At 41.6% G+C, this 72,089-nt stretch overlaps 1 protein-coding gene across 2 annotated transcripts; it reads left to right on the top strand.

Annotated features, from left to right (window-relative positions):
- Positions 1-33,566: 33,566 nt before the first annotated feature.
- On the top strand, positions 33,567-71,838 carry LOC128371875 (mitochondrial fission factor). Of its 2 annotated transcripts, none has more exons than XM_053332258.1 (8): positions 33,567-33,582; positions 35,008-35,189; positions 36,359-36,483; positions 39,944-40,050; positions 46,679-46,876; positions 55,110-55,193; positions 70,864-70,933; positions 71,048-71,838. In XM_053332258.1, exons 2-8 carry the CDS (start codon positions 35,012-35,014, stop codon positions 71,177-71,179), a joined length of 894 nt encoding a protein of 297 aa, XP_053188233.1. In that variant the 5' UTR covers positions 33,567-33,582; positions 35,008-35,011; the 3' UTR covers positions 71,180-71,838. The 2 variants fall into 2 exon arrangements, with proteins under 2 accessions (XP_053188233.1, XP_053188232.1); XM_053332257.1 differs by lacking the exon at positions 33,567-33,582 and adding an exon at positions 34,128-34,209.
- The last annotated feature ends 251 nt before the right edge of the window (positions 71,839-72,089 follow it).

The raw sequence follows: 72,089 nt of genomic DNA, 5'->3' as shown, positions 1-72,089 counted from the left end.
ATTCTGTTATTGGACTTCTGTGCTCGTCACAGATTGTCCATAACAAACACCATGTTCAAGCATAAGCGTGTCCATATGTGCACTTGGCACCAGGACACCCTAGGCCGCAGTTCGATGATTGACTTTGTAGTCGTGTCGTCGGACTTGCGGCCGCATGTCTTGGACACTCGGGTGAAGAGAGGGGCGGAGCTGTCAACTGATCACCACCTGTGGTGAGTTGGCTCCGATGGTGGGGGAGGATGCCGGTCAGACCTGGCAGGCCCAAACGCATTGTGAGGGTCTGCTGGGAATGTCTGGCAGAGTCTCCTGTCAGAGAGAGTTTCAACTCCCACCTCCGGGAGAGCTTCGACCACGTGTGCCGTGCCTCCATTGTTAAGGTGGCTGACCGGAGCTGTGGCCGCAAGGTGGTCGGTGCCTGTCGGGGCGGCAATCAGGATTCAGGATTCAGGAGGAGCAGTGTGGTCTTCGTCCAGGCCGTGGAACAGTGGACCAGCTCTATACCCTCTGCAGGATCCTTGAGGGTGCATGGGAGTTTGCCCAACCAGTCCACATGTGTTTTGTGGACTTGGAGAAGGCATTCAACCGTGTCCCTCGGGGAGTCCTGTGGGGGGTTCTCCGGGAATACGGGGTATCGGACCCCCTGATAAGGGCCGTCCGTTCCCTGTATGACCGGTGTCAGAGCTTGGTCCGCGTTGCCGGCAATAAGTCGGACTTGTTTCCAGTGAGGGTTGGACTCCACCAGGGCTGCCCTTTGTCACCGATTCTGTTCATAATTTTTATGGACAGGATTTCTAGGCGCAGCCAGGGCGTTGAGGGGGTCCGGTTTGGTGACCTCAGGATTGGGTCACTGCTTTTTGCAGATGATGTGGTCCTGTTGGCTTCATCAGACCGTGACCTCCAGCTCTCACTGGATCGGTTCGCAGCCGAGTGTGAAGCGGCCGGGATGAGAATCAGCACCTCCAAATCCGAGGCCATGGTCCTCAACCGGAAAAGGGTGGTGTGCACTCTTCGGGTCAGGGATGAGATTCTGCGTCAAGTGGAGGAGTTCAAGTACCTCGGGGTCTTGTTCACGAGTGAGGGAAGGATGGAGCGGGAGATCGTCAGGCGGATTGGTGCGGCGTCTGCAGTAATGCGGACTCTGCACAGATCTGACGTGGTCGATTTACCAGTCGATCTTCGTTCCTACCCTCACCTATGGTCATGAGCTTTGAGTAGTGACCGAAAGAACAAGATCGCGGGTACAAGCGGCCGAAATGAGCTTCCTCCATAGGGTGGCTGGGCTCTCCCTTAGAGATAGGGTGAGAAGCTCAGTTATCCGGAGGGAGCTCGAAGTAGACCCGCTGCTCCTCCGCGGCGAGAGGAGCCAGATGAGGTGGCTCGGGCATCTAATCAGGATGCCTCCCGGACGCCTCCCTGGTGAGGTGTTCAGGGCAAGTCCCACCGGTAGGAGACCCCGGGGAAGACCCAGGACACGCTGGAGAGACTATGTCTCTCGGCTGGCCTGGGAACACCTCGGGACCCCCCGGGAAGAGCTGGACGAAGTGGCTGGGGAGAGGGAAGTCTGGGCTTCCCTGCTTAGGCTGTTGGACAGCGTTCATAATTTCTATGAGAATACAATATATTTTATCACAAGCCATGGCACACGATCAGATATCAGATGAACTGGTTGAGGTGGTGGTGGAAGGACTCCACCCCTGGCGCAGCAATAAACGGGCAGGATGTACAGCTGCACGTCCGTGGGTCCTGGATGGAGCTGAGATGACGCCTCTGCGTACTAAAAATGTCTGGTATGCAGAGATTGTCGAGCAACGGGATGCCCAGGCTGTCATGTTCTGCCGGGCCGCCGAAGGTGTCCAGCAGGTGTCGACTCCTCTGCCTCACATATCCTGCGACAACAGTGGAGCCACCCCTCCTCCTTGGAGATCCTCTGGATCACCTTGGTGTCAGTCAGACTGACCATCCCGTGCTTCCCCTCCAGCTGGAACCACTTAGCCTCAGTGAGATGGCTGTCATCTCCAGGGTCCACCCTGAGCCCTCGGAGCATGTGGGGACACTCATGAGCACCTGCCCGTGCTCGTTACCGACATTGTTAACCCAGGAGGTCGTCTTGGAGACAGCACCAGCGAGCTTCTTCGTCACCTGGCAAGGGGGAAAAGAAAAAGAGAGAGGGGAAGAGATAGATTTCAAATGTTACTGTCAGTGCACACAAACACAGACACACACATCTGTGGTGTAAAATATGAAATTGTGAGACACAATTTGCCGTCATGGTCGAATCCATCTTTAAGATGGATCCAAAGGTGGACGTGATCCTGGCCTTAAACTCATCCAGCCGCGTCAGGACATCGTACCCGAATACGGTCAGCAGCCAGATGGGTGATGGCGGGGGGGGGGGGCATTTGTGGAAACTCCCCCTCACTTTGGACAAGGCCAGGAACTGCTCGCAAATGCCAAGGTAGTGGATGGCTCTCTGCATCCAAGCATCTGAGTGCTGCTCCTGCAGGGTGCTGCACAGGTGATTCGCACTGTTGCCCAGAATGCGGGACTTCAGCTGTCCAACCACCCTCAGGTCACAGGACAGCCTGCAGAAACACAACACAAGAATTATATACACATTTATCACAACAAACACTGATACATATACAACAATAAGAAATCTGTCTTACTTGTACGTGAGTACAGCTGGAAACTGGCAGCGGTGGCAGGCTTGGGGAAAGCTGCTGCAACTGTATTTCTGATAAAAATATCTGGGGATGCAGGGGGTGCCATTGGGGCCGTGTCATACACCTGTACCGTCAGCAGAGCAACCATTTTGCTGCCAGAGACGTTTTCTTGTGCAGTAGCAAACGTTTGGAGGGTGTTCTGGCAGTATTTTGTATCAAGAAGCACAAAGTCGTTTGTTGTCTTTCTGATAGTTTATCGAGTCGTCTGCAGACGGACTCCTTGCTGTCTCAAGCGTGAGATGGCACGAATGAGCCCAGAGCAGAGGAAATTGTCAGATTATATACAATAAATTATCTTGTGAAAGGATGACCTTGTTCTGCCATCAGAACAATGTAAGCACAATAGTCACATTAGTGTGTGTACAATCAGGACAATGGTTAGTCAGTAGAGTATAACATACATGATGTTCAGTCAATGTTCAATGATGTTCACTCAATCAGCATTTCATGTAACATAAGTGGTGTCATGGTCAGCAGATTATGACACACACATACACCTAATCATATGACATTGTTGTTCATTTGTGCCAGAGAAGATGAATAATAAGAATTCCCATTACAAGGGCAACTAGGTCAGGGGGAGGGCTGTGTGTGTATAAGAGAAGGATGAGTGAGTTTGAGGTTCTCCCTACACCATGACTAGCTTTTAAAACAACATACATCCCCAAGACTCTCGTGAACTTCGAGAGATGAACATAGTACAATAAGAACAATAACACAAAACTTAACCAAACGTATTCCTTAGAGTTTTTTGCTTCCAATGTTGAGGCTCTTTCTGTATGAGCCTCTGAGGGGCTCAAGATGTCAGAGCGCCCATGAAGGGTGTTGAGGAGTTTGTCAGTTTGTCCTCGCGTATTCTTTTAATGAAATAGGAGGAGAAGCATTTTAGTTCAAAACAATCAGTTTTATTTTAACACCAGTATAATGTGCAATATTACAGACCTCTGAGTCTGACTTATAGTATCCCTAACAAGCAACAGTGTTCATCAGTTCACAAAGTCTGACTGACTATCTCTTCCCTGACCCAGTGTTTTACAGCGTACAGAACAATAGGTGTAACGCAAGGCGTCGTCCTCTTCTGATTGGCTCAAGACGTGTCATTCATTCTCCTCGTAATATCTGACTCCATCCGTTGTTGTGACGCCTTAGAGCCCAACCTGAAACATAACTGTTAAGAGACAAACATCCTACTTTCTCATACTTGCTGAAAACACATTAAAGGTCATCTTTTCACTCTCCGTACTTTTCCACTTCAAGTTACATTGTGTTTTTCTTTTGGTACAGTGGTGTGACTCTGGCTAAGACAATGCAAGCATTCACTTCTTATCACTTATGAAAACCCTTATTAATTAGTGCAACATAGTTCCCTTTAATCATCACAGTCATTTCCCGTATACTCAGCAGACTAAACAATGCAACAGTTCAAGGCTATATGAAAATAATATAACAACTTCAATATATTGACACAGTTACTATAATGCTCAAATGCAGGCAGAGGTGTGTGTGTGTGTGTGTGTGTGTGTGTGTTAGCACAGTGTAGGTGTGTAAAGGGCTGTAGTGTAGTGCATGTTGCTACGGCCTTGTGCTCTGTGTGTGTCTGTCTGCTTACATCTCCTGTCACACTTGATACTGACCATTAAGATGAACTTAATACTGCAAAAGTAAAAGTACTTTAGTTAGTGTTAGTGCAATTATCAAAACCAGAATATGATCAGGGTGACTTTTGAACACTGGAAATAAATCATGTACTCATCCAGGCAGCAGTCCAGTGGCACCCAAAGTTTACATATAAAATTAGTAATAAAAACAATAAAACATAATAAAAACAATAAAACAACAACTTCAAGTCCCCCTTTTGATCTCATTTTACTGAGATCAACCAATATAGCTGTTTTCACACTGTTTCATCTTCCCAGTCTGCACAGGCCAGTGCAGAATCATCAGTGGCTGCAAGCAGAGGCATCTGATAAGAAGGGGGGTTGGGATAGTCCTTCTTTTCAATGGCTGCAATTATAATGCGGTTACAAAGAGATCTTAAGCACGGGATACAACAGCATCCAATCAACATCATCACACACATCATACCAGCAAGGGACACAAACACAGACACCAAAACACCTTTCCATTTACCGAACCATTTGTCCAGAATATCAGCTATGGGGTTGGACACTCCTGAGTTCTCTGCCATCTCTGTAGAGAGGGCTCTCAGGTGGGACAAAGCTCTGGTCACGGAGCCATCAGGGGCTGTGTTGTTAGTAATGAAAGCACAACATTGTTCTCCAAACATGTGACATACACCACCTTTCTCTGCTAACAACATGTCAAGAGCCATCCTGTTCTGCAATGTCATAAGGGATGTTGCAGCTAACTGCTCTGATAACCCTGCTACAGCATCTCTAGTGGCATTGGACAAACGCTGCACATTATAGTGGATGTAATTGATACGATCAACGTTCTTTATGGGAGTGACAGGGAAAATAGCAGAAATTAGGGGAAGACTCTGAAATCCGGAAGCTATATTATTTGCTAATTTATACTTATCTGGCACACCCCTAGGGATTGCGTCAATGTAGGTCTCAGATGTAAAATCAAAGGCGTCTGTATTAGCAGCATGTTTAACTCTGTGGTTAGTAGTTGTATTAGATTGGGTTCCTAATAGGGTGAGTGGCATGGCTAATCTCACTAGTGCACAGGTGCCAGTCCAATTAGTGGGCAATTGTAGTCTTAGGGTATTTCTACCACAATACCAGAACAGATCAGCCCTGGCCCAGACCATTCGTTCTTCTGCATGGTGAGAGACATCATGCAGTGGAAACCTGCTGGGTCTTCCTGGGGATAGAGTGGAGCTGGAGTGGTGAATAAGGTTGGTCTGGCTGATGAGCATGCCACACAGTTAGTCATATTCATTGACGATGCAGTAACAGTCATCCAGTCCAGCCACATATTTTTATCAGTGTAGCCGGTTGCTAATGTAACAATATCTCTAGTACTTAATTGCCACTCCTGCTGCATGTCTTGTGCATGGTGGTTGTCTGTTCTCTGTTGCATCTAGCGTGACGCTTGCATATGTCAGTATCTTCCTATCACCCCCCTTTTTCTGAAAAAGCACTTTTCTGAAAACAGAGCGTGTTTTTTCAGAAACATCCAAATAGAACGGGAGTGTATAGTCTGGCACAGCCAGTGCGATGGCATTTGACATGAGCTGTTTGAGAGTGATAAAACTCCGCTCAACAACTTCATCCCATTCTAATGTGGCTGTGAGGTTACGCATGCCTTTGGAATTAACCATAGCGCGTAGTGGTGCAGTGAGTTCAACATAGGCTGGTACAAAATGTCTGCTATATCCTGTCAGGCCTAGAAAAGAAAGCATGTCTTTGACCTTTCGTGGTTTTGTGTGGTGTAGGATTGAGTCTTTGTGTGCTGGGGACACCCCTGTACCTTTCCCTGAGATAACACGACCCATGAAGGAAACCACCTGTCTGCAGCACTGAAGCTTTTTCTTTGAGACTTTGAACCCTACTTCAAACAATCTGCGCAACACCACGTCTGTGGCTGCTAGACACACTGATGGTGAGGGGGAAGCTATCAATAGATCATCAACATACTGTACTAACACAGAGCCCTGTGGTAGCTCAACTCCTGCAAGGAGATCCTTCAACACATGGTTGAAGATCCCTGGTGACAAAATGAAACCCTGTGGGAGTCTGCTGTATGTGAACTGTCGACCCTGATATGTGAATGAGAAAATGTGTCTTAAGGCTGGGGCAAGGGGAAGGGAGAAAAATGCGTTTGCTAAATCAATGCACGTGAACCACTGATGAGAGGGAGTAACTCTGGATAGAGCAATGTATGGATTGGGTACTGGCAAAGTAGCTGTGGTGATGATGGTATTAATGCTGCGTAAATCGTGAGCCATACGAAATTTGCCAGTGTTTTGCTTCTCCTAGGTCCTGCATCTGGCTTAACATCAAAAGTGATAGGATCAATAGAGGAGCAAAATCCAACATCTGTCGGTCCTGATGACCACAGAGAAGGTGGCAGAGCCTCTAGCATACTAGAGGAGTCAGGATGATCAGTTTTCTCTCTGCCATGAAATCGTTCGATCTGCCTTTGCTCCAGTAGAACAGAATCTACTGCTGTTTTGGTGATTTTGTAAGCTTTTTTAGACTCAGAGTATGAAAGCTGTGGGATCTGTGTTGTAACCCAATCAGAGACTTTTAACAGTCTTTTTGTCATGGGACCTAATTCTTTGGCTTGATGGTCAGCATGTACGGCCAGAGTGATGTGCGGGGCTGCTTCAGCAGCCATTTCATAAATTTGTATTAATTCATAGGGTAAGGTTACTGCAGCAGCCACTCCCTCAGGACCCGGAAACAAACAGGTGGATGTCACCTCCGACCCCTTACCCTCCACATCCATAAAGGCCTCATGATACACCCAATTCTCATCGCGATCATAGAACAGAGTTACATGGAGAGGATCAGGTGGGGGAGCGTACGGATGCAACATGTGCAGCCAGGTTTTCCATTCGGTGTACAGAGAATGCACCCCACCCCCTTTTGACTCTTCAGGCTGTACCAACCCCCAATAAATGTCTGCCCATTGCCCCTCAGACTGATTGTTCATCAGCCAACGCTTTTTGCTTCGCTTCCTCTTGTCGCACATGATGAACTAGATGCTTTTCTCACTGTACTGTGGTGCATCCTTGTAAGTCAGGATTTGCTGCCATCTGTGTTTGTACTGATTTAGGCATACAGTCTAAGATAGCTTTTCGGAACAAAGGCGTTTGCAGCGCGTCGTGGCTGGGGAGAGACCCTGCCACGTTTAGCCAAATTTCAGTGCATCTCATTAGAAACTCTGGCATGCTCTCATTATCTTTTCTGCTAAAGGTTAGGGAGTGTAAGGCTCCCTCTGGCACTGGATACATGTCACGCATTGCACCACCTACTGAGGTGGAGTGCAGGAGAAAATTAGCTTAATTCCCCAACCCGTATGTACCAGCATTCATCTCAATTTGTTGTCTGGAATGGGCGGGGATCTGGCGGCCAATTAAAGCCCTCCAATCTCCCATGGCTAAAGTTTTTCCCTGTGTCAATTGATCTAATTTGCTCATCCACTTATTCCCTCCCTCAGCAGGTGCAGGCATTTTCTCTAAAATGCAGTTCATATCTGTGAATGAGAACGGCTGATAAACTGTGCTCCTGTTCCCCTTAGTTAGCAGAGGGAAATTCCCTGCTGCAGGTGGAGTTTTAGGTGTAGCTTGCAACAGGTTGTGGTGATGTGTTTTTAACTTTGTCTGTGTCTGGGTTCGTGTGCGACTAGATATGGGGGACTCAACTCTCTCTGCAGCTTCCATTCTAGCCTTCATCTCAGCTCTCTCGTGCTTCTGCTCACTCTCGAATCTATCCCTGTGAAGGTCGGTATAGCTCATCACCCCCCTAAAGGTACACGCTACTTCTCCCCCTCCACAATCTCCATCCTCTAGTTCTTCCTCCTCATATCTGCGCAGATCTTCCCTCTCGTCCTCCTCTCTGCTCCACTGTGACTGCCTGTCTTCCTCATCTGACCTTTCCTCTTCTTTTCTACCGCTGGCTGCACCCTGTGTGGCAAACTGCACCTTGTATCTTTGTTGCCTGTCAGCAAATGGTTCAGTACTAGGCCACACTTCCCCCTGCTTCTCTGTCCCTGTCGGAGTTTTAGTTTTTGGTTTTACAATTTTTGGAGTGGAGGTTTGCATGCGCAAGAGTGGGTTATCAAATGGATCACTATGGGGGTTGCTAGGAGCCTGCAGTTCAGTCCTGTTTAAGTCAATCAATGAGCGTTCTAGATCTAATATCCTTCTAGCTGTAACTTCTGCCTCCTTATCAAACTGTTCTCTCTGCTTGCCCATTGACTTCCTCATATCATCTAACTGTCTCCCTGCAGCGTCAGTCTGCTCAATATCAAGCACTCCTCCTATAACCTCGTTTAATGGGGCCTGTATGACGCTCTGAGGTTTTTCTGTATATTTAGGCGGAGAAGAAGGGGTCGACATTGTCACAACTGTGGTAAGTGGGGTCAAGTCTGGGTACAGTGGTTTTGCTACTGCGTCTTCTGGTGGGCCACTTTTAGTCACAGTCTGAGTCGGAGTGTTTATTTTTTCTCTGTTCAAATAATTATTCACTGCCATGCAGGCAAGAGTCATACTATGAACTACTGCTTGCTTATCTTCTTTCTCCTGTAACTCTCTCTCCCACTTCTTTTTAACCCCAAACTTGCCTGGCTGCTTCGTCCTGTGCTCATTCACTTCCGCTAGTAGAGTCCTCTCTGTCCTAGCCAGATATGACAACAATGACGTCTTCTCTAACTCCCTAGGCACGTGACCTTGCTCCTTGAGCCAAGACCAAATACAATCCACTTCTTTCAGTCTCTTATCTCTCTTTTTGCAAGAAAATCCACTAGCTAGCTGCTGTCTTATCAACTTCCACTGTCCTTCAAGTGAGTCTGGATCACAGCCTGCATACTCTTCACATTTTGTCACAAACTCTCCATCCATGTTAACACACTTTTTCTGTTTTCGTACTACTGCACAAAGTTAGAGATAATAATTACAACACATACAGGTTCAGTGTGAATGACTCCTCTTGGTCAGTTATTTCGTGCAAAACATTGCCCAGTGAGACAAGCTTCTAGGCTGAGCTAACCTCAGTCCGGTCTCACTCTCGGGGTCCTATCCCAGGCTTTACACGAAAACTTTTTAGACACACTTTCCCCGTATCAAACCACCCTTTTCCCCACAGAGCAGCCTCCGAGCGAGATGTCAGAGAATCTCACGAAAAGCTCGGTGACTGAAAAACCTCCCACACAATTTCCCTCCTTTGTTATTCACACAATATACATAGACATTTTATACATGTAGCGCTACTTTTATTTACACTAGGTTGCTGCTTTTATGCCGACTTAACGGACAAGGGGCTGGAAACTAGGGATGGGCGTATCGATCCTGTGGTATCGATATAACGATACTCACACGCTACTCATTTGGCATAGATTTCCTTAAACAAATATAAATATTTACTAACAAATAAGAATTGTGGGTGCATGCATCACTTTCAACTGTTTTAGATAGCTTACTTCAATTACTATGTGTCGAGACACCCCCGTACCTGGCAGCATATTGCGCTGGCCCCAGTGGCCTGTGTCACATGACAAGGAAATTTGAGACGTGAGCCACTCAGCCGACAGTGCACACCGCACAGCCAACACGAATGCAAGTTATTTTTCACCAGTTGATAAAGTTACAGGAAGGTGCCAGGTGTGTGACAAAAAAGTTGCACACAGCAGCAACACAACCAATTTAACCAAACACCTGAAGACCACACATCCCGAGAGCCACAGTGAGTTTGAAAAAAGACAAGCTGCTGAAAAAGTTCAGTCTCCTGCACCACCCACTGTCCACCAAAAGACCTTTAATCTGTAACATGATTTTCATATTTGATTAATTATAATACTGTTTATCACAAACTCGAAACCTTAACCTATTGGGCTGCTGCTTTTCTGCCGACTTAACGGACAAAGGGCTCTAAACCTTAGCCTATCAGGCTGCTGCTTTTCTGCCGACTTAACGGACAAAGGGCTCTAAACCTTAGCCTGTTTTTACTGCTTTCGTGGGGACTCTAACCACCACGGGGAAATCACCCCTCGGGCTTGCTTGCTGCCGCGAGTTCCCTTACACGCACTCCTTATGGGAGCGGCAAACCTATGCTTGCACACTTTACTGGTTTTACACTATTCTAGGACGGACTACTCACAAGTGACTTCAAAACAAATTTAGTTGTTGCCAATTGCAGAACTTTGTTATAACAGGTGTCTGCTTACCTTAGTTTTTTTCGTTGGCCAACGAAGTTTTGCTGTCACTCGCGCTGCTCGTCCGTTGTTCTGGAACACACCTTCACACCTTCTAATTCTCCTTTTTCATCACGTCGGGGTCACCATTTTGTTGAGGAGTTTGTCAGTTTGTCCTCGCGTATTCTTTTAATGAAATAGGAGGAGAAGCATTTTAGTTCAAAACAATCAGTTTTATTTTGACACCAGTAGAATGTGCAATATTACAGAGCTCTGGGTCTGACTTATAGTATCCCTGACAAGCAACAGTGTTCATCAGTTCACAAAGTCTGACTGACTATCTCTTCCCTGACCCAGTGTTTTACAGCGTACAGAGCAATAGGTGTAACGCAAGGCGGCGTCCTCTTCTGATTGGCTCAAGACGTGTCATTCATTCTCCTCGTAATATCTGACTCCATCCGTTGTTGTAACACCTTAGAGCCCAACCTGAAACACAACTGTTAAGAGACAAACATCCTACTTTCTCATACTTGCTGAAAACACATTCAAGGTCATCTTTTCACTCTCTGTACTTTTCCACTTCAAGTTACATTGTGTTTTTCTTTTGGTACAGTGGTGTGACTCTGGCTAAGACAATGCAAGCATTCACTTCTTATCACTTATGAAAACCCTTATTAATTAGTGCAACATAGTTCCCTTTAATCATCACAGTCATTTCCCGTATACTCAGCAGACTAAACAATGCAACAGTTCAAGGCTATATGAAAATAATATAACAACTTCAATATATTGACACTCTTACTATAATGCTCAAATGCAGGCAGAGGTGTGTGTGTGTGTGTGTGTGTGTGTGTGTGTGTGTGTGTGTTAGCACAGTGTAGGTGTGTAAAGGGCTGTAGTGTAGTGCATGTTGCTACGGCCTTGTGCTCTGTGTGTGTCTGTCTGCTTACATCTCCTGTCACACTTGATACTGACCATTAAGATGAACTTAATACTGCAAAAGTAAAAGTTATTTAGTTAGTGTTAGTGCAATTATCAAAACCAGAATATGATCAGGGTGACTTTTGAACACTGGAAATAAATCATGTACTCATCCAGGCAGCAGTCCAGTGGCACCCAAAGTTTACATATAAAATTAGTAATAAAAACAATAAAACAAGGGATATCCAGCTCTTTGTAAAGAGTTGGGCCCTTTGAGATGACTGCATAGCTCTTACAGTCATAGCTGAAGAATTTCTGTGTCCCGACCATTTTACACCGTTTTTTAATAAAAAAAAAAAAAAAAGAAGTAGGAGTGTTAAAACTTCAAATTAAATGAGAGAACCATATGGCTTCAAATGTCAATGCAGTCAAAATCAGCTTAACCACTTAACACACGCTTATGTTGTTAGCCTAAACGACATGCCCAAGTTGTGAGCAGCACAGATCCCACATAGTTTGAGACTCAGAGATGTGGTATCATTGGAAAGGAAACACTCTCAGGATTCTTGTAAAAGTGTCTGCGTGATTCTGTGACTTACTGACAAAGAGTGGCAGAGGTTACAATGATGGGGTTGTTTACTCACCCATAGGTTTGCCTTTACAATGACATGAGTACAGACATTCAGGCACCTCTCAGCGAGATATAGACACGATGAGGCCACAACCACATGTCTTGGCTTCTTGCAGTCCAAATTTGGAGACAGAAGACCAAAAGATGAATTTTTCAGAATTACTTTTCAACAGATATGTCCATGCGTTTTCCTTAGGTCCTTTTTGGAGACTCCAAATGGACACTTGATTACCAAAGCTGTATAACCACAATCAAACACCTATAACTACACATCCCCTTTGCCTACAATCAAAATCTTGGTCTCTAATGAAAGCTGACGCCATATTATTATTATTAATATTATTATTATTATTATTATTACATATAACCATATTTTTTTGTTTGGCCATATCTATCTATCTATCTATCTGTTTATTTTGGTATAAGTCATATGTTAAGTCGAAGAAGAACCAACCGTGTACCAAAATGCCAAGTGCGTAATGATATATGGTTCAACTCTTTTACGCACAAGGCGCACGCCGGTTACGCTTGGAGTTTGTTTATGGACAGCCAAACTTGATAGCTTAGTGTCATACACCGTTGGAAACCTCTGACTATTGGCTAAAAGGTTATCAACTTCATTTCACCGAATATTTCCAGAGGCTAGAACAGCAGTCAATCAAAGCCATGTCGTCATTGTTGTCGGTCACATGTCCTCATTGGCTTTGGAGACATGTACTGCCTAATCCTAAACACCGATTGGCTTGTGTGTCGTGTCGTCAGAAGCAGAAAAGGCTCACGGTCGTAAACATCTAGTCACGTGTACTCTGAGATGGACGTGCAGGTCAGGAAATGACGTAAACGGACCGTATATGGTTTGTTATTTGTGTTATTACGTTACGTGTTGGACTAAATACATGTACATATTGAGGAAAGTATTCCGGTTTTATGGAAACGGATTTCATATTTCACAAGAATGGATATTTGGCGAGCTGTACAGAAAGTGCTGAGTCATAAGATGATCGTTGTGGATAAAGGGAAGACTTTGAAGGTATGTAGGCATTATAGCTTTTCTTACTTAACTCAGGGGCTAGCCGAGCTAATCGCTAATACTATTACGGCTGTGAGCAACCATATAAGTCGTGAGTGGTCTTGAATGAATCAGGACAATCTAAGCTTTCCAACGATGTACGGCATGAACATATATGTTTAAGGGTTGGTGTTTAAAACATCCAGAAGAACTTGTGGCTACCTCCTAACATCCGTCCCGTTCCGTAGACGGAACAGCGTGCATTAAGTGGTTAACCCTTAGAGATTTTAAATCTCAAATGGTATGAAATTAGATCAACTGGTCCATAAACATAATAAAATGAAGTGTAAACCGGTCAGGGTGTATACAGGTATAAACAAGTTAAATTTAAGACTTTTTAAGACCTTTTAATACCACTTCTAAATGAAATTTAAGACCAAACGTACGATGGAAATACAGTAATATTTCCAAGTAAACACACTGACAGTATGGTAAAATGACAAATGACGGTTGAGTTTAAGAACATCGGCTATGTGTGTCATGCAAAAAGATCACAAAAATGTCATCACTGTCCTAAATTAAATTACTGCGGCTGTACTAAGTGGTGGTGGTGTGACTCCTCATGTATGTTAATGGAGTGGACAAAATATTAGGAACACCTTTCAATATAATGCACCCTAATCTCTCAATAATGAACATAAAGCTGAATTTTCACCTTCTTGTCAAAAAATGTATAAACTTCATAAATGTAGAATTTATAGCAGAGCTGCTGTATTGGATTAAATTAGATTGGAAGCCAGTGAGTCTATTTTATGTAGTTAACTTATTCTCTGAACTATATTTTATAGTAATTACAAGTTATCTAGTATTATACAGTTAAGTAGTTATATTCAGCTTCAGTAGCGTCATGTTTTTTGTTGAATGCCTCACTCTCTCTCTTAAGGTCTGTTGAATGAGAAACCTCTGAGTGACTTAAAATTGATGTTGTGTAACATCAGCTGATAAAACGCGCAGCACCACAGCATAGTGCAGGCATCTTCAACTCATTCCACAAAGGGCCATGTGGCTGCAGGTTTTCATTCCAACCAAGCAGGAGCACACATGCACACCAATCAGCTGACTGAAGAGTGAGTTCAGCTGATTAAATGAATTGAGCCAGGTGTGCTCCTGCTTGGTTGGAATGAAAACCTGCAGCCACATGGCCCTTTGTGGAATGAGTTGAAGATGGCTGGCATAGTGTATAGTAACCTCACAGTTACCTGTCTGAGGATTAACGTTGTTAATGGTGACATCACATGGAGCTGTTTTCATTAGTTTTGCAGGCTCCGCTGTTTTTTTCTGAGCAGGTTCTTCCTCAGATGATGTAGATTTATGTTTTAACCAGCGGTCGGTGTTTGTTCCTTAAACTTAATATCACAGTTAGCTTGTCTGTGTTATGCTAGCGGGAGGTGCAGAGAGCTACAGGTGTGTTCAGGGTCGCAGTCAGACAGTCGGACACAGCGGTTCCGGCCCGCTGCAGACGTTGGTTGAACATTAATACATCGCTGTAAATGTGTGCGGGAATTTCCCGCATTATAAGTGTTGGATTTGCGGGAATCAATTAAATTGTGCGCAATACCCGCAATCCCGCGCTGAAATTCAGGCCCTGAATACACACTGCCAGGCACCAATCGTAACCAAGAGTATTCATTCCTGTCTAGCCATTTGTGATTGCACTTGCATTTCCCCATGTTTAAGTCGAGTGGCTATCAGTGCTGAATTAGGCCCACCTGTAGATGCTTTACCCTACGCCATCAAGAGCTGCGCAATACGAGCTGCGCAGTAGACTACGCTCTGACCTAACCATAGACAACGTAGCACAACGCAGCACCGGAGAAAAAATATTCGACCTAACAAAACAGATTGCCCGCATTTTCGCGGCGACAAGACTCAAATATTTAAGACCCAAGCAATCTGAATTTAAGACAATTTAATACTTTTTAAAGCCTTATTTTCATGAAAATTGATTTACGACTTTTTAAGGACCCGCGGCCACCCTGGGGATAGACTTATCTGCATCCTTCACTCTGTCAGGTGAATGATTGTCCCTCACTCTGGAGGAGGATTCCATCTGTACTCCTGGAGTTTCTCTTTAAACTGCATCTGGGAGACTTTTTTCTTTTGTGGTGCTCTATCAGGGGTGTTCATGGCTCCAACCCTACGGCGCCCTGCCACTTGCCATGCAGATAAGAGTTCAGTCTCTTGTTGATCCGGGCTGTCCGGAGCAGGTATGATGGTGATGGGGAATCCACGCGAAGCCATGTCCTCCATCGCCTCAGTTGCGCTCTGATACAGGCGGGTGCCGTCGTTGTAAAAGACTCGCAGTCTCGCTGGATAGGGAGTCTGAAACTTGATTTTCCTTTCTTTTAGTATTTTCTTTGCTTCCGTGTATACCACACGTCTCTTAAGGACCGCTGATGGGTAATCGTGATCCACGTAGAAGCGGGTGTTGTTGTGGAAAACCTCTCTTTTTTGCCAGGCTTTCCGGATCACCTCTTCTTTTACTCTGTAACTCGCGAACTTGGCAATGATAGACCGGGGCTTTGCTTGGGGGTCAGTGGGTTTAGGAACCGGAGCCCTATGTGCTCTCTCAATTTTAAGCTCTGTGCCTGGGGGAAAACCCAGCGACTCTTTCAGTAAATTTTCCAGGAAAAGAGAGACGTTGTCCCCCTCCGTGTCTTCGGGTATGCCGTATATTCGGATATTGTCTCTGCGAGCCAGTCCTTCTTGGTCTATCAGTTTAGCCTCCATGTTAGCCTGGCGCTGTGACAGCCGTTTCACAAGCGTTGACATCGCTTGTAATGCTGTTTCTGTTTCGTCAATCTGGGTCTCAGCTTCCACCAGTCTGTCGTTCGTCTTGTGCAGTTCTTGTTTTATCTCTGTGAGGTGGTGTTTATTATCTTGCCTGAAGTCTCGCAGTTCGTTCAGTATGCCCCGTAGGCTAGCATCCTCTTCCCCGTTCTCGCTCATCGCACATGTCGGGGAGCTACTTCGGCTATCAACATTTTGTGGGATACATTCACCGATATTTCCTATCGTGGTCATATTTTTCCAACTTCTTGTGCTAACCCTGTTCATCATCTTGTTTATAAAACACTCACATTTGGGTTATCCCAGGGGTTATCAGGGTTAATTCGTGAAACCGTCGGGGAGCACAGAGATTAAGCTGCCATCTTAGTTGCGACCCGGAAGCCAACCCCATATATAACATTTTCAACCATCATTCAACTTTTAAAAAACCTTCCAATCACAAGGTAGGAGCTAGAATCAATTTTTGGCAAGTCTGCTATTTATGTCATGCACTGGCCCTTTACGACATTTCCATAGGGTACAGAGTACTGGTTAAGGTACAGTGAGGTAAATATAACTCTGATGAGTAACATGAAGTCATTTTGAGTCAGAAAAAACTCTATCACTATCAAATTAAGGGCAGCAATCAATTTTTGGCAGGTGAAAAAGCCCATTTTGTGTTGTAGTGGTCCTTAAAAGAGTTAAGAGCTGTCCTGTGGGCTCTCATGTTTATATTATGAAGCTCATGAATCAAGTCATATGTAGGCAGAAATATCCTAACAGTTCTGTATTTGGCCTTCAATCAATTGTTGGCAGGTGAAAACTGTTCGTTATTTTATAGGTGTATGTTACCCTCCCATAACTCATGCCTTTTATAGTCTTGACTCCAAATATTAGGCATAAACAATAATATTAGATATACAAAACACATCCAAACATGGGAAGCAAATACTACGTTGGGCCCAGATCAGATAAAGAATAATACAGAGTCACGAGGATCATTGCAAAAGTGATCATTTACAGGGGGGCAAAAAAGTATTTAGTCAGCCACCAATTGTGCAAGTTCTCCCACTTAAAAAGATGAGAGAGGCCTGCAATTTTCATCATAGGTACACTTCAACTATGAATGGGGGAAAAGAATCCAGGAAATCACATTGTAGGATTTTTAATTAATTAATTGGTAAATTCCTTGGTAAAATAAGTATTTGGTCACCTACAAACAAGCAAGATTTCTGGCTCTCACAGACCTGTAACCTCTTCTTTAAGAGGCTCCTCTGTCCTCCACTCGTTACCTGTATTAATGTCACCTGTTTGAACTCGTTATCAGTATAAAAGACACCTGTCCACAACCTCAAACAGTCACACTCCAAAGTCCACTATGGCCAAGACCAAAGAGCTGTCAAAGGACACCAGAAACAAAATTGTAGACCTGCACCAGGCTAGAAAGCCTGAATCTGCAATAGGTAAGCAGCTTGGTGTGAAGAAATCAACTGTGGGAGCAATTATTAGAAAATGGAAGACATACAAGACCAATGATAATCTCCCTCGATCTGGGGCTCCACGCAAGATCTCACCCCGTGGGGTCAAAATGATCACAAGAACGGTGAGCAAAAATCCCAGAACCACACGGGGGGACCTAGTGAATGACCTGCAGAGAGCTGGGACCAAAGTAACAAAGGCTACCATCAGTAACACACGCCGCCAGGGACTCAAATCCTGCAGTGCCAGATGTGTCCCCCTGCTTAAGCCAGTACATGTCCAGGCCTGTCTGAAGTTTGCTAGAGAGCATTTGAATAATCCAGAAGAGGATTGGGAGAATGTTATATGGTCAGATGAAACCAAAATATAACTTTTTGGTAAAAAGTCAACTTGTCGTGTTTGGAGGAGAAAAATGCTGAGTTGCATCCAAAGAACACCATACCTACTGTGAAGCATAGAGGTGGAAACATCATGCTTTGGGGCTGTTTTTCTGCAAAGGGACCAGGATGACTGATCCGTGTAAAGGAAAGAATGAATGGGGCCATGTATCATGAGATTTTGAGTGAAAACCTCCTGCCATCAGCAAGGGCATTGAAGATGAAACCTGGCTGGGTCTAACAGCATGACAATGATCCCAAACACACCACCTGGGCAACGAAGGAGTGGCTTCGTAAGAAGCATTTCAAGGTCCTGAAGTGGCCTAGCCAGTCTCCAGATCTCAACCCCATAGAAAATCTTTGGAGGCGGTTGGAGGAGAGGCGATAACTCTACGGGTCAGCCGGCCGAGATCCCGCCCACCGAACTCGAATTAACTGCGCCGAACTAAGCTAGCTAGCTGAGCTAATCAGCTAGGCTAGGCTAACAAGCAGCTACTGGCAGCAGCTACACGGCAGTCCAGCCTCCAGCACAGCGACCTGACAGCGACCGACTCGACCGTAGGTAACGTTAAGTTCCTTTCATTAAAAAGACCAAAAAAAACAATGTATAACTCAACAGCACTTGAAATATAATTGTTTGAGTCCGCTGGGGACCAAAACTCATCTTAACCCTCAGATCCTGTTAGAAATGACTAACGTCAACGTTATAATTTAACCCTTTCATGGCCTGAAAAACTGCAATAAAATAATTTGGTTTCCTCAAACTATTATGAGAACAGTCATATCTGCCTTTGAACGGGGCCAACATTGATTTGTTTGCTTATAGTTCGCTGGAGCATTTTTTTAATTTTATATGGCCATGTACCATACAGTTTTTGTGACATGTCAGCTAAAAGGCATGATCACGTGATTTCCTGTGTATATTAAAAAAAAAGGACATCATAATACACATATGGCTAGAGAAAAGTTAAAAGACATCATACTTTTTTACTAGACTTCAATTATTAGGTGCAGACAGGAGATCTTTTAGGAGCATGATGTACCTTGCAAAAGCCACCTCTCTGCAACCTTATGAACATTATAGCATGATCACAGCCAAATGAAAAATCTGATGGTCCATAAAATGTGGCAACAGGATCTGAGGGTTAAATGTTACTACTCTGTGAAATTACTATGTAGAATAATGTAAAGAAAGTTTGTTAAGCATTTCATACACTTAAATATTTAAAAGAAGTGAGATACAGGGTTCTCACATGACAGGGATAGATATAGATAAATCGACTCAATAGTATATTTAATTGTTAAATTGTGCTAAACTTAAACAGCCTCAGCAATAAAATGCATTGATTCATCAGTGATATCAATCCACAAACATTCTATAACAGTAAAACAGAGGGACCGTTTACTGCACAAAGACTGTTTACTTATTTTTTACTTTTATACTTAATTGCATTTTGCAGATAAAACTTAATGTTAACACTTTCACAAAAGTGAGGTTTTGAATGCAGGTCTTTATAGTGGAGTATTTTCACAGTGTGGTATTAGTAGGCTACTTTTACTGAAGTAAGGCATTTCAGTACTTTGTACACCACTGGTTACAAGATGTTTGTTGTTCTTTATATTTAGAAAATGGAAAAGAAAGCTGCCCAGGCCCCGGCCGACCGCCACACCCAGGCCTCTGCCAGTCGCCCAGACCAGGCCCAGGCCCCGGCCCCGGCCCCGGCCAGCCTCTGCCGGTTGCCCAGACCAGGCCCAGGCCCGGGCCGCCCGCAGCAAGGACTACAGCCTCACATGGGGCGGGCGCTCCACCAACCGATCCAAACACTGCCCCTATTTTTTATTTTAAAAGTATGTATGTCTGTATGTCTGTATGATTCATTTAATCAGCTGATCTCAGTCTTCAGACAGCTGATTGGTCAAATGGTGTGCTCTTGGTTGGAACTAAAACCTGCAGCCACATGGCCCTTTGTGGAATAGTTTGGAGACCCCTGATTTAAAGAGTACCTCATGTTCAAATTATTTTCATAATTGAACTCCTTTTGTCTTCTACACTTATTGAAAATGTTAAAAATGTCGTAGTCAGCAGCAGTCCAGTGGCACTCAAAGTTTACATATAATATTAGTAATAAAAACAATAAAACAACAACTTAGTAATAATAATAAGTAGTAATAAAAAGGGATTTGCTTGATAAAAAGTTCCTAAATAACAAAGTTACACAGTTCACCTTTAATAATACTACCAACAATGAATATAATAAATATATGTTGTATTTGTTTATGGGTGGCCTGATCTTGATTTTGAACATGATTAACAATTTCTGAAATCAGTATCACCAATACAATACAGATCACACATTCTCTGAATTAGAAGCTTGCTTTTTGCAGTGTGGCATTAATTAGGCTATGAATTTATTCATTTAAGTTACTCTTGACACTGTATATAAGTATTATTAAATGAAAGATAATAATAAATGAAAGATAATACAGAACAGTATGTATATTCTATATTATTCTATATTATATCCCGCATTAAACGGACTCTGAGAGCACAAAACTGACTGCAACAGCAGCTAACATTAGCTGCTCTGGTCATCTGTATCAGCAGAGACCATGAGTCGGCAATAAAGTCATTATACAGTGCCAAAATCCAGGTAAAATATATTTTATACAGTCTATAGGTAAAATAGTACTACGGTTTACTCACCGAAAAAACTGCAACACAGAATCCTTTGTCGGTCGGTTAGTACAATCAACAGCACAACACGCCATATTGCCACACTCCTCAGCCTCCCTGGTAAGGTCTAATCGGGGGTACTGGAGAGGAGGGTCCGTCGGATAGAACCTAGGATTCAGGAGGAGCAGTGTAATTTTCGTCCAGGCCGTGGAACTGTGGACCAGCTTTATACTCTCTGCAGGATCCTTGAGGGTGCTTGGGAGTTTGCCCAACCAGTCCACATGTGTTTTGTGGACTTGGAGAAGGCATTCAACCGTTGTGTCCCTCGGGGAGTCCTGTGGGGGGTTCTCCGGGTGTATGGGGTATCGGACCCTCTGACACGGGCAGTCCGTTCCCTGTATGACCGGTGTCAGAGCTTGGTCCACATTGCTGGTAATAAGTCGGACTTGTTTCCAGTGAGGATTAGACTCCGCCAGGGCTGCCCTTTGTCACCGATCCTGTTCATAATCTTTATGGACAGGATTTCTAGGCGCAGCCAGGGCGTTGAGGGGGTCCGGTTTGGTGACCTCAGGATTGGGTCACTGCTTTTTGCAGATGATGTGGTCCTGTTGGCTTCATCAGACCATGACCTCCAACTCTCACTGGATCGGTTCACCACCGAGTGTTAAACGGCCGGGATGAGAATCAGCACCTCCAAATCCAAGTCCATGGACCTCAACCGGAAAAGGGTGGAGTGCACTCTCCATGTCGGGGATGAGATCCTGCCCCAAGTGGGGCCCGAGGTGGCTCGGGCATCTAGTTAGGATGCCTCCCTGGTGAGGTGTTCAGGGCACGTCCCACCGGTAGAAGACCCCGGAGAAGACCCAGGACACGCTGGAGAGACTATGTCTTTCGGCTGGCCTGGCAATGCCTCGAGATTCCCCGGGAAGAGCTAGACGAAGTGGCTGGGGAGAGGGAAGTCTGGGCTTCCCTGCTTAGGCTGCTGCCCCCGCGACCCGACCCCGGATAAGCGGAAGAAGACGGTACGGTACGGTATACAGCAATTATTTCACAACTTACAACATAGGTTTATATAGTTTTGCACACAATCTTTAAATATTTCTCTAGAGGACTGATATTTGACAGATGGAAGAATTATAATGCACTCAATAAATATTAATTGATTTTGTACTTGGGTTTTCTGAGCCTGTTGTGTCGTCAATGTGTCAACGCGGTCGCCATTAGCCTGAATAAACCTGTTACAAACGCACAGGCACGCAAAAATGTAAAATTATTTATAGGAGTATAGGCCAAACGATGGATTCTTGAAATCGAGACAAATACAGCAACTTGATTGGCTGAGCTCGACATGATCACGGACAGCAGCCGCAGATGGCTATTGGTCAAAAGTGTGAGGAATTGGGACAGAGAATAAGTACATGAGGGATGTGCAAGGATGACACACAAATTCGTGAAGTGTTCCTCATTTTCTGACTTTTTTCTCACTTAGTTATAAAAGTTATGAAAGGTTACAAATTACAAACCGAGGAAACAGTGGCAGCAGCATTGCATCACAGAGCATGTAGAGTCTCACTTAACACAAGCAAATATCTTTAATAAACGAATAAAAACAGCAAATAATAAAGCTTCCTAAAAACACGTTTCCTGTCTTTATTGTTTCTGTGGATGAAAACTCTTTCTGTTTGTGTCTGTGTGTGTCAGTAGCAGTACAGCAGCCAGTTGGAGACATTTTAAGCATTACACACTAGTCACTTTTAAAATCCGAAATCTCCAAGAGGTCCTGGCTGCAGGCCTCCACTGTGAGGTCGCTTCCGGTGCAGGCTCCACTGTCAGGACGCCTCCACTGTCAGGCCGCTACCACCGCAGGCTACTCTCAAGCCACCATCACTATCAGGACAGGAAATGCACGGGATAAGTTTCAAAATAAAATCGCGAGTGCACTTCCGGTTGAATCGCTTACCTCACAAAAGCATGAATTAGTAAAAATATGACGTAAAATCGATCAATTGCTATAGTATATATAAAATAAAGCTTTTGATTTGGACAATTAAAGCATTAGCCTTTGTCTTTTTCAAAACACTTCTCATTAATGATTGCCATATATGTAGACTAATATACACTGCACTGCTTAGTCATTATGAAAAACAAACGGGGTGATATGACTCGGGGCTCAATTGTCTTTGTGGCCTACTATAAAGCTTAGGATCTTGAAAAGAGGTCAAATAGTTGATCAATGAAAACAATGTTGGGCAGGAATAACATTGGTCAATGCACAAATTTTAAGTTATTACTCATATTCATAAGCCAACATCTCATAGGCCTATACATTTTATTGTGTACTATACAGTATATACAGTACTTCACTGGCTTTTCATTATCATTTAACTTTGACTTTATTGCACTGCTGTTTTACTTACTCTTACTCTTACTCTACCTAACTCTTGATATCTACAGTATCATCCAAGTGAATTATGTGATCAAAGAGAAAAACATAAAAAATACCAAGTCACAACATGATCAAATGTTCTGTAGCCCTTTATTTCCAAAACACAAGTCACTCATCTGTGTGACATTCACAGTAAGCCAAACTGTTTCTTTTGTCCATAATTTCTTCACAAAATGTCCACATGTCCTTAGTGGAGTAAAATGTGAATTTGAAGGGCTCCAGGATTGAGTCCTTCTCATCGTCGTCCAGTTGTTCTGTCCAAACCCTCCGGTACTGCAGAGCAGCCTCAGCCTGGTTCTCCTCCCCCATGCACAGAATATCAGGCAGGTCCACTCTGGCAGAGAACAATTGTTCATTGGCCTCAACCCACTCTGCTGCATCTCTGCAATCATGCAGAATACGATCTTCAACCGAGTCCTATGGAAAAGACAGAAAGATGTGTGTACCATAGCTGCTGCACCAACAGTATCTGACCAATAGATACTGTGAAAAAGCTTACCCCTTCCACTGGTGTGTCCTTGTCGGCAGGTCTGACTGAGACCTCAGCCTGCTGCTCTTCATCCTGAAAAGATATAGATAAGCAAAGATCAGTTGTAATATTCAAAACACAAGCTCCAAAAAGGAAAAAAAAAGAAAAGATCCCAGCAGTGCCCTCCTAGACATATTAGAGATCATGCAATCATCCAATCATGCATGATCTAGACACTTTATTTTTAAACTGCAGACAGAAAGTTTGACCTCAACTTGTGAATGGCATATTCTTTAAAGCGACCCCACAATTGCAGTACAATTGGAAAAAAGATTGGTAAAAAAAATAGGGAAATAGAAATGCTGGTTTCTGACCTGAAACAAAAGACAAACTCAGATGGAACTCAAACAAAATTTAAATCTGACCTCAGTTATGTCATCCACCTTCCTTTTCATCAGCCTAAACACTGGTGGCACCTCACCTCGCAGGAGGGCTTTTGATGCATCTGTCCAGTGGGCGAACAGCTTTCCATGGCTCAAAAATGATTAAACAATAGAAATAAATAAAACATTTCTTGTAACAATTTCAAGTCAATATCAAAATCTTTGCAGTCTCACCTTCCAAGGTCAAAATTTTCCATAAGGATGATACACCACCACTGTCGCAAAAGTGGCATGTCCATCTGAAAAGTGAAGATAAAAAAACAAAAGCCTCACACCATGTCATAATAAATGTTTTGTTGTTGTTGTAATTTTGAGCTTACTTTGATTGCATGAATCAACTTACAATAGAAAAGTCATAGGGATCATCCAGTGAGGTGTAAAAGGCATTCTAGGAATAAAACATAGTAATTTTAATTTAATGCTGATATTTGTAACGCACACAGAATTGCACAAATAATGAATATATAATAAATAATGTCTACTACCATCAACATGAAGATGCCACAGTCAATCCCGTATGGTTGTCGTGGAAAACCCTAGATATCAGAAAGAAGTCAATTATGTAATTATTGTTTTACAGTAATAAAGTATTCAACTATTAATATATACATACTTTATACTCTTACCTGAATTTGTAATCCAGTTTTCTCTGTCCAGTTGCCAGGATTTAGTGACTGGGAAAGGTTTCTAAAAGACAGTTGCATTAAAAAGATAAATAATAGTAAATAATATAATTATCAATATGGGCTCTTTTCACATGCATCACTGGTTCCGATTCAGGACAGACCATCCATGCATCCCCCTTTCCATGCAGTCACACTCCACACATTATTTCAAAAGGCTTTTTTATGGTGCCAGTTTCTTGACTCAATTGTATGAAATATGTTAATGTTGGTAGGTCATCATGATAAATCTGTAAGACTAATATAAGATTTATAAGTATGATTTGATACACAAAACTACAATTGTACTTATGTTGCACCATAAAAAGGCTGTCACACAGATCTGAACATGACCTGGTTAAAAAACTAAATATGGAACTCTTTAGAACAGCTTTGGAACATGAACTCCAAAAAGCACACACAAGAAAAGTTTTTGTTAGTGACCTCAGCAGTTCCCTCATCTCCTTATCACCAAATCCTAATGGTGCTTCAGCACATTTGGAGTCAAGAAAGACTATTTCTCTCTGTACTGGTTTCAAAACCTGTAATTGTAGTTAGTGACATTTGAACTCAACATTGTGTGAAAGGGCAGCACAACACAATACAACAACAGTACTGTAATAGAAAATGAAGTTACTTTTGTTAACATTTGATATACATTTTCTGTGACATGCAAACCACCTGTTATAGTAAGCATCACTACTTCAGTGTTGGGAAAGTTCAAGTTCTACATGAACTAGTTCAGTTCATAGTTCACACATTTTAAAATGAACTAGTTCAGTTCATAGTTCATAATTCCAAATTATGAACTAAGTTCACAGCTCCAAAAAATGAACTAGTTCAGTTCTTTTTTTCAATACGTTGCGAACTATACTCTTTTAAAATTGTTGCCACAGCCAGCAATTATTTCATTAGTTTAACACTGAAACTATGTGTCAGATTTCATCCAGTTCTATGTGCCGTTTTAGATTAGCAAACGATGTAACTGAAGTTCGGATTTTATTTTTCAAAGCCGGTGGGCAGAGTTTGCACATAAACGTTAGATTGTTCCCTTCCTTGTCGATTTTCTCATAAAAATCGCTAAGATAATTATATGATACCTCCTTATGTCCACATGCTGCTGTCGCCTCCATGCTGTTTTTTGTTTTGTTTTGATGACGGCAGTGCGACACTGGCTGCCGTTGCCTTTGGTTGCCAGATCCACTCAAGTTGAGCTCTACTCAACTGTGGCGCTCTCGCACTTGTTAGAATATGGCACAGACAAAGAAGCACACGCAACGGTTGGGCAACACTTTAGTGCGGTGTGTTTTTTGCCTGAACCTTATTGAACGAAATTAAAAAAGAGTGAACGTGACGTTCACAGACACCAGAATGAACGCGTTCATAGTATCGCTCATCAGGCAGAAATACCGTTCGTTCAAGTTCACCAAAATTATGAAGGAGTTCATGAACTTTCGTTCAATGAACGCGTTCATGCACAACACTGCACTACTTACAGAGAGAAGGAAATGCCCAGGTTTCCACACAGGAATGACAATGGCATCTCTGATTGAAGCATCATTCTAATACAAAGGAAAAGTTCAAAAGCAAACAGGTAAAATACACAAGAAATATAATCTGAATAAAATTCAGTAGGATAAATTGCACTTACAGGTAAGCTTGCAAGTGGATCACACAATGTTGGTTTTCGCCAGGTTGGTACAACATAGAGGTCAGCAACAAAAATGGTTTTCCCCTGTGTAATACATTTCAAATGTGAGCAAATACCCATATAATATAAAAAGGAAAAGTATATTATGAAAACAATATTTATGTTTTATACCTGTGATTGAACAATTTTCTCAATAACTTCAAAGCACGCATTTCCTATCTGCAAACCAAACAAAAAACAAAAACTTGGCAATGACATACAAACATGATTAGCTCACAATTAAAATGGGTTCAAATGTTAACTCACGGTTGATTCCATTTCCTTGTTCAATCCAAGCCCCCAGAAGTCAGCTCGGGTCAGGCAACTTTTTCCTGTTTTTACAATGAGCTCGCCCGCTAGGTTGTCAGTGTCCAATACGTATTTAAGCTGATTGTTGAAGAAAAAATTAAATAAAATCATAGCAAGCATAATATTTAAATTTATAAACATAGGAACATGGGTGGTAGGGCGTCAAGATGAGAAGCACGTATCTGTCTAATATATCACACAGCTGTTTCTTTCAAGAATACATACCAGCTGCTCTTGGGCAGGATGAAGCTTGAAGGTCCATGATGATCGGCATGGTCTCACATTCTCACTTTTTGTGATCATTTCACAATGTGGTCCACAGGCATTATTGTCTATTAAAAAAAAAGGAATTAAAACATAAAATCTTGCCGATACTATTATGTGTTGATTTAAAAAAAAATAAAAAAAAAAAAATAAATAAATAAATAAATAAATAAATAAATAAATATATATATATATATATATACATACATACATACATACATACATACATACATACACACATATACTACCTACCTGTGTTTGGGTCAGTGGGGAGCACAGGGAGCTGCTGAGGTGTTCCAGCTACTGCAGGATGATGCTGTGTAGGCATATCAGGTGCTGGGGGTCCTGAGGTTTAAGAAATTATTATCAGGCAACATAAGCATTATGTTTCCAATTACCACAAAGAAACAAAACATATGTTTTTAAAATACTTTTTACCAAATACTGCTTGTCCAAATTTGTCCAGTGTGATGTCTTGCAAACGATGTGACTCACGTCCTCTCTGTAGTTGCTTTTCTAAAAGCTGTGCATTCGTTTTGTTGTTTCTGTGATGTATTAGGTTTCTCATCAAAAAAACGTGTGTTGAGGATGCCATGTTGTTGAGGAAGTAGTTGTTTTTGCGCATACATGAAAAAAGTTGCTCGGCCACCTGGCTATTCAATGAACCCTGAAGTTCTGGAACCAGGTTGATCCTCCTCAACACTTCCTGTGGGTCTTTGGTATTGGCCTCATGGAATTTGTCATACAAGACATAGTGGTCTGGGGAGCCAGTGCATGGATGCCCATCTTTATCAGGATTCTGCAACATTTCAGTCAGCCATGGTAGTGAGATCTTGAGTTTGTTCTGCTGAGCTGCTGTGATGTTCTGTGGTGTCGATGCAGCCAATCTCCCTTCATGTGGTTTGAAAGGTATCACAGTTGGCCAACGTAGGTTGACATGAGTTGCCAGACCCCGAGCAAAGTCATAAACTGTGACATTTGGCAGATGTTTCCAGGATAGAAGGAGGTCAGCAAAATCTCGTGGAGACTCTGCACGCAAGTTAAACTTCAAACTGTACACCACACCATGTGGGCAGAGAATCACTGACCACCCACCTTCAATGGAAAATTGAAAAAAATAAATAATAAATGAGCAAGTAGCTAATCGTAGGTAGTTATCGTGCAGTTAAATGTGACCCTTACCAGATGCTCCCCAGATTTTCTGGAATATCTTGTCGTATGAGTGTCGTGTCTTCATCTCTTGCCTAAGTCTAAGAATCAGATCCATCCGCGATCCCTTTGCATCCAAATTACAGGCCTTGCACAGTTTACTCACAGTTGAAACCTTTTGAAATACAGACAAGAAATAAAGTAAGATGTTACTGCACAATGCAAATCAAAACATACATGCATACACAACAACTCTACCTTCTGCTTCATGAGCTCATCCACCAGCCGGTCTTCTGACACCATGCTGACTTCAGCTTCAGTGGAGGACTTTGCAGAGGCTGCTTTTTCAAATTCTGTGTTTAATGCCATCTCTGATATACGTGTGTTCCTTCCTATCCATGGGCCCCAGTACTCATAACTAGGTCTTACACTGAAGCTGTTCTTTGCACGACCTGTGAAAAGTACACGTGACATTCTTAATATGCTACAGTGCATTGCATCATTAAGTCAGGGTAATTACTAATTTAAGGAAACATTAATATGTACATACTTTGGACAAAGCCACGAGAAATCATCTCCAGCTGTACAGAGTCCCAGAACTCTTCAATGTTGACTTCACCAGTGAAGTTCTCTGGGGCATCTTTAATGTCACTCACTGAAAAACAGTAATTCATTTAACTAGTTTTGAAAATACTATGATATAACTCCCTCCCAACACACAAGACACTGTGACTTACCAGGAAAGTTGAACACTCCTTTTTTGTGTAAGTCCATAACAACTACTGGAGGATAGTAGCCACAGCAAACACAAGAAAAGGAGTAGTCATGGCTTGTCAATGCCTCAAAGTGGCAGTACGCATGCAGAACTGCATCTCTGCCAGGAATTGTCACCTTTCTTAGGCCTTCGATTGCATTTACTACCTTGGATACTGAGACGTTGTTCTACAGAAGAGGCAAAAACAAAACAAAAAGAAACATGTTACGTAAGATTCATAAAGACAAATATACCCACACACATATTTAAGTATTTGTCATAAAGAAATACACTGTACATACCTGTAGGTTAAGTCTCAGGTATACACAAAGTTCCAGGGTCAATATTGTATGGTCATCAAAGTTATGGAGACCGTCTTGCCATTCCTGCTACCTATAAGTCATGTCACACACTGGACATCGCCGGAAATAGGTCGATACACCTGGTGTAAATAAATCATGAATATATCATTAACACTGTGTTACTCTGCAAACTACCATAAATGCAGACAAAACACAAATTACTTACTTTCAATTACACCATTCATGGTGATTATCCTGGCCTTTCTAGAGATCCTTGATGACTCTTCAAGATTTACAGGTCCTGGACAGAGTGCACAAACTGTCTCTGCTGGCTGCAACTCTGTGACATAGTCTGTGAGTGCTTTTGGTTTTATAACGTCATCTGGCAGGTTAGCTGGAAGTTTTTTATGTCCATATATATACACTCTACAAGTCGTTTGAAGACTTCTGCTGATGGTGGATAGACAGTATCTGGGTGCTTTTTTGGTGTACTGGTGCTGGTTTCCTCTGTTCTGAACACATCCGGGTTGGTTTGAAATAAATGCCATTTGCTTATGTTTTTGTGGACACATGACATCCTTGGTTTGGCACAAGGGCAATGCCATGTGTTTGCTGATGAATTGTAAGTTACAAATATCCTCCCAAGGCGACTGTAATAGTGTAAAGTTGGCTCATGGACTGAAAAACAAAAGTGCTTTGAGCTTTCCTCAAATGACACCTCAACACAGAGAGGGACATGTGCTGCCTGTGCATTTTCTTGCCTTTTAATACAGGTTGACTTTTTTGGGTCACCAAAAAATTTTAAGTGCACCATTTCTGATAAAATATCTTTTCTAAGGCATTCTTCAGTGGCTATGTCTGTACAGTATTGCAAAGAGCGGATGTGTTCACAGTGTGTAAAAATTAATCCACTTCGTGATGCCATTTTGGAATACTGCCTGCATTCTTCCAACTCACACTGAACCTTGTGTACTCGACCCCAGGTTTTGTTCTGTACATGTATGGGGATTGAAAAGCCATGCCCTCCTTTTTGGACTGCAGAGATCCCATTTTTGGCATCCACACAGACACTATTTAAATTATCACTTTCTGTTACATCCTTCGGTTTCTTGGGGTGCTTCCTCTGGATGTGTTTGGCCAAGTTTCTCTTCAAACAAGTAACTGAACAGAGGGGATATTGGACCTGTTTCAGTTTGGATTTTGGACCTTGAGTCTCTTGGGTAGTATGTACAACAGAAGAGGAAACCAAAGGAGAAGACGATGTCATATGTGTGTCTGCTGAGGAGTGGATGGTAGATGTTTGAATTGATTGGGCAGAGGGAATAGTACATGCAATTGTATCCTGTTGCACAAGAAGGTCTGGAGATGGGGATATTATGGTTGGTGGAAGCAGAGGAATGGATGCAGCAGACGAACTTGGTTGCAGGGAGGGCAGGGATGAATCCTGACTCTGTTTGGACTGGGCAGCTGCTGAGGTGGAAGATGGTTGTATGGGACAAGACTTTAAGTGTGCTTGCATGTCTGTCCTAACAACAGTTTTGTCACAAAAAGGACAATGATAATGTCCCCCATTCCTGCAGTTCAAATTGCAGTGGCAGATCTTATCTAAGAGTAAGTAGAAAATGTTTATATTAGACAATGACAAAAAAGTCACATGAACGCACGCACACGTCCACATGTACGTGTGTGTGTGTGTGTACACACACATGTGTATCTTTAATCTAAAATACAATGGCATTACCTTGAAATGCAATAGCATTTTAATATGGACTTCCAAATGTCGCTGAAGTTTGGCTGGTTGGCTTGGCTTGAACATGCCTTTGGGGCAAAGGGGGCAGTGGAACTGTCTGCAACATGTTGTGCAGCGTTCCACTGCAGGCTTTCCATCACACGTGATGATTGAATGATGCATCTAAAAAGGATATAAAATGCATCATGTGTTTGAATGATAGTACATGAACTTCAATTCAAATTAAACAGCCTGCAAACTTAGATTGTCTTTGCTTACAGGTAAAATGGCCACTTGCACCAGGTAGTGTAAATGAGGCCTTACCTCTGTAGAAGAATTAATAATGACCAAGAAAATGCTGCACTGCGGGTTAATGTTCAGCATTCAAAAACGTACTTAAGTGACAGTTGCTATAACAAGACAGTTAAGTAATTTAGTATGTTATGTTAGAAGCAAAATATACTCAAGTATCAAAAACAAAAGTACTGATGGTACAGCAGCATGCTATTTCTCAGTAATTTCAGTTACTAGTCGTTGTGTTTATATACTGTAGTACAGTGGTTCCCAAACTGTGTGCCGCGGCACACTGGTGTGCCTTGAGGCAAGTCCAAGTGTGCCGTGGGATTTTGTGACAACTATAGCCTACTGCAATTTAGTATACAACTAGACAAAAATAATTATTTTAATTTACTATACTACTTTGAATGCACTCATTCCATAATACAGAGGCAAACTCTTTATCTAAAAACTATATAAAAAATCCTCAATGAGGATCCCACATTTCGCTGTTCGCGCAGTTGCGCAGGTGGGAATTTTAGACTGTGACACATCAAAGGCAGTAGGTCAACACAACATTAAAACATAAAGTCCTATCCCGTTTTTACGAGCTTCGGGAAGAGCTTTTGGAATTTTCACGTGAACACGCTGTCCCACATAAGGACACGCTCGCGGATGAGAGGTGGTGCGCCAGGCTGGCTTACCTTGCAGATATATTTGGGCATCTCAACGAGTTAAACGCCAAGCTTCAGGGCAGGAATGAAAACATTTTATCATCCACAGACAAGATTCGGGGGTTTATGGGCAAACTGACCCTGTGGCGCGAGGCTTTGGAACAGGGCTCCATGAACATGTTCCAGCTGGCATCAGCTGCGCCACAGGCAGCCAGTGAGCGCGCTATATATGCCGAACACCTTCAGACCTTAAAAGAGAGGTTTGAGCGCTATTTTCCACGTGTGGCCGACATCGAGGACAATGACTGGATCCGAGACCCATTCAACCAGGAGTCCGAGTCCTCAACCGAGAAGCTCACTATGAAGGAGAGAGAGGAGAGCGCAGAGCTCCGTGCGGACCGCACGCTGAAACCAAAATTTAGTGAGCTCACACTCGATCAGTTTTGGTTGGTTTGTGCATCAGAATATCCAACCATCTCCACCCGCGCGATCAACCAACTTCTTCAATTCCCCACCACCTACCTGTGTGAGTTGGCGTTCTCCACTCTTGTTTACATGAAGAACAAGACCAGGTCACGGCTCTCTGTTGAGCAGGACTTGCGAGTGGCCCTCTCCTCAGTGCCACCAAGGATTAAAAAAATCTGTGCGCCCCGACAGGCACATGTGTCCCACTGATTTGTTAGTAGGCAGAATATATACAAAAAAAGCCTGATTCTAAATGTTACAGTTATAATTTGTGGGTCAGATTCAGGACCATGGACAGTGTAGCTTTCTCATGGACAGTTCTCTGCTGATTTTCTGTTTCCTTTGCCTCACCTGTCTGGTTGAAATGGGTGTGTTTGATGAAGCCCAATTTGATAAAGTTTAAATATTTTTGTGAAGTATTTTGTTAATAAATATTTCATGAGTAGAATAGTTGTCTTTGTCATATCTTATTTGGCATTAGTAAATAATTATAAACTTAACAGATAAACAGATGATATTAGTGATAACACGTGTTATAAGGCTATTTTGCACAATAGGTGTGCCTTGAAATTTTTATTTGTCCTTTGGTGTGCCTTGGGCACAAAAAGTTTGGGAACCACTGCTGTAGTATACAACAGAGGTGGGAAAAATAAAAATGTGCCAAGTAGTCCTGACACATTTAAAAAAAGTTAACAATCCCTGAGAACTTAAGGTGTTGATGCTAACCGCCATTGGAGAAAGTTAACTTTGGCGTTATCTAACGACAACACAAACCGACAAGTAACATGCGGTAATTTGCATCATTAATGACTTCTATAACGTTACTATTTTACGGCACCTATATTGATGAAGAACACAAGAAACCATGCATTTACTTTCTGTGTATAAGCAAAATCAGCAACTCACCGCTACTCTGGACATAGTTTGACTCGCTGGTGTCCCTCGATTTAAATGGCAGATGAAACCGACATTTAAACGTCCTCACTCCCCCCTGCCCCGCCCCCAAAAAAGTCCGTACTTCCCGTACTTCCCGTCCTGACCGTCCTGACAGTGGAGGCCTGCACCGGAAGCGACCTCACAGTGGAGGCCTGCAGCCAGGTGCCTCTCGAAATCTCACCTAAAACTCACCATTTCCTCCTCCATTGTGTCTATTCGCTATTGAGCAGTTCGTGTACAGAGCTGCTTTATTTCAACAGTCTGTGGCGTCAAATAAAAACTCAACAATACATCTTTTAAAGCATTACACAACTTCTCACATGTTAAAAGACAGTCCTTAAACTGAAATTTACAACATTAATTAATAACACACATTAACAGCTCATCTTGCTGCGAACAGTTTAAAAGATCATAAAACATCTGGAGTGAGCTGAAGATGGTGAAACTCAGAAGTATAGAAACCAAGCTGCAGTTGCTCCAATGTGTCGCTGTCCGGCCACTCTGTAGGAGGCATTCAGGGACGCTGCTGAAGCGACGGAGACCAGAGGTTCTTATTTTGTTTATTCATTTATTATTATATAAAGCAGAATATATAGACAAGGACACATACCAAAATAGAAATAACAGTAACGTTTAAAATAATATGTCACATATGGGACAGTGAAGCAACAGTACTGTAGTGATGGTTGATTAAGAAGATCTTTGACTCAATTAATATTCAAGATTCAAGAGATTCAAGATTATCAAGATGAAAAATGTGAAATGGACAGACTGGGTGGAGGACTTTAAGGTATTGCTTTGGTTTAAAAGGTTTTAATAGTATTAATGTTTTCTATTAGATATATTTATTTTGTCAGTACTGGACTGTTTATCAGAGAAAAAAAAAACTTATTTAAGTTCTCTCTCTCTCTCTCTCTCTCTCTCTCTCTCTCTCTCTCTCTCTCTCTCTCTCTCTCTCTATATATATATATATATATATATATATACATACATATATATATATATATATATATATACATACATATATATATATATATATATATATATATATATATATATATACATACACTCTCTTATATTCTGAAGAATTGAGACCGGAAGTACTGACCTTATAGCACGTTTAGCAAAACACTACTTTGACAGTGACAAATTCACTTTGTGCTCTTTCACTCAGGTTTGTTGTAGTTTATAGTTACTTTACCTCTTAATTTGCTTTTAAAGATAATATACCTGCTGTTACTTGTCACAGTATTGTGTCCTTTCGTCGGTTATGAAATCTGACCTCTTGTTCGCTACTGTCAGCAACCTGTTGCTAGCTCACTAGTTAGCTTCTCAGCTAGATGGTGTTACACCAAGTGCCTTCTAAACAACAATGTACGTTTTGACATTGAATGGACGTTAGAGTTTCAGGGATACAGACTCGCTCTGTCGTGCTAACTTAAGTTGGAATGTGTAACCTTATCATCAGCCGATGAAAGGAGCAGCGAAACAAGGCCAGTTGTCATCTTTAGCTGGGAATCACGAGTGATATGTTACTGTTGCACAAGAAAGCGTCCAAACACGCTTGTTTACATTAAGTGCTGCTTTCATCAATTAGGCTATGTGTGGGATACTCGTGTATTATCTGGGAAAGAAAACGATTAATTGTTAAAACTCGTTCATATATAATTGTTTTTGTTTTTATCTTTTAACTAATGTAAATGCCACAGTCTTAAAAAATCAAACAACTGTATGTATAGAATCTGACTGATATTCTGAGGTATGACAATGCTGGACTGCATGGAATATCCATCTATTTATAAAAGTCAAAGAAAAATGAACCAAGTATTGAGCCTCTTGTAGTGAATATACAAGAGAGAAGAATTTACATTTGCTTGTGCAGGTGCAGTTGAAATGTGTTTGCACTACAGTGTCATTAAAAACAAGATAAAAGGTATGTTCACATGATGATGTCATTTACTTTGCACCCAAGGGAGATGTCCCAGGTCCCTGGCTGCGATCCAGCCTTCATGGAGACCATTAACAAAAACATGTGCGTGCCAGAGCGTCTGAGTGTTGGCAGAGGGCAGCAGTGGCTGGAGGACGATGAAGAGCAGTCCATTGAGCCCCCACCTGCCTACACCATGCAGGTTCCTGATAGGCTGACATATACAGGTTGGTGTTTAGTGTTTCTCAACCTGTGTTCCAAATCTGAACAGTGCATGGAGACTGTTGGAGGTTCTGAGGTAAAATAATTTCCATGTAAAGTTTGGTAATGTTCAGACTATGTTGTTGAACTCATACAGATGGGTTTTTATAGTATAATATTTAAATCCCTAGAGACACTTTTGTCTATCAAATCTCTTTTTTTCCCTTTTACTTAAGTTCACAACACTCAGCATGTGTGCATAAACTGTTTGCCACACTACACATGTTCTCCTGCCATTGCCACCTTTGTCTAAAAAAATCCAGAGAAAACCCAGGCGTGTGAATAATTAGAAACTCCTCCTGATGAGCAGATTGGAACCTTGCATGGCAGCCTCTGTCACTGGAGTATGAATGTACATGTAAATGGGTGAATGTGGCTTGTAGTGTAAAAGCACTGTGAGTGGTCGTAAGACTAGGAAGACACTTTATCAGTGCCCATTTATGGTGGCAGCCCATGAAAATAATATTCAGTTTACCTTTTGACCAAAGTGTTTGCATTTAGGAGTGTACAGGTTTATCACCAACAAATCTGTACAAACCGGTGAAGCACTTGTTGCATGTAATTTCTTTTGAGCTGCATTTCTTGTATGAAAGGTGCTATACAAATTAAGTTCTACCACTGATATAATGTGATATAATGTGAATGTGGCTTGTAGTATAAAAGCACACTGATTTTCAGTGCTTTACTCAGCCATTATTGTACATATTTTCATTTTGTTTTCTGAAGAATGTGACATTTTGAGATGCTGTGGGATTGTTTTTCCAGCTTGCATAAACTGCAACCAAGGTTTATTTATAGAGACCTTTTAAGCTCTGTGTTGTCACATGGCTGAATATCTAAGGGTAACTGCTGCTCTTTGTATTCACTCTCTTTTTCTTTTTCTCTCTTCAAATTTATGATGATCTAGGATTTTTTTTCAGGGTCCACCATGAAAAGCCAGATTTATGCTCATTCGTTGTCTCTACTTTACAAAACAACATTTAACTTGATTTCCTAATTTTGTTGGCCATGTAGGTTGTCAAAATAGTGTTAAAATCCTGTCCTTGTAATAGTTGTGCGTTTTTGAAACCTGAGCATACATCGTCAATGCGTCTGTCTTATTTCTTAAACTTCTTTATAAATACATCACCCACAGAAGCCCCGGATATGAACCCCAGACCTCTGTTCACCCCATCCAAGCCAACTATCTGCGGCCCTAAGGGTTTGGAGCCATGCTGTGAAAGTCTGCCTGGAGAGGTCTTCTACAGAGAAATGCTGCAGGTAAAATTACCACAATAATCATTTTTTTCTTTATCACACAAATTAGCAAAGCCATTAAAACTATTATGGTAACTACCATAAAAAATAATTTAAACCTCAAATGTTCTAAAATAATTGGTTCTTACCCTGTTGATGATAATATGAGGCAACCCTGATTATGAGATGCCCCCCCCGCCCCCCTGTTTACAACTTAGTTTTTGGTAAACTACTTTTTGAAAATAACTTGCGTCCACTTTCTCATTTAATCTTTATCAGCAAGTCTTTATTTACACTACCAGTCAAAAGTTTTAGAACACCCCAATTCTTCCAGTTTTTTATTTAAAATGTTTTTTTCAAGCTTATCATCTTGGTCTTTTTCCCTAAGGTAGTTGTGGCATAGCTTGGACTTATGTTTTGGGTCATTATCTTGCTGTAGGATGAACCCCTGACCAACTACGTGCATTGCAGAGGGTACTGCATGGCATCACTGCAGAATGCTGTGGTAGCCGAACCTGGATCCAGGAAAACAGCCCCAGACCATCATGCTTCCTCCTCCATATTTGACAGTTAATGTAACACGCTGAGGAACCATCCTTTCGCCTACTCGACAGCGTACAAAACTCCTGCGTGATGAACAGAATATTTTAAATTTTGATTCATCAGTGGATAACACTTTCTTCCAGTCTTCAGTAATTCATTGGTGGTATTTCATGGCCCAGGCAAGCCTCTTCTTCTTATTCTGACATCTTAGCAATGGCTTTCTTGCTGCAACTCCAAGTCTGCTCTTCTGTTGTCCTGTGAGCCACCTATCACGCAAGCTGTTGACTCTCAGAAACTTGTCTTCTGACTCTGTTGTGGCTTTGGGTCTGCCAGAGTGCTTTTTGATGGTGAAGGAAGCTATACTCACTGACTCACCTTGATTTTCTTTGCAATTTCTCTGTAGGAAAGACCTACATTTTTAAGTGTTTTTGTATAATTTTCAGTTTTTTTTTAACCTCTGGCAGTTCACCTTTGTACCATTTCAAGCTATTCATTGGACTTGAACTGCTTGAATTTCAATAAAAAACTGGAAAAATTGGGGTGTTCTAAAACTTTTGACTGGTAGTGTATATAGTGCCAAATCAAAACAAAAGTCATCCCAAGGCACTTTTCAAATAGAACAGGTCTAGACCAGTGTTAATTTCGTTTCCTTCATAGTTTTCATCAACAACTTTTTCTTTCTGCTGAAAACAGGACGATAACTAAATAAAAACTGACCAAGTGTTTTAACAATTTCGTCAACGAATAAAAATGAGACTAAAGTGTTTGCCAGAGAGGAGATCCAATCAGAAGGTAGAGAAAAGTCAGGGAAAGGCGGGACAACTTCGGAAGAGATCCAATCAGAACTAATCGCTTTCAAGAGGTGAACTACACATTTGATCTACCCCTGGGAAGACGGTGCAACTGGCACTAGCAGCCATGCTATGGGTGCTTCTCAATTTTCTTAAATTGCATCCAGGTTTCCCTCACTTGAGTCTTTTCCACTCGAAGAGAGAAGAGACAAGATATGATTATAGACGACCTTTCCTCCAAAGTGTCAGATGAAGCGCTGTCTGTTTCTGATGATGGATCAGCTGATTAGCTGTCAGTCGACTTTGACAAAAAAAAAACGACTTTTGACGAAGTTTGTGTCTCCACACATCTTTACTGTGCTGATACTTGCAGTTATCATTTTTAGAGCAGCAGTGTTTTCTCTCTGCAACCTGTTATATTATATCTGTATAACAAACACCTTCACATTGATAACAACCTGCATTGTGTACCGTGTGCTGCTTAGTGTGGTACACTGCAAACAACTGATGGAGATTATATCACTTATGACTAGTCTAAACATGGCACATGTGCTAAAAGGACCCCCAAAAAAAGATTGAGAATCTAATCAAGTCGTGACCTTAAAATCGAATCTAGGATTTGGAGAATCGTGACACCCCTACTAGATAGTGAATCAAAAAACAAAATTTAACAGAGTGACACTCTTGAGTTTATTATGTAACCTGTCTCCACTTAAAACTTGAAGCGACATTTGCAGGTGATTATTGTTATTGAGATACTCTTTTATGAAAAAGCCAGGCCAAGCCAGGTAAATACAGACATCTGTGTTTCAAAACATATCTTGAAATCTGTGTCTGCGTGTATTGCACATTCAAACCGTACTACCATTCCACAACAGCTAAATATAGGAATTAATTTCATCTAGTAGTAATAATGAGTCATTATTGCTGCAGGGCAGGAGTCATAATCATCATAATAAAAACAGCAGTGTATCAAAACCAGCAGCAATACAGAATGCAGAACATACTGAACACAGAGAACATGCAAAAAAATGCGATCGGTCTAATAAGCAGCAACACAGAGCTACCAGGACGCTTTGCCCTCACACGCAGTACATTGATAGTCACACACACACGTGCAGTCACCCTCTAGCGCTCATGCCCCCCACAACCGAGTGAATTTCAACCAATTAGCTTTCTTTCAAAACAACATTACCTCATTTTCTTGGCACTAATCAATATGGTGGTACAACTTCTTTGTTTTGGTTGCTGCTTCACCCAACTCTTGGCTTATTCTCGGCATGAGATACTTCATTCGTGATCAGACCTCAGTACTTAGTTTTTTTCAAACAGTTTCCCATTGATCACTTCAGTTACTGTTCAGTTGCTTCAAACAGTGTCCACTACAGGCCATTTCAACTTCAATACTGTCCCATTGCTTTTCTTACTGCATTCTTTTTTTAAAATAATAATAATAAAAGTATGGTAAATTTAATGACATTAGTTTATATTTATCAAATCAAAAGTGCTTATTCATTCAGTAAAAATAAAATCACATTGTCCATCATTTTGATGGACATGGTCGTAAAAATTCTGTATTTAATGTATTATTAGTCCTCATTTATCAACACCATCACAATTATCGGGCTTTTTAAAGAAACTTTGAACACTCCACACTGCGGTGACATTTTCCTAAAGTATGTAATGATGGCTAAGTCTCTTTTATATTATACTGAAATCAGATGAAATCAAAACCCAACAGAAATCATCTCAGGGCATTTTTCACATAAAGCATGTCTTTATTTTGCAGAGTAAAGAGCACTTGGTGACAGCGGCAAGGAAAAACTCCCCTTAAAGGGGAAGAAACATCAAGCAGAACCATGCTCAACAACAATAATGATAATAACAATAATGATTATAACATAATAATACCAAGCATGGATGTCAACTAGGACAATGGCGGTCCCTGCATCCATAGTCCATGGAAGCCTGTGTCCATAACTAGGGGGTCCACAACAACCTGCTGTCAAACTAGATTCTGTAACCTTATTTTCTGTTTCTATCGTCATTTACAAAGAGCAGATGTCACTCCTTTCAAATCCCTACACAGTTTTGTCACAGATGTAAAAAAAATTAAAAGCTCCTGTCTGATATTTTTTCCTGTATGACAGAGTCCCATACGGAGATCTTACAGTGACCAAAGCTTTGGCAGGACACCAACTGGCACACCGACCCAGCTGAAACAGGCACTTGCATTGCCCAGATACCCATCCAGCTTGTAAGTAATGTGAAATTACCCATGTATTTTATATCAGTGGTAGAACTTAATTTGTATAGCACCTTTCATACAAGAAATGCAGCTCAAAAGAAATTACATGCAACAAGTGCTTCACCGGTTTGTACAGATTTGTTGGTGATAAACCTGTACACTCCTAAATGCAAACACTTTGGTCAAAAGGTAAACTGAATATTATTTCCATGGGTTGCCACCATAAATGGGCACTGATAAAGTGTCTTCCTAGTCTTACGACCACTCACAGTGCTTTTACACCTCAAGCCACATTCACCCATTTACATGTACATTCATACTCCAGTGACAGAGGCTGCCATGCAAGGTTCCAATCTGCTCATCAGGAGGAGTTTCTAATCATCCACACACAAAGGTTTTCTCTGGATTTTTTTAGACAAAGGTGGCAATGGCTGGAGAACATGCATAGTGTGGCAAACACAGTTCCTGTTTTTTAAATTAAAAAAAAAAAAAAAAAGATTTGATAGACAAAAGTGTCTCAAGGGATCTACATTTTATACTAAGATAGAACAAACAGATGAAAAATTAAGGTTGTGACAAATGACAGTGTTTATTTTATAGGCCTAGGACATCTCCTAGTTCAATACTGTAACAATACCTGGGTGCTGATTGGATTTAGAATCAATTGTCGATTGAATGACCCCAGTATACTGTGTGTATGTGTCTTTAGTCCTCTGTAATACATTATGAAACATAATTGGCAATTATGATAAATATATGATTTTCATTTTAAGAATTTAACTGCATGTATTAATTAATGCATCTAGTAATTAATTGAATAATGAATGCATGGAGTCACATTTTAAATAAAAAAAATAAATAATAAATTCAATTATTGCTTAATTGATTTGTAATCATCTTACACTCTGCTGCATGTATGAGAATACCAGACTGGGGAAATTCAGAGTGCTCTACTGTGTTATGTCTCCAGCCATGAAGAGCAGCCCCTCTTGCTGCACCATTAGCTCTAGGGAACTATATCGCTCTCCAATATGCTGAGGGGGCGCAGGGTTGTTGAGGTAAAACAGACTGACCACCAAGTTACTTTCTTTATCTCTGAGTTGGTTGAAGTAGTTTAATGCTGCAGTGTGTGCTGTCTTATTCGTTACTGCTGGAGTTTGTTGCTCCACTCCACTGCTAATGTTAGCCTCTCAGTGACGGCATAGAAAGTTCACAGTATACCTCATATTCGTCTTGCCAAGGTAATTATTTAGTCATTAAATCAAAAAAGGCTTACATTATCAAAGATGAACTACGAAAGAATTCCAGTGTGTGCACCATAGGGATGCTACACTGCCATCGCAATTGACTTCCACTTTTTCATTCCGTCAACATCACATGCCATAAATTTCAACAAAGACAGCCTACCTTTAAGTTAGATAGGCAGGGAAACCCTGCATACACGCTTACAGACCAATGGCTTAGCCTACAAGAGGAATTTGGCGTTGAGTATTTTGCCCAAGGATACTTCGACATAAAGACTGGAGGAGGTGGGGATTGAACCGCCGATCTTTTGATCTTCTGAATCTTCTGATTCAGCTTTGTGTTTAATTGAATGAAGTTGCCATAGCCAGAAGACCTGTTAAGATACAGAAAACCAGAGGGGTTTCAGCTTTTGCATCTATCTTTTGGCTTTTGTCAACTACACTATATCAAATCAATGAATCTCAGCTTTATTACAATTGAAATGGGACTGACGAGAGAGATTATGAGATTCTGGGATGCACAAGTGACATAAGACAGATGTAATGAGCCAGAGATGACTCATAACATTGCCAAAATATGACATGCAAAACCTCTACTTTCATTATTCATTAATCTGCTGATAAATTGTTTTGCTTAAAATTATTAAATTGCCCCCAGGGCTACATTATTAAACACCATAGTATTGATAAGTTCTGACATTACTGGTTCTGGTAGTTGTGCTGTTAATGTTTTTGTGTAATTTATTCTCATGCTGCAGCCTCTGTGACTGGGGCTGAGCTCCTTCACACAGACACACATACTGTAAGCATAATCATGTAGATCCACCATATTTCTATCTGCTCTGTCTGCAGTCAAGAACAAGCTCAAATGAAAACTGTCTGTGTGTATTCAAACTGTTCAGCTTAGTTTGTCATGTATCTTAAAATGTGGCAAATTCTTGTAAGTGCAGCTGCTGGCAAAGATAAACAGTCCCTCCCTCTATCAGGGCTACCTGTAGCAGTGACATGAGCACAGAGGGAAGAAGACAAAGAACAGGAGCAATTACTGAATATAACTGGTGTCTGTTTTCTTCATTCTTGCTGAACTTCACTCAGTATTTTTATGTCATATCATGTGTTTCCAGTGAGATATTGTTGAGTATATATAGTGACTTTGCTGTGATAAACATCACTGTTGTTGCTCTAAAAACAGTTAAGTTAAACAGTTAAAATTAAGGATAAGGATACATTTATTTATCCCACAGTGGGGAAAATTAATTGCTACAGAAGCTCAAAAAATAGTGATATAGAAAAGAAAATCAAAAAACAAATGTATCCAACAATAAAATTAAAAACTAAATAAAACGACCCTAAAATGCAATTATATAGAAAACATTTTTATCCTAATATTTTATCCTAAAAAATAGTTGGCTAAATAAAATAAGTAGGCCTAACAGTTTTTTTCTTCAGTAAGGAGATACATAGGAAGGTAATATGGTTTATTTTATACTCTTCATGCAGGGTGCCTTAAACAGGGATAAAATGCAGCAGCTAAAATGCAGCAAACCATTAAAAAAAAGAAGGCTTTTTTGTGTGTGTGTGTGCTTGTGTATGTGCCAGTTTCCACACACAGCGCAGAGATTAAACTTTCATTTCATCGTCAAACCTTGCATACATATGAAACACAATAGATTTACATCAATATGATATCATGACAGATTTGAGTGACAAAGTTTGGCCGTTTAAAACTAGTTACACTATTACAATACACAGTCCAGTTTTAGTAGCATGAACTTATATTTGTGTATCAGTCTTATGTAATAAATAAAAATAATGTCAATAACTTAATCAGATACCTAATGGTTTTGATAATTCAAGTATCATAGCTCTTGTAATATTTCATCATAGGAACATGGAGCTACAACATAAACTACTTGAGCTAGTTTTGAGGTAGTTAATAGCGAAAGAAACTTTGCACCAAATATGATCTTTTAAAACTGGTGAATGTGGTGATGTCAGGTTACAGGGCCTCCTAAAAAAATGTAGACGTGTTCACAACTTTGAAAAATGTGCAGTAGGGTTTGTGAATCAGTCAGGGCCAAGATTTTTGACTTGTACTTACTAAAGCCATGAATAGCAATTACAAGTTCAGAGACAAAACAGAAAATGTAACAAATGATATAATGCGCAGTAGGCCCTCCCTTCCTAGTAAATGCTCTCATCTTTCTAATAGGGCTGTTCGATTAATCGATTTTAAATCGTAATTGCGATTATGTATTTAGAACGATGTTAAAACGTGAAACTCGTAAAATCGATTTTTCACTTTAACTAACTTCTACGATACAGTCCCCGTTCATTTGTCTGGGCTGCGCCCTACTGTCTATGGCTGCGCAAGATACATTTATGGCTGCACTGGTTTGCAGTACTTATTTCCGCCTCTGACCTCCCCATGGCGCTCGCTCTAGTTACTACCGGTTACTACACATTTGTAAACAAACATGTCGGCATTGCAGTTAGTGGATAGAAAGAAGAGCAAGTCCGTTGTATGGAAGTGGTTCGCCTTCGACGCTTCGGATGAAGAGCAAAGTACTCCGCTTTGTAAACTCTGTCGGAAGTCAGTGGCAGTTAAAAACAGCAGCACAACGAATTTATTTCAACACCTCGAAAAAAAACCACCCGTCGGAATGGCAGCAGTGTGTTGCAGAGCGGACTGCACAAGGGCACGCGGATGCGGCTACACCACCACCCCCACCAAAGCAAGTTACTCTGTCAGCTTCATTTTCGCGTGGTGTACCTTATGATAGGACTGACAGGAGGTGGAAATCTATTACGGATGCAGTCGCGTTATATCCCAATATATACGGTAGAAAAGGCTGGTTTCCAACATTTACTTAATACGCTGGATCCCCGCTACAAGCTACCAGGGCGAAAACATTTTGGCGAAGTTGTCTTGCCCCGTCTGTACAACACAACTCGTTCGAAAGTGACAAAGAAGCTGGAAGACGTACAGTTCTTTTCTGCTACTACTGACCTGTGGTCCAATCGCACTATGCAACCATACCTGAGTTTGACAGTGCACTTTATCACCGACGATTGGTGTCTTGAAAATGCCTGCCTACAAATGTCTTTCTTCCCAAGCGACCACACGGGTGAAGAAATCACCCAGGGGTTGAGAGATGGACTGGAGTCCTGGAATCTGAGTGAAGACCGCCTCGTATGCATGACCACAGACAGTGGCACTAATATGATAAAGGCTCTGAGGCTTAATGAGTGGCCCAACCTACAGTGCTTTGGCCATAAACTTCACAACGCCATCAGTAAGTATCTAAACAAAAAATGCAGGCACCTCGTGCCCACCTGGCAAGATGTTGAGATTTTAGAGTCTGTGAATAAAGCAGTTAAACCACTGCAGGATTTCACAGACGCTTTATCTGGGGAGAGTTATGTGACTGTCTCTATCATCAAACCAACCACGCAGCATGTTCAGAAGCAGTCTTCTCAAACCAGAAGACGAAGACACTGAGCTCACCAAAAAAATCAAAGAAAACATCCTGCATTACATGACTGAAAAATACAGTGACCCAGACAAAGACGAACTCTTGGACATAGCCTCGCTGATGGATCCCAGGTTCCGCACGACATACATCAACCCTACCAGGGTGGAATACATTAAGGAGAGAGCCGTCACAGAGCTGCTGTCTTTGCTGCCCACTGAGCCTGGCACTGCTGTGCCGGTGCGCCAGGAAGAAGAAGAAGTAGCTGCAGCTGAGCCTGGTCCTGTGCTGAAGAAGCGGAGGAGCTTGTCAAGTTTCTTCCCGAAGAAAACGCCCGCTCCCTCCTCCTTGTCAAAGGCAGACAGAATTAGAACTGAGCTGGCAACCTACCTGTTGATCTCTGAGATAAGCGAGGATGCTGATCCACTTCAGTGGTGGAAGAAACACGAAGAAAATTTCCCAAGGCTCTGCAAGTTAGCCAGGAAATACCTCTCAATACCTGCGACAAGTGCCCCATCGGAGAGGCTCTTTAGTGTTGGAGGGGGCGTTGTAACATGCCACCGGGCATCCCTCAAGCCAGATGCTGTAGACCGGCTCGTGTTCCTTGCAAAAAACTTGCAAATGTGAATAACAAATGTAATGATTGACTGACTGACATTACACACCTCTACCTCCTTCATGGGTTACATTATTATTTAGCATGCAAAGACCCAGTTTAGTTTAATTAGTAAATGTCTTGTTTTATTTAATGTTTGCAAGTGCTGATTTTTTTTTCTCAGAGATAAAACTTATATTTTTTCAAACTTTATTTATTTTACAAAAAGAGTTTTGCACTTTATTCATTCATTTTTGGTTTAATAAGAGCAAAGTTTGCACTTAAAGCCCAATGGGGCAAATGTTCAATAAAAAAGCAGCATATTTGAAATAATTTCTTTGCCTTTTGTCATTTCACAAAATAATCGTAATCGTAATCGAAAATCGGATTTTGAAAGAAGAAAATCGAGATTTCATTTTTGGGCAAAATCGAACAGCCCTACTTTCTAATGCCATGTCCCTAGTACTTGTTGTTAAAAATGTGAACTGCAGAGTTTGCGATAACATTGATGATATTAAGGGATAACTGTTCAAGCCAGAGCCACACTGGTCTGGTCTTCACTGGTCGAATAGTACTTCTCATAACAAGTAAACTGATGTTCATGCAAACATCAGTAGAGTACCCATGTAACAATTAAACACTGTAAAATTCCATTTAGCATTCCAGTCAGACCAGTCTAGAAGGAACAGGGAAATCTAGGTTGGACTCTTGGTCATAATCTTTGGCTTGTTTTAGGGCTGGAACTAGTAATGTTTTTGTTATAGACATATCAATTACTTTTAACAGCAGTTAAAAATTCTCATTACCATTTCCCAGAGCCCAAGATAATTTCTTCCAATGCCTTATTAACCCTGACCTATAGTCCAGAACTCAAAGATATTAAGTTTACTACAATTATAAAACAGAGAAATACAGCTAATCATAACATTGGACAAACTAACGAGAGAATGGTTGACATTTTTGCTTGATAAATTACCTCAATAATTTATTATTAGATGTGATGGTGATTAAAAAACAGGTTAAATTATGTTTTGGACGATCTGCAGTTTGTCTTTCATTTAAAATGAATTTTGAAATCTTTAGCAGCTACTGCAGCTGGTCAACAGAACACACTGGGCTAATACAGGTTCTCCTGTATGCCATTAGCTCATACTGTACTGCCCACATAGTAATGTTTGTCTCCCTCTGTCCCTCTCCTTCAGCCTTCCTCTGTTCCTGGCAGTAAGCCCCTCTATCCTTGCTATGCATTTCTTACATCACTCATTTATTCATACCCTTGCCTTTGTTATCCTCCCTTCTCCTCATTCTCTCCTCACTGGCTGTAGTCAAGGTTCAGACTGTCCTCTCCACCCGTACTCCAGTGCTTCTGTTTCTGCCCAGATCACCGGCCCTCAGGCCCAGGCCCAGCCCATCCCTGTTGCCCCCCTCAGCCTCCTGTCTCCACAGTCCATGCTACAGGCGGCCAGGCAGCTGGGCCTGCAGACCTCCCGGCGCTTCCTGCAGACAGTCAGCGATAAATACAGGTCATATCTTTAAATAAGAAGCTCTTGGAAAGGAGTGTTTTGATGCCAAATTATTTCACTGACCATACTTTTCATAATATGTCATTACTCTATGTAAAATAACTACATCATAGAAATCTTTATGTCCTGCTTTAACTTTACAATTAACCAGTTTACCACTATTTGGACTGACTGACCTTTGCTTGGTTAGAAACAATGGTAGTGTGCTGTTCTGATTAAGAAATGGGAAGGTTATTTTCCCATTGTGGGAATGTTGGGTCTCTTTAAATTAAATTAAAGAGTACGTCTAGACCTGCTTTGTGTGTAAAGTGCCTTGAGATGACTTTTGTTGTGATTTAGCACTATATAAATTGATTGATTGATTGATTGATTGAACCTGAACCACCTTTGGCTGATGTGCTGCTGGTGTGCTGTGGTAATCATATTGACTAATTTCTGGTTGCTGGCTGTGCTACTCATAGCATTTTTGCTGCTCTCATCTCAGTTAATTTTGGTATATTCTTCATTACAGCTGACATTTACCTACTGTGTATTTGAATTTACACTATTTCTGTGAAAGCACACTTAGCTCTCTCATTCCCAACTGTGGAATCAGCGACTTTCTCATTTATCCCACAGTTAGTTACATACTATTCAAATCTGCGAGCTGCTTTTCAGCATAGCAGTTTAGCTTAGCAGCTCGCAACAGCTTCTCTCTTCCACTCGCTCTCCTGCTCTCTCTTACTCAGTGTGTCATATGTTTAGCTATTCCTCTGCCTCATTTAGTGATAATAGTAAAAGTCATGAATGTAATTCATTTGCAGTGTTGGAGTTGAAGCTGTGTGGACTGGAACCATAGCTCCACACCGTTGAAAACCAATTGCTAGTTACTGCAGCTAGCCTGCCCCCAGTAGTCAGTGCAGGCCAACCTAGTTTTACCCATACTCCCCCAGTAGTTCCCTAGCAGCCTGGAGGTTAGGGTGGCTGGTTGACTGTCTGAAGAAAGCATAGCCCTGATCAGAAGTCCACTGTTCACCACCAATCAATTCACGTTTTTAACAGGTTCTCTCCACTCAGCAACAAACTGGCACATGTTTTGCTGTGCAGATGAGGGTATGAGTGAATGAATAGATGCATTTTTTTATATTTGAGCCCGGTCCATGAATGCACCTTAATTTTGTTGTATATTTTTGTACAATGACAATAAAGAATCTTATTTCTTAATAGTTCTTATACCTGCTGAGAAACCAACTCTGAAATCACATTAGTGGCCAAAGTCAAGTACTCCTGAGGCCAGAGCAGGCAACATAGAATCAAATCTAAAACTGCTGACTAAGGATAAGCATAAATATGTGACAGTTATCATATGTGTTAGTGGTAATGACTCCTGATTATACCAATTGGAGGTCACTAAAATAAATGAGTCAGTGTGTACATGCAGATACAATGATGTGGGCTTTATAGATAATTGGCAGACTTTCTGGGAAAGACCTTGTCTGATTAGGAGAGACAGCATACATCCCACTTTGGATGGAGCTGCTCTCATATTTAGAAATATGGCTTAGTTTGTTAGTAGACCAAAACCATGACAACCCAGAGTTAAGACCAGGGGGCAGAACTGCAGTCCTATACACTTCCCTGCAAGCAAGCAAAGTTTAAACATAATGTACCACATACTATATATACCACTGTCATGGAGGTGGAAACATTCTGCCTTGGGGCTGTTTCTCTGCTAAAGGTACAGGAAGACTTCATCCCATTGAAGGGCCGATGAATGGGGCCTATCTGAACAATGGGTTTTTAGATGCTTTATTTAGAGAGTTGTGGTATCCAAGTACCTCAAGCTTATTGGGAGCCTATTCTGAGGCTTTGGGGCTGCCAAAGTACAATTTCCCTGAGTCTTGAAAATTGTCCAAGGTGCACTTAGAAAACCCTGGTTAGAGAACGCAAGGGCTTGTCACGTGCTGTGGGAGTGCAGAAGCTCCAATTCTAAAATTAAGAGGAAGCCAGTACAGTGAGGAAGCCAGCCAGTGCAGTGAAGTTAGAATATGTTACAGGTGTAATATTTGCAGCAGCATTTTAGATGCTTTGGAAGTGGGGTAAAGATTCGTTCAGACAGGTAAAAAATGAATTACAGCAGTCCAAATGTCATGAGATAAAGGCTTGTGTTTCATATATGTTTTGGGGGTCTTTCTTTTCCCTCTGTTCTATCTTCTGTGCAGAGCTGATTTTAAATATGAGAAAAAATTTGACCCAGCTGGCCGGGCACACAGGTGTTTGAGACTGCATGGCACACATGCTCAGAAAAAGGAACAGTGTTCTTCTGCTTTTGCATCGTAACCAATCCACCTGCTTAAGTGTGGCTAACCTGTAGTGTGCCCCACAGAGGGTATGGACCAGTGGCGGCTGCTGGTGTTTTAAACAGGGGAAGCTCACTTAACATCTTCATCATAAAACTTGTCATATTGAAGCGAGGCAGTTACAAATAAAAGGAGTGTTTAATTGAGGCTGTTGTATGCTTCATCTATGCCATAGAACCACATCAACACACACACAAAAAAAGATTTTCAAAACTAGCCACTAGCCTGCCCAGGTAGGCCTGCACAGGACAAAGGGCCTTAACACCTCACCGACCCAGGTAACAGAGCCCTATAGTAACTCTCTTAACCTTTGTACCCTAATATTTTTTACTGGCACATTTACCACATTGGACAAAAGTGTCCAACGTGTTTGATGCCATAAAAAACGCATATTTGAGATTTTTTTTTAGTTTTTTTGCATGCAACTTCTAATCCACTTCTCCTCTATTGATCCAAACCATTGATTTAATTAATTTCAGACTTTTAACCCCTTCAATGCCAGAAAATACAGTCCGTGGAAAAAAAATGGTGAAAAAAAGCACATGAAAAGGTAATTTTTCCAATATACTGAATGCAAATTGAATTTGGTTTGGGGGGATTATATATATAAATTTTATTAATGGATAGCCCCTTGAGATGATCCATCTCGTTTTCAAAGGGGTCCATTATAACAGTCTTGGATATGTAATTGATGAGTAACAAGATTGATTTCCAGGGGTTTTTAGTTTTTTTGTCCACGTGACTCTCATAACCAAACTGGCACAAGTACCACCGTGTTTGATGCCATAAAAAAGTTTTTTTTTGCATGCATCTTCTAATCCACTTCTCCTATTGATCCAAACCATTGTTTTAATTCATGCAAATTGAATTTGTGGTCCTTTTTTGTAAAACTTCTTCTGTTAAATGGTCTTCTTCACAATTTTAACAAAATGGTGGTTACACTACAAGACAATTGATGTGGTTTACTTGACTTAACATGATTCCCCAAATTTAATTTAGTATTTGGAACAACTGTATTCTATTACCTTTTATTTAAATGGTAAATGGTAAATGGACTGTACTTATATAGCGCCTTTCTAGTCTTTACGACCACTCAAAGCGCTTTACATTACATGTCATTCACCCATTCATACACTGATGGCAGGAGCTACTACGCAGGGTGCCATGGGGGAATTATTTAACCAGTCATTCTCATACACCGTTGGCACAGCAACGGGAGCAATTTGGGGTTAAGGGTCTTGCCCAAGGACACATTAACATGTGGACTGGAGGAGCAGGTAATCGAACCGCCAATCTTCCAATTGGAAGACGACCGCTCTACTGTACCTCCTGAGCCACAGCCACCCAGTGAAAGAATAATAATGTAAGGTCATGCCAAACTAGTTGATGTGGTGTTTTATTGAAAATGTGTGGGTTTTTAAGCAAGTGTAATTATTTGGCTCAAGTTTTTATGGTTATACCATTTAGACATTTTTGCCATAATCCTCTAATATGTTCTCTCAAAATGGATTAAAAGCAGAAATGTTATACTGGGTCCACATGAAAAGAATGTGTGCGAGGTATTCATGTGTTTATTTTCAAATTTTAACCCTTTTAAATTTGACTAAACCACATGGACACAAAAAAAAGTAGCGTCATGTCATTGACCCGAATAAACCCTCACTTTTGAAGCTTGCTGTGCCCTTGTGCTAAAGGAGCAGTGCCCCAGCCCATAGAAATATATCTTACTGAGAGAAAGAAGACATTAAATAAAGGTTATAAATTAATTAGTATTTGATTCTGACCCCCACAGACCGGTTATCTGCCCATGAGGCACTCAAATTAGTCCTGTCCCTTAGGAAAGTTCTCCTAATCTCAACTCATTATGTGTATAAAAGACACCTGTCACAGAATCAATCTCTTCCATTCAAACCTCTCCATCACCATGGGCAAGACCAAAGAGCTGTCAAAGGACCTCAGGGACACGATTATAGACTTGCACTAGGCTGGAGTGGGCTACAAGACCATCACTGTTGGCGCAATAATTAAAAAATGGAAGAAATACAAGATAACAGTCTATCACCCTCGCTCTGGAGCTCCATGGAAGATCTCACCTCGTGGGGTAAAGATGATTCTGAGAAATGTGAGGGATCAGCCCAGAATTACACGGGAGAATCTTGTTAATGAACTTAAGGGAGCTGGGACCACAGTCACAAAGAAAACCATTGGTAACACACTTAATCACGCCATAATCCTGCAGTGCCCACAGGGGGACCTTGCGGGCACTGCAGGATCTCAATCCATGCTCAAGAAGGCACATGTACAGGCCCGTCTGGAGTTTGCCAATGAACACCTGGACACCAAGACAAGGCTTGGGAGAATGTGATGTGATCTCTATTAAAATAAACCGACCATAAAAATTATGAACTCTTCATGTCTTTGTAAGGGGGTAAACTTACAAAATCAGAATCAATTATTTCCTCCACTGTACTGCCAATGCAGTTTCTCAATGGTTAGAACCTTTCTTAACCAAAAGTACAATGTGACAACATGTTAGCTATACAAGTTAGATTGAGGTAACAAGAAGTAGAACAAAGTAACATATTTGACATAAGAAAGTCAGTTTAGGGTATTTCTGGACATAAAACACAGGCACCCAACAGTCTACAGTTTCTTAAGTTTTGAAAATTATCAGAGCTATAAAATCACAGTTACAATAAGCACCAATTTGCTCAAAATTGTGTGATGGGGCTAACTCACACTGCTTGTGTCCACTAAGTGGCACTAGAGATCACCCACCAATTATATGTCATGTCTCCGCGAGACATCGAAATTCGCCGCGTCGTGCCGGGGGAAAAAGCTATTGATAATTTTTCATCTCCAATTTCTCAAGATGATTAAGTGCAAATTTGAAGTGGATGGGACTAGTTTGCTCAAATATCAATCGGCAGCAAAATCGACAATTTGATTCAAAATGGCCGACTTCCTGTGGTGTTATGGTATGGGTCCAAGATACTTTTTGGTGCGTCTTGACATGATATACGGTGCTTCCCCATTGGTCAGACATGTTTGAGTGACAAGTGTCTACACCAATGACGTCTTTCTAGAACAAGCAAGTCGCCAGCAAGCAGTGGTGGAGTTGTTGGTTAGTGGCTGGGGGAGACCATAGGGGGGAGACATGGAGCAGACAACAAAATAAATCATCAATATCATGGCCGGACTGGAGGATCATTGTGACATTATCGGACAGCTTTTTGAGGATGGCAAAATGCATGCTGAGATTTCCACCGCGCTGCAGCAGTTAGGTGTTCAGAGATGCTCGGAAATGTCAGTGAGAAGATTCTGTGCTATACAGAAGCCCTAAAGGGCCATGTATTCATATGTTTTATTTAGCATATATTTAGCTTCAGCTATATCAGCGGCGCTATCTAAGTGAGCCTGATGTCATCGTTAACTACATAGCTAACGAGCTACGAGGTCCCGGGCATCTCCATGGAAACCATGACAAAAATCGTCAAAAATCATGCATTAAAAGGCAAAATGTGTAGGAATTAGGTCAGGGGTGTCAGTGTGTGATTTGTAGGTCTTGATAAGACAAAAAATTGAGTTTTGGTTTGATCCTATCAGGCGTAGTGGCCTCCAGGCAAGGTCAGGACTCCTCTGGGGTCCTCGCCCTCTTGCCTTTTGGCTCGGTCCCTAATGATTTTTTCATTACTCACCAGTACTAGACTGTGTTGAGGGAGATGAGCCAATCTCTAAACATTTTGTTAACATTTTGATTGCAGAGCCCAATCAGTATGGGGTCATGTTTGAGCTTGATCACATATCCGTAGTGGCAGAGTAAAAGGAGATGTATTTTAAGTCGTTGTACTACTTGTAAGTAGTACAAGGCTGGAATGGTAGTTTGCGAGATGTAGGATTTCTGTGGTAATTCATACTGTCGTCAAACGTTTGCAGCATGTTTTTCAATGCAGATTTTTCAACCTTGTTAAATGGCCACATCTTTTTGGCTATATAGCGTGTTACAGTGTTACACTATCTGTGAGCATACGCCATTTTGTGCTGTCGGGTTTGTATTTGCTGTAGACAGGCTAAGGTACAGGAACCTACGGATCTCCCCACCCTCACAACAAAGAGGCAGTTAATGTGCTTACTTGGGATGAGTCAATTTTACCGCCATTTTGTACCCAACTTCGCTTGGAAACAAGGAATAGAGAAGCCGATAGCCTGTTACTCTAAATATCTGAATAATCATCATCAGCGCTACTCAACCATCAAAAAGGCTGCCTTAGCCCTGATATTAGCCATACAGAAACTTGAGTTCTACGTTGCAGGTAGTCAGAAGGAGTTGTTGGTTTATACAGACCCTAGTCTTTGTTGAGTAGTTTAAAGAGAAGAACTAGAGGCTATTTAGATGGAGTTTAACCCTAACCTTCCAGTGTAAAATCCCTTTAATTTCTAATGTGTCACATGAACAGTTGAAACCGGAAGTTTATATACAATTTTGGTAATCAGTTAGGATTACCAAAATTATGTATTTGCTTATTGCCAGAATAATGAGAAAGATAATGTTTTATTACTTTCTTCAAAGTCTGAAGTTTACATACACTTCATTAGTATTTGGTAGTATTGCCTTTAAACTTTTGACTTTACGTTTTGGGTATCATTCCACAAGCTTCTCACAATAGTTTGCTGGAATTTTGGCTCATTCCTCCTGACTTAACTGGTGTAACTGAGTCAAGTTTGTAGACCGCCTTGCTTGGACACGCCTTTTCAGCTCTGCCCACGAATTTTCTATAGGATTTAGATCATGGCTTTGTGATGGCCATTCCAAAATATTGACTTTGTTGTCTTTAAGCCACTTTGTAACTAATTTCGTGCTATGCTTAAGGTCATTGTCCATTGGAAGACCCATTTGCACCCAAGCTTTAACTTCTGGCAGATGTCTTGAGATGTTGGTTCAATATTCCTACATAATGTTCTTTTCTCATGATGCCATCTATTTTGTGAATTGCACCTATCCCTCCTGCAGCAAAATACTGAGTGGCCTTGCAGCCCATGTCAGTACAGGACTTCTTTCACTGTGGATAATGACACTCTCTTATCCGTTTCAGCCAGCATCTTCACAAGGTCTTTTGCTTTTGTTCTGGGATTGATACGCACATTTCGCGCCAAAGCACGTTCATCTCTGGGACACAGAACCCATCTCCTTCCTAAGCATAATGATGGCTGGACATTCCCATGGTGTTTATGCAGATGAACATGGCACCTTCAGGCATCTGGAAATTGTACCCAAGGATGAACCACACTTGTGGAAATCCACAATTCTCTTCCTGACATCTTGGCTGATTTCTTTTGATTTTCCCATGAAAATACACCAACACCACCTGCAGAAGCACAGAAGCTTCCAAAGCCATGACATCATCATCTAGGCTTTCCCAAATTGTTTAAAGGCGCAGTAATCTTGTATGTAAAGTTCTGACTTTGAAGAAAGTAATAAAGAATTGCCTTAAAAAATTATGTTTCTCATTATGGCATTTAGCAAATATAAATCATTTTTGTAATCCTAACGGACCTAAAACAGGAAATGTTTCGTCTGATATAATGTCAAACAGTGAGAAAAAAAGGTTATATGTCTTTTTATACAGTGTATGTAAACTTCTGGTTTCAACTGTAGCTCATTGGTGTCACTAGATGTGTGTAAGGTATGAATTATATGACCCTGCGTCCTATTTCTCCAATTATCAGCTTCTAGGACTGATGCGTCTTTAGCTGCTGCATGTAGCTTTGCTCTCATATAACAATGCACCTCGCTAACTACTCAAATCTTTGTATTCACCCATCTGGTTACCTGTCATGTTGTTGCAGTTTCATGAGCTTACTGTAGTTTCTCTTTCTGTCTTATTTGCATAAAGATTTAACAACCAAGAGGAGCATCCACCAGTGAGTGTCATGATGAATGTCCCTACTTCAGCACACACTGAGCACAGCAGGAAAAGGTGACTGAAAAAAAAGTTCATGAAAATTTAGAATTAGAATTTCTCTATTTCTGCATTAGATTTACATATAGTCCTAAAAGTAAATAAACAAATGAGTCAAAAGCCTTACACTTGTTAATTTATTTATTCAGTAAAATGATCCATGTTACATAATTGTGTGTAGCAAAACTATGTGAACCTTTAGGATTATTAATTAATTTAAACCGGCCATACATTTAATGTAATTTAATGCCAAGGAGTTATGTAGTTACTGTAAAGAACGGTGTAAAAGTTGCAACAGTGTATAAGACACAGTTATTTGGAGGGGAAAACACTTTTCTATGAAAGACTGGTTTATTGGAATACACACATATGTTTATACTCCAGTTTACTTTAATTTGAAACACAATAAAACACACACATTACATCTGAAACAGTGTGTCAGGCTTTAGATCTGTGCTTATGTCTTTGCCACAGTGCAATAAAAGCTGCTCATCTGTGCACTTTTGCGCATGACACTTGAACATCTGCTGCTGTCCTGAACTTGTGTCTGAAATACTTATACTTACAATACGGATCAACACACTGAATCAGCACCTGCCAGTGAACCTGTCTGGCTTTATTTTTAATGTCTCCGTACAACATGCAGCAGTGGCGGTTTTTGCTATGGGCAATGTGGGCAACTGCCCAGGGCGCAATCTACTTGGGGGCGCACGAGCGCTCTCAAAAAAAAAAGGGAAAAAAAAGTCCGTCCGACTCCTCAAAAAAAGAAAAGCGCGTCCTCAAAAAGAAAAATCGGGGATAGACTGACCTGTGATGATTATGATCCCAGGCCACACAACACAAACTGCTGCTTCCAAATAAATAATAATACATTTATAAAATTAATACAGACCCGCTATAGCTACATGTAAGTTATTGGGTTATGTGAAAATGCAATAAATGAATAAATAACTTTACACCTGCACTTTCATGTGGTCAAGAACTCCCTGATAGCAATCTAATCACCCACAAAACATTTTAATGCCAGTTGTAAAAAGGGTGAAAGTCTGTCAGATTTCGTTAATTATTAGTATTTTTCATTTATTTTATTCATTTGTATGATGACGGATGTGTGTAATTTACTTTGGTGTTTACATACTATATTTCATTTATTTATCTCATTTTTTGTGTGATGAAGGATTTGTGGGGAGGGGCGCCAATAGTCGGTCCACCCAGGGCGCAAGACTAGCCAGGACCGCCTCTGACATGCAGCATTAACGGGTCATCAGTCGCCTATCTATATTTATTAGCGGCTGACACAGCTGAAGCGTGCAGCGCAGTGCTTGATACTGCTGTTTATGATGTCGCCAATGTACACACCACCACAAGCATAATACTTTCACTCAAGTTTTATTATCAGAACAGCTTTGCGGTCATTACAATGACAATACAGATGAACTGTACACAGTTTGGGGAGAACGGGGTAATGTGAGACATTGGGTAATGTAAGACACCCCTTGTATCTAGGCAACGGAACACATTTGTGGTCATGTGACCATTATGTTTTCAAGCTTCTCCCATTTCCCATTGGCCATGAAGGAGAGGACCTCATTGTATTGTGGTAAGCATGTTTTTTTCACAAAAATATATTTTTTGCATGTAAAAGTAAATTTTCTTGCTGTCAACTTAATCAACTGTTGTGCCAAAGCAAATTGATTCAGGTAGAAGAACATATGTCATACATGTTGATGAACTACCAGCATATAAAACCATGTGATGATGCTAGCTTAAGATTAGTCTGAATTGCTAAGAGAGGTTGTTTTTTCTAAAATGGTGGTGGTGGGGTAAAGTGAGACAAATGCTGTGGGATAAAGTGAGACACAGTGTCTCACTTTACCCCACCATGAGGCACATTTTAAGTTTAGTCTTAAACATATTTTAATAAAATATTACATGACATGTTTTATTTTTAATGTCATAAACATTGTAGAAAATATAAACATTGTAGAAAAACCATCAAAAGCCATCATACCAAGGAAATACACCAGGAAAACCTGGGGCAAAACACCCCTTGAGGTCAAGGAAGGAAAGAAGTCCATCAGAGCAGCTGCAAGAGAGAGAAATATTGAGTCAAGCCTCCTACGATTCATAAAGAAAAAAGAGAAAGGGGAAGTAAAATCAGTAGCCTGGGGTGCAGTAGCTGAGGCAAAGAGAATATTAAAAGATGAGATGGAGGAGGAGCTTGCCAAACACTTAAAACAACTAGCTGAACAGTTCCATGGCCTTCCTCCAGTTAAATGCCGTCAACTGGCATTTGAATACGCAGAGAAAAACAATATCCCTGTCCCTGCCAATTGGACAAAGGTGCAGTCTGCAGGTAGGCTAGGGTATGCAAGAGATCACATGATTCTGTAGGTTAACTAAGGCCAACTGATCTTGCCACAAAGCTAATTCTTATAATAATGAATTGTCCACTCTAGGTGAAGATTGGTTTGGCAGATTACTAGTACGTCGCCATCTCTCTGTCCGAACTCCAGAGGCAACATCCCTGGGATGTACAGCCTTCAATAAAACTACAGTCGGGGAGTTCTTTGACAATCTGGCTGCAGTGATGGACAGGTGACAGAATTAATTCTTTAGTTGAAAATGTTTTATGGAGGCTTTACCTGTAAGATTTGGTTTTAATTCTGATACAGTTCTTCCTTTGCCTCTCATCTTTAACAGGCATACATTCCCTCCACACATGATCTACAATGGGGATGAAACAGGCGTCTTTACAGTACAAAAGCCACAGCAGGTAAGCTACACATGATACATTAGAGAGCACCAGACTGATACTGAGTGGCTTGTGATAATGACCAGCTAGCTATTGACAGAATGCTGAAACTAATGCTATTAGTAATATTGTGAACCTGTGAACTGGAAAAAATGAATGGACTGAAAAGAAATAAAACGTACCTTTAGACCAGTAGTAGCCTACTGATTGCACATGCCATTGATTCTTTCTATCTGATTCAGGTTGTGACAGAGAAAGGAAAAAAGCAAGTTGGTTCTGTCACATCGGTTGAGAGAGGAGAACTGGTGACTGTGGTGTGTGCAGTAAATGCTGCTGGGAATGCCACACCTCCCATGTTTATCTTCCCCAGAGTTAAGTTTAAGGACTGCTTCATGATAGGAGCACCTCCAGGAGCCAAAGGTACCTCCACCAGAACAGGATGGATAAATGAAGACACTTGGGCTGAGTTCCTCGATCACCTAATACACCACACTAACTGCACCCCTGACCATCCCATGCTGCTAATCCTGGATAATCTTAAAGCTCACATCTCACTTAAGGCAGTGGAAATAGCCAAGAGCAACGGTATTGTTCTGCTCACCCTCCCACCCCACACATCTCATTGCATACAGCCTCTTGACATGACCGTATTTGGCCCATTCAAGACCCAATACAGCCGAGCTCTTGATGGGTGGATGAGAACTAACCCTGGCAAAACAGTCTCCATCTACCAGATTGCAGGACTTGTGAATGAGGCCTTCATATCAGCAGTGACACCACGCCACAACATCACCTCTGGCTTTAGGTCCACTGGGATTTTCCCATATAACCGAGAGATTTTCCCTGATGAAGCTTTTGCACCATCCATGGTGTCAGACCGGCTAAACCCTGAGCTGCAGCCTGCCCCTGCAGATGATCCGGATGGTCCACCCCCTGCAGATGATCCAACCCCTGCTGATGATTTGGATGGTCCACCCCCTGCAGATGAACCACCCGCTGCAGATGATTCACTCGCTGATGCAAATCCATCCACTGCTTTTGGTCCACATGATTGTGCCTCGCCTGGATATGTGTCTCCTCGTGAAATCCTACCACTTCCCAAATGTCCCCAAACACAAACCAAAGGAAAGCGTGTGAAGACAGCCATCCTAACTGATACTCCTGAGAAGCAGGTAATTGAAAAGGCTTACTGGGGATTTCCACCGGGTCCGTCAGCGGCGCGGAACAGCTTCGCTACGGTTTAGCTCCGTCCTCTGCCCGGTGTCAACTCACACTGGGAGCGTTACAGCAGCGTGGCGGAGCATGCTCTGGGAGAGAAAGCTGCCTTTTAAAATGAAGTTGCACTATTAATAGAGTAATTACGGCAGCCCAATCAAATCCGAACAGTGCTTTTAGTCTACAGTAATTATTGTAGTAGCAGCACAACTAAATGGCCCGGTTTTGTTAACTTGCTCAATTTTGGTTGATTTGGTAATTTTCTTTGATTTTTGTGCTTATCTCATCTGTCAGTAGGCTACGTAGCTAGAGGGAGTCTTTATCTGTCTGTTTTATTCATGTTTGTTGCTGAAATACGATTTGGAGGCTGCACGGGTTGTTTTATTTTGAAAGACGGAAGTTTTATTATGCCCATTCAGTGTCTGACTTCCTGTCTGGTGCAATCTGCTCTGTTGAGCTTGTCGCGACTTAGAAACAGCTCCGTCAAAAATAGAAATGCTACCTATTGATAGCGCTGCGGCGCGGAGAGCCGCTGCTGGGACGTTGCTGGCACGCTGCTGAGACGTTCCCGGTGGAGACACTCTCATTGATTATAGTGGTACCTATCAGCTCCGGTGACCGCGGCGCAGCTGTAACGTGCCACTGACGGACCTGATGGAAATTGGGCTTTATAAAGAAAGACAAAAGAAACTGGCAGGGAAAAAGCAAAATAGCAAAGAAAAGGGAAAACCGAAAAAGAAAGCAACCAAAAAGAAAATCGTAGTTAGCAGCTCTGAGGAGTGTGATGTCCCTGTCCCACTTGATAACGTGTCTGATGAAGAGAGCTCTGAGGATGAGAGAAATGATCCAGGAAACACAGATCTGTCCGTGGGTGACTTTGCCATAGTTAACTTTGCAACCAAACACAGGAGCGTCCGTTACATTGGCATGGTTGAGAAAGTTGAGGATGACGAAATCAATCAATCAATCAATCAATCTCTATTTGTATAGCGCCAAATCACAACAGTTATCTCAAGGCACTTTACACATAGAGCAGGTTCTAAACCGAACTCTTCATGTTTTAATTTTAAAAAGACCCAACATTCCCTCATGAGCAAGCACTTGGCAACAGTGGCAAGAAAAAACTCCCTTTTAACAGGAAGAAACCTCAGGTAGAACCAGACTCAGAGTGGGCAGCCATCTGCCTCAACCGGTTGGGGTTGAGAGGAGAGAAAGGAAGGATAGAGGAGAGAAGCACAATGAAAATCAACAATGAAGCTAGAAGGTCCGGGACTGGAATCTGTCATCCGGACATCTACAGGCCCAGATTACCTGTGAGACGAGAAAGCACAGACAACTCCGGGGAAGGAGTTTAGGTTATTGAATGCATTAATAGTACATGAATGTTAATGGATATAGATGGATAGATAGAGAGGGTTCAGGAGGAGAGAGGAGCTCAGTGCATGATGGGAGTCCCCCAGCAGTCTAAGAGCCCTAACTATAAGCTTTATCAAAAAGGAAAGTTTTAAGCCTACTCTTAAATGTAGAGAGGGTGTCTGCCCCCCGGACCAAATCTGGAAGATTGTTCCACAGGAGAGGAGGCTGATAGCTGAAGGCTCTGCCTCCCATTCTACTTTTAGAGATACTCGGAACCACAAGTAAGCATGCATGCTGGAAGTGCAGTGTTGTAGTAGGTACATAAGGTACTATAAGCTCTTTAAGATATGATGGAGCCTGACCATTGAGAGCTTTGAAGGTGAGGAGAAGGATTTTGAATTCTATTCTGAATTTTACGGGAAGGCAATGCAGTGAAGCCAAGATGGGAGTAATATGATCTCTCTTTCTAGTTTTTGTCAGAACATGAGCAGCAGCATTCTGGACCAGCTGGAGAGTCTTTAGAGACTTGTGGGAGAGACCCACATTTGCTATAAAGGAAAATGATGTGGCACATGTTCCTAAAAGTGATGTGGTGAAGAAGCTGCCTCAACCTAAAAGGCCTGGAGGAACCACACGGAGACAGCAACTCTTCATCTTCCCCTTTAATCTTCAGGGCTGGAAGGTAGAATAGGCCTAGTTTTAGAGTATGACAGTATGCTGATGTTCTAATCCAGGTGGATTTAGTCCTGTGTTCTGAGTCCCAGGCTGTTCTAGCTGGTTCTGATTCCTTCCTCTGCTCTGACGCCCAGACACTAGCTGTCTGTGTTCTGACCCCGAGACTGGTTATATCTGTCATTTGAATGTTAATTAAAACATTTTGAATTATATTATGTTGTATTTGATTTTGTTCAGAGTTACTTTCAAGTGTTCGGAAAAGATGTGCTTAATTGACCAATCCCCATGTTTCTGTTACTAGTCTGACATTAGTTCTGGAATGTGTGGTTGTCAAGCTAGCTGTCAGGATTCTAACTGCTACAACAAGTGTTATCGTAGTTTCAGAGTGGAAAAAATAAGTGGATCAGTTTACCCCCAGCTGGTTCACTTTACCCCCTTGATTTCTCTGGTCTGTCTCAGTTTGCCCCTAAACTGGGCTAAAGTGAGACACAAGACCACTTTTTTAAAAACAATCATATTTTCTCTGTCCTTCGTCCTGATTACATTCTGATCATTTCCATCGCTATAGGAAACACCATGAATTAATGGGAAATATGTAAATTTTACTCGTATATCGTTTTAGCTAGCTTAGAGGGGAGCAAATGTAAAACATTTCTCACTTTACCCCACTCTCCCCTACTTCTTTCAACTGTTTTTGAGAAAACTGGTCATTTCTTGTTTGTTTGCCAGTGATTTTATTTTACTATTCTAAATATGAAAAGAAAATCAAACAATTTTTTATATTTCTGCTCATCCCTATTTGACAAGGAAAAAGAAGAAAATCAATTTAACATTTTGTATTTTAAAACAAAAATCAAGCACTCGTTTTTTGGGTGGATTCAATTAAATCACTCGTATTGTTTTGGGTTTTTTTACTCTGTTAGCTTTTATTGCAACAGTAGTGTAAGGATGTAGTTGTTCACCTCCAGGTTTCACCTGGTTCACTGTGTGAGCAACACACACTGAGGGCTCAGCCCCACCAGATGATCCATACAGCTGTTTAATACAGAGATCATCATCATAGCCATAAAGAAGATCTCTCATTAAGACTTTGCTTTCTTATATTTAACCAACCAAAATCAGCAAAATGTCGCTGCCGAGTACTTTCAAACAGCACGCAGGTGTTTGAGGTTGAGCGTTCTACAGCCACTACCTCTGTAGCCGCTTATTGGCAGAGCAACTCTGTCCCCCATTCAGTGTCTGGACCTTTTATACAGAACAGTGAGAGAGAACAGTCTGCCGTGAATAGACTCTCAGAGGAGAGGAGCGCGATGACCGCAAATAGCAGCAGGGGCTAACGTTAGCTGCTCCTCCCCTCCGTCTCAGGCGCAGCTGACTCCTCCGTGCAGCAGACAGACACAGCGGTGGTGAGTTGTGACAATTTAACTCAGTAATTTAGATGCAGTTATGGTCTGCTTGCTTCTAATATCATTGTAACAGTTTATTGATATTTGGAAATTGACTTACGGACTGCCCATGCCTGCTCTGTGTGTTTGTTGTGATAATAATGTGGAGTATCACATGTATATTATTATTATACCTTCGGAAATCCGTCAGAGCGACGGAGAACTTGTGCACAGGCCCCTCTCCACAGCTCTGCCTTTTCCAGGAAGCCACCCACCTTGTCATATAGGGGTTTTTTTGTTTGTTTTATGTTTATTATGATTTTTCATAAACATACAAAAACAAACGCTACAAACAGTGGCCACACAAGTTACATATACTGAGGCCCACTACCTACTAGAAAAAGTAATTGCATACAGTTGTATAGGTATACAGTGGGAGGTGTCATAGCACCTATACTGTATGTTTATACAGTATAGGTGCTATGCACATAGCGCTCAGTCCATTACAATTGACAGTAATGCAACAACCAACAGTCTTGGAAAAGGAAAAAATCTTTAAAAAAGGATGCATACTTTCAAAATAAGTATTTAAAGCTTTTAACAACTTTTATAAAAACAAAATATCTGAGTAATAAATGACAATTGATCACCAAGCAAGTAGAAATCTGACCTTATGACCCAAAGATGTCATTTTGCCAAGTATCCGTGTTGCAATCAGCCATTCCCTTTAAGACAATATTTGTGAGTCTTTTATCTGCATATCTAAAGGATGTCCAAGTATAAGAAAAACTGCCGTTTTACATTTGAATCTGTACGTTAAATATTCCATAGGTATTAACTCAAATATCAATTTATGCCATCCTATAATTGTAGGAGGTGTATTATCAATCCATTTATGCAATATATTTTTCCAGGCAGCGAATGTGAGAATATTGAACAGCCTTCTTTGAGCCTTTAATATGAGGGCTAGGCAATCCAAGGAGTAGAACCTCATGCACAGGGTCAAGATGGACATCAAAAATCAAATTGAGTTTATCAGTAATTTTACCCCAGTACCCCATATGCACACATGACCAAACACAGTGCCCATAACTCCCCACCTCCACATGGCACTTCAAACACATTTCTGACAAACTTGGGTTCATCCTATGTCTCAGCTGGGAGGTAACCTGTAAATGATGCAGTATCCTAAACTGGCTATCTTCGGTTCTGTTACATATAGAGATCTCCTTTGCCAATTGCCGAATTTCTGCCCATGTAGTTTCATCTATTGTGAGATCGAGATCATTATTCCACACCTGTCGCAGACAGTCTGTAGTCATATCACTAGCAATGTTAAATTCAGCATACCCCCGACCAATGACTGATTTCTTGCCCCTATTGAGAAGTAAGCGTTCCATTTTCGAAATCTGGCAGTCAAAGACATTGCTGCTTTGATCCTGAATGAAGCTACGAATTTGAAAAATCTGAAGCAATTATGTGGGGGTAGATCATACTTCTTTTCGATTTCTATGAATGGGAGCACCACTCCTCTATGAAATAAATGTCCCAGAGTTAGAATGCCCCTCTCTCTCCAGATGTTAAACCCACCATCTGAGCAAGCTGGGGGAGACAGTGTATTTGCACGACCTTCCAGCTTTCTTATTGCTTGCCAGGCTTGTAGACTTCTTTTAATTATGATATTATAAGTCTAGGGCAAATAACAAACCATTAAGTTTATCTAGATCTAGCCACACTGATTCTGGGTCATCATTAATCCAATCGGCTATGTAATGAAGCTGTGCAGCCAGCTGATAAGACCTGACATTAGGGACAGCTAAGCCGCCCTTCTCCACAGACATCTGTAACTTAGCCATCTTTAATCGTGATACAGGTTTAAAATACAGGTGTCCTTGCCCTGTAAAGACATATTCAGTTCGTTCAGTTTGCTGAATATATCTGCCAGATAGCACAGCTTTGCCAGCCAGTCTGTCTCCTGGAACAAGGTGGCATGGGGGGATTTGTGCTCCATGAGAAAGGTGTGAACTTCCGATCGTAATTCCAACAGCCAGTTGAGTATTCTCCCTCGAGCCAGCGTACTTCTGTGTGCAGCAGCAATTGTGTGAGTTCAGCTCCCATATTTTCACAGAGGCGGTGAAACAGGCGTGCATTACGTGGCCTTGACTTTATGAAGTTGATCACTTTGATGCTGTCGTTCAAAACGTCAAGTAACACAGGGCTCATTTTCTTTGACGCCAATGCCTCCCTGTGTATCATATAGTGAGTCCACTTCACATTGGGGTTTTCCTTTTTAATTCGCGCTATGTGTCCCCTCGTGCTGCCCGTCATTGTTGCTGCTGCATCTATGCATATGCTGCTGCAGGATTTCCATCTGAGGCCATTTTCACAGAAAAAAGTGTTGACAGCATCAAAAATATCCTCTCCTGTTGTTTTCCCCTCCAAAGTTTTACAAAATAGTATATGCTCATAAATGTCGTCAGTATCGACGTATCTCACAAAAGCAACAAGTTGTGCATTTCCACTGACATCCGTGGACTCATCCAGCTGGAGGGAAAAGGAGTTGCTAAGTTTTCCCACAACTTGCTCGACGATGTCTATTCCCATTTGATCTACTCTGCGGCAAACAGTCATTTGACACAGTCTTTAATTTCTCTGCTGCACTTTTGTCTAGGATGGTCTTGCTATAAGCAAAGACACCACATAAGAGGCATCCAGGGCTTTGGCTGAAGTCGTGGATGCTTTCCGCATCGTGTCTTGAGACAATCTGAATTCAGTGTTTTCTCTTAAAAAACTCAAGAGGCTTACCAACATGACACGGGTGTTTAGTTTGGAGATGACACTTAAGATGTGCCGGCTTCATGGCACTGTTCGCTAGTTTCTCCCCACAGTGCCATGGATGGGTTACAACTTGTGGACTTGAATCCCATAGAAACATATTCCTCTGAATATTGACATTTTACCGGCTGTAATTTTGCCTTTGCCACTTGTCCTTCTGTATTTTCAGGAGCATTACAACTTCACTTTAACCACGACTCCATTGTTTGAGTTGTCAAGGCAGCAGTGATTGACAGATGACGAGGCACGTGCCAGGTTGGGTCATAACATCTGTACTGACAATACACTAGTGAAATGTAAATTGATGTACTGTTTACCACAAAGCAGAAACTTATGGTGTTTCACAATTAGGTTATTAGTGAATGAAGCAGATCCATACATGTTTTTTTTTTTAAATATTTGTTCACATGTTAATGAACAGTAGGCCAAACAATAATAACTTCTGAACATAAATTATTAAAAATGATGAATTAAACATGTGTGAAGTCTACTGAACAGGACTGAATTGCCTTTGATCTCTAAATGATGCATGTGCCTGTACATTTGGGGTGCATATTGCTGCAGATGTCAGAGGTAGGTATGGCATGGCAGTTGAGCTCCTGTGGATGGTGGAGCACCATGATGGCCCTGCTGCATCATCAGAGCATCATAAACCAGCCCTGGTTGCAGGTCCAAGGCTACGTTCACACCGCTGGCCTTAATGCTCAATTCCGATTTATTGATCAAATCTGATTTTTTTGTTTGGCTGTTCATATTACACTTTTAAATGTGGCCTGTCTGCGGACTGCGATGTGAACAGCTCACACTCCTGAAGTGACCCCCATGCTCAGTTGATCATTCATGACGTCACACACACACAACGGTGTTTAGGGAAGCGAACATGGCAACAGCAACAGCTGGTGAAGTTACTGGTAGTCTCACTTATGGTCCATTGTTAAAAACAGTGTGTGGCGGCTTCCGGCAAATTTGTGAGCGGGTGATGTTAAAAAGGAGGAAGAGGAGAAAGAAAATGAATACTTTAATAATGTCTTTATGCGGAGCATTAGCTGTGTTATGCTGTGTGTTGCTCCAGAATAACGTCAAAGCCGCATTAAATGCGACTTGACTGTTCAGATTGCGGTCGCATTCCAAAAAATCCAATTTGTATCCGATTCAGTACCACATTTGAAAGTGGCCTGAATTGGATTTGGAAATGTCACATTCAATGCGACTTGTGCTGTTCACATTGTCAGAAACAAATCAGATATGGGTCACATTTGAGCGAACAAATCAGATTCAGGTCATTTTTAACTGCGGTGTGAACATAGCCAAAAAGGCTCCTTCCAGGGTCTTGAAGCAACCTCTGTAAAAGATGAACAACACATACACTGATAAGTAAATCTTGGTGTAGACACACTGGAAAAACTGGCATTTAACACTATGTTGATATTTTTTACAATTTACTTCAAATGGATAGAAGCACAGATGATACAAACCGCTGTTTCTTCTCTCCTACTCCTCATCTGACCACCTCACACCGGCTCCTCTGCTGGTACTGCTCCTCTCAGGCGGCAGACACTCTGCAGCTGCTTCAGCAGACATGCCAGCCACTGCCACTGCCCTTAACAAAATCAAAATCAAACTATCAGTTATGAAAAGAGCAGCAACAATTATAATATAATGTTATAATTTTATAAGGAACAAACTTAGCATTAGCTACCTCAGAGACAGTTGATGTACCAGACTCTGGCTACATTACACTAGTAACACACGTCTTGGTTAATATTTTTACAATTGCACAAAAACCAAAATGTCACAGCCGTTTGCCAGCAGTGCTCATAGAATCCAACAGAAATGATCAATGTGAAGTTGTTAGCTTGGCTACTATGTTCAGCTTGTTAATTTTCAACTACTAGCAGTTAGCTAATGTTAGCATCGGAAAGCTAGTAAGTCTTACGCATAATTATTTACTTACTTCGTTACTTGACATCACAACAGGTCCCGTTGTATCCTCAGTCAGCTGTTTCGTCAGTGGATGGAAAGTGTTTCACTGAAAACAGGCAGGTAGAGGGGGAGGAGCGGACGGAAGCCCTCGCTCTCCATCCATGCCTACCCCCCTCGTAAAGTGGGGGAATGGAATTGAAATTGCATTTAGCCCTTTCAATTAGTGTGGACGCTCACATCATTATTTTTATAGTTATAGTTATAGTTCTTAGTGTGGATGGTCTTTTACATACCTACAATCATATCCAAGTCCAACCTCTCTGTATTTTATTGGACATAACGGTGTATAAGACGCACCACACTTTTAAATGAAAAAATAAACGCTTACTGTAAAAACATACTGTAAAACACCTGCTTATACACCTGTTTTTACAGTATATCCAATGTAGTTATGGGTCGGATTCATTATGCATGAACAGCTTTGGCTACATTAAGACAAGATCATATAAAGCATGCGAGTGAGTGGGTGTGTTTATATGGGCCTACACTAAACAATCAGAAACAGATGTGGCAACAGCAGCAAGGAAAAATTCCCCTTTAACAGAAAGAAACCCGCAGAACTGTAAGCTGTCTGACTGCTGAATTGTGTAGTGACAACTGTTACCTTTTAATGGTAAATTTTACAGTCCAACAAGAGAGCAAACAGTGCAGGTGAGAATAAGAGTAATACAATGCAAACCAAGCAGTCACAAACTACAAGAAAACAGTACCAACCACAGACCCTCAGGATGCCACCCTCCCAGAAAGCCTTAACACCTTTTACACCAGGTTTGATAGACTGAACACAGACACCCCCTTAAAAGCCCCCTGCAACCCCACGGACACTGTCTTTCAGGTGACACCCACATAGGTCCTGAAAGCTCTGAGGCAGGTGAACCCCCACAAGGCTGTGGGACCAGACGGCGTCCCTCCTAGAGTTCTGAAGGCCTGCACAGAACAACTCACTGGTGTGTATGTCGACATCTTCAGTCTGTCTTTAAACCAAGCAGTAGTCCCCCGTATTTTTAAATCTTCCACCATTGTACCAGTTCCAAAAAAAACAAATCCATCCACTCTGAATGACTTTGGGCCAGTGGCACTCACGCCAGTGTCTAGAAAAACTGGTTCTCACACATCAATCACATGGTCCCGGGCACTATCGACCCCCTCCAGTTCTTCTACCGCCCCAACCGCTCAGTGGACATCGCAGTGGCGTGGCCATTGCTTTACACCACATCCTGCACTCCTGGACAGCAGAAGAACGTAAATCAGAACGCTGTTCCTGGATTATAGTTCTGCTTTTAATACCATCCACCCGGGCAGGCTGACTGAGAATCTGACAGACCTCGCGTCCCAACTCCCACCTGTAGTTGGATCTTGGATTATCTGACTGAAAGACCACAGGTGGTGAGGATGGGAAGGAGGGTGTCTGCAGAGCTTGCCGTCAGCACAGAATCACCACAAGGCTGCTGTCTCAGTCCAAAACTCTTCAACCTCACACATACGACTGTGTCTCCACTAGGGATGGGCATGATTAATTGATGATCGATAATTGATCGCTAAAAATGTTGTCGATCACATGAAATTTTTATTGATCAAACGCTGGTTTCAAATAGAAGTTGTGTTGCGTAGTGTAAATCTTTAAGCAATGCAATGAATTTCACTATGTGGCAGCAATGAGACATCTTACCAACGGGGGGCAATATTTGACAGAGAAAACGGCTCAGCTACCTACCAGCTGCTGTAGATATTAAACATGAAGAGGTCAAGGCGAAGTTTGGCGTGGGACCTGATCAAACTAAAAATGACGTAGTTCATTGTAAACCTGCACCTTGGCCAGGCTACCCAGGATAGCACAACAATGCCTCTGCATCCCGGCTACTTCGGTCCCGACAGAGCGTTTCAGCTGCTCGACTGACTGTCACCAGGCTGCACTCACTGATCCCTGAGCATGCTCAAATGCTAACATGCTAATCAACAAGAATCAGTAGGCTGGAGTTACTTTACTTTGTTAGCAGTGGACAGTCACTACTGTAGCCTTTAGGTGAGTCACTCTTGTTGTTTTATGAGGCTCAAGTTAAATGTAGCGAGTCGGGCTACAGGAATCTGGTGAACGACATTCTTGCCTATGGTGAGGTGAACGATATAAGCCTCAACACAGACAAGACAAGCGAGATAATAATGGACCTCAGAAAAAATCCATCCTCCCCTGCAGCCCCTCATCATCAAGGGGACTGAGGTGGACAGGGCTGACAGTTACAGATTCGTGGGGCTACAAGTAACATCTGATCTGAACTGGATTTTGAACACTGCTGCCACAGTGAACAAAGCCCAGCAGAGACTGTACTTCATCAGGCTGCTCAGAAAAGCTGGTCTGCACTGTCGCCCTCTCACCCAGGTCTACAAAGGACTGATAGAGAGCATCCTCACTGTCTGGTATGGAAACACCACACAGACAGAGAGGAAGGCCCTGCAAAGAGTCATAAAGACTGGAGAGAGGATTATCAGAATGGAACTACCCTCCATGGACACAATTTACTGTCAAAAAAGAGGAGAGAATAATCAGAGACACATTACATCCAGCTCACCCCCTGCTCAAACACAAAAACTGCACATACAACCTTAGACACAGACGAACAGCATCACCACAAACAGAACACGCTTTTTTAAGAGCTTCTTCCCTGCCACAGTGAGACTCTTGGCCAAAACAAAATGAACTGATGTCCTGACCTACCTCATAGCATATTATATTGTCTCCTGGGCCTGTGCAATTTAAATTGCAATCTACACTTCTATATAGAGTTTTATGTAATTTACAATGCTCTCACTTTCCCTTTATATAGGGTTTTATGCACTTTCCTTTTATTTCTAGAGTAGTATATGTTTTATAGATTTATGTGTCTTTCTTGTGTGTCTTTTTAACTTGACTTGACTCTCTGAACAAACAACCGCACAAGAGTTCCTATGTGCGCAAGCACAAAAGGCAAAAGGCTTGATCTTGATCTTGAATATCCAATTTCTTTTTTTTCTCTTTTGACTGATTCACAGACACTCTCTGGTCTACATGCGGACACATGCAGAGGAACAGCACACAGCAGAGTAGGGAAATGGAGAAGCAGGGGAAGCAATTAATCAAATATTAAACACAACAATGTAAGCTGGTCTCTACGCTAAAAGTCCTGACCTCACACCCTATTCACTATCATTGGCTTGGGAGTACGCACTTAATGTCCAAAGGTTGTTGCCCAGAAGCCCCCTTAAGATGGAGGCTGGGGTCTCTGCAGATAAATATACCGCTTTTTAGCGGTGGGATTGTTTTATTAGCATTAATTGTAAATTACTTATTATGTATTAGCATTTATTGTGAGTTTGGTTACTGTACTTGTGTAACAGTAATGTCAAAACTTCTGTGGATGGGCATGTATGGCGTTAAGGTTTTAGATTGGTTTGTGTCTCTCATTCTGTCTCTTTCTTTCTGTCTGTTATTCATCCTGACTGTGTTCAGAGCTGTGGAGAACTGGAGCCTAGAAGAAGAGGGAGGAGCTACTGTGGAGTTCATTGTCCTCAGGAGACAGGTAGGCTAAAAGGCTCAGCGCCACTGAGATGAGCCTGTGTGCTTCTTTTATCTGTTTATCCCTCTCCATCTATCTGTCCATCTGTGCTTTATCTGTTCTTGCCTAACTGTGTAGGTGATGAAGATGAGTCGCCGGCTGGCGGCACTTGAGAGGCACAACACTGAACGGAGGAATACAGAAGTTGTCCTGTTTTCACTGCTATTCTCTGCTTGCCTGCTCAACATGTGGCTGTGGATCCGGAGATAACACAAACTTGCACATTTATCTGACTAAACTTCCGAGTACTCCTTCAGGAAAATATAAACTTTAACACTGTTTGGAATTGCTGTGTGTTTCACGTGAGGGTGTTTTCTTTTCCTCATTTGCATATTTCCTAATATTTTCAGCATTCAGAATCAACAGCAAAGGCTACAGTCAACACTCAATAATCATGCAGAGAGTTTATACACTCACTCTCACTCTGGCTGTCTTCATGTCTCTTTCCCCTACAGATTAATATTTCTGGGAAATGCGGGACTTGATGAAAGTGTGTAATAAATGACAACACACGTGAGAATTCTCAGATATCACATTCAATTTTCTTTCTCGATTCAAGCCAGATGTACAACTTTCAATGTAATCTCAGCTGTCTGTAACCTGAAAGTCAAACAATAGTACATACACACACAAGCACACATACCTGCCCTCTAGAAAATATGCAACCAAGATGTATCTTACCAAATGAAGCTGGTAATACTGTGATAAGGGCAAAATGCTTAATACAAAGATCTTTCAGTAGAATTACAGTGTTGTATAGAGGTGATAACAACAGACTGCAACTAATTCTAGTACTATTTCATAAATATCACTCTGTTAGCATTATGTCAGACACAATGTAGGAACTGTCAGAACACTTCATTTCTGGGTGGCCAGACTGGTGGAAAATGTTTAGTTTTTGTTTTGCTTGAAAATGTATACATAAGGTAAAATAACTCCAGTTTGCAGTTTGTCATGATGGAATGTGACCTTAGAGCTTAGTTTTTGTTAATTTATTTGTGCTGTGTAAACTGTGTTGGAAGAAGGAATGCTAACAAGCTTCAGGGTTTTTTAAAAGTCCAAATTAAAAAAAAAAAAAAGTATGCCAGTGTGTAATGCAGTACCTGAAGACAAGTGTTTT

The sequence above is a fragment of the Scomber japonicus genome, chromosome 13 (genome assembly GCF_027409825.1).
Source record: "Scomber japonicus isolate fScoJap1 chromosome 13, fScoJap1.pri, whole genome shotgun sequence".
Taxonomy (NCBI): domain Eukaryota; kingdom Metazoa; phylum Chordata; class Actinopteri; order Scombriformes; family Scombridae; genus Scomber; species Scomber japonicus.
Note: the sequence above shows the minus strand (reverse complement) of the source record. Positions and strands in the feature narration are given on the sequence as shown.

Bases quoted from the DNA above. Each gene is read 5' to 3' on its own strand.
- LOC128371875 (XM_053332258.1), top strand. From the start codon at position 35,012: ATGTCCCAGGTCCCTGGCTGCGATCCAGCCTTCATGGAGACCATTAAC. The intron at 55,194-70,863 runs GTGACTGAAAAA...GACTGTGTTCAG, and splicing joins ACTGAGCACAGCAGGAAAAG to AGCTGTGGAGAACTGGAGCC. The intron at 70,934-71,047 runs GTAGGCTAAAAG...CTAACTGTGTAG, and splicing joins TCATTGTCCTCAGGAGACAG to GTGATGAAGATGAGTCGCCG.